The sequence below is a fragment of the Hylobates moloch genome, unplaced genomic scaffold (assembly GCF_009828535.3).
Source record: "Hylobates moloch isolate HMO894 unplaced genomic scaffold, HMol_V3 SCAFFOLD_10, whole genome shotgun sequence".
Lineage (NCBI taxonomy): Eukaryota > Metazoa > Chordata > Mammalia > Primates > Hylobatidae > Hylobates > Hylobates moloch.
Genome location: NW_026652285.1, coordinates 61347255 through 61419088, shown reverse-complemented (window position 1 = coordinate 61419088; position 71834 = coordinate 61347255). Strand labels below are relative to the sequence as shown.

Genomic DNA, 71834 nt, shown 5'->3' with positions numbered 1-71834 from the left:
ATTGCAACCAAAGCGATCTTTCCATAACTAATGTGATCCCATGACTCCAAATAATACCCAAGATACACAAACATATACACAAATAATAGTAACAGCATTATTTCAATTCTTAAACATTGCTGGATTCTTTCAGATCCAGCTAAAACACCCCACTTTTGGTTAAAAAATGACTTAAAATTTCTCTTAAAATCCTATACATATGAGGACACCCTCTTTTGTGCCCCAACGCTTCTCCCCAACACACATGCACACCTCCTACCTCCTACCTATGGTCAACCACTCAATACACATCTCCCTTGCATGACTTCAAGGTCCTTGAAGAATGAACCTTATTGTTATTCATTTCTATATCCTCAGGGCATATATCACTGTCTGATATGTTATGAATTAAGAGCTTAAGAACTATTTCTACATAGTCAATGAATTATTATGAATTATAATACTATCCCAGACAGTATTAGTTAAAGTCTGCTACTTATTCTGAGACCAGCACAGGGCACCATAATTTAATGTGCACATGGAGAAAGGAGAAAATATGAGAAAAGAATCTAACGTTCGGGAAAATTATACTTATTGGGAGACTAAAGAACATCTCAACTTGAAAAATGGAGGCTGAGGAGGGATTTAAATATATCTTCAAATACAGCCATTATGGTAGAAAAGAAATCCTTGCAGGCCAAAGAGACCAAGCCTCTATTCTACTAACTAGCTGTGGGAACCCATGCTTTCTGGGCCCAAGCTTTTGTTCCTGTTCAATTCTAAGGCTAGGCTCTAAACTCCCTTACAGCACTAGTACTCTATGATTCTAAAGTTATACATTACATTAAAGCAGAATAAAGAAAAATACACAGGTGTCAGCATAAGGGACTTTCTCAAACCCAAGAACTATTTTCCCAGAGCAGAACTAGTTTCAGAGTGGAGTGACTGTGAGCAGGGCTGTGCAGACTTGTTTGCTGAACGCCCTGATCAACAGAAGAGTTTTCAGTCATCCTGCGGGATTCATGTTGTGTTCTTCCTGGAGGGAGTAGAGCGGCTGGAGGGAGAGTTTGAGACAGATTACCCGAACCTGAACCTCTGATATTTTCATAAACATTATGTGTCAAAGAAGGTCTTCTTTTCCAGAAAGATCACACCAACTCTTCTGGTCATATAGAAAAAAATCAATGAGTAATCATCAGTGCTTCCTGTCATCAGAATAATCGTAAGTGACAATCCTATAAAGAGTGGCATGTTATGGGGTGTAAGGGCAGGGGGTCTTTTTGTAAAAACATAGCAGAATTTTGTCCTAAAACTAGAAATTCAAATATAACTGGGAATATATTTTCACAGCAGTGTGAACTTCCCTCTACAAATCCGCAGCAGATGACCTCTGCGCTTGATCTTAAGGAAGCCGAATGCCGGTGTGAATTCACTGTTTTCTGAAAAAAGATACAAAAAATCCAGATGGCAGCTTATGGCCTCAGTCAATGTTCTGCCATGAGTCCTCTCCAAGTCTATATTTAGCATGATCTGATTGAGTAAGATCACATGCTCAGAGTAAACTCAGTCCAGAATATCAGCTATGATTTACTTCCAGAGGCAGTAATAAATCTCCCTGTTGGAATTTTATTCGGTTTCTGCCGGCTAGGTTCTTTGTCCATTTGTATTATGCCCTGAAGCTGTAAATATGTAGAATTAAAATGGGCAAGAGATATCTATATTTAGATCTGTTTCAATATCTCTATTTATATCTATCTATCTGCTCTACTGCTTGCCTCCTGCAGAATGAGATTAATCCCTTTAAATATTATTAATCATGGTCATTTGCTCAAGACAATACAATAGGGGGAATAAACAGCTTCCAGGAACCACCTACTTCACTGTGGATTTCCCACCAAGAAAAATAAATATTGAATTTTTCTCGGCTACTGAAAATAGCAATTCCACCACAGCAGCAGAAAAATAACCTTAGTAGGTAAAGACATTTGAGCCAAGTTAGACTTTGGGAACATAGTGACCTGGTCTTGAGATGAAGCCAGGGGAATTTATCTCTCTGTCCATTTATGGGAACTGAATTTCAGCTGGAGGAGGAGAGTTGGGCACATCTTGAAAGTGACAACTTTAACATTTGCATTCCGGTGATCATAGCCTGCCCTATCCCAGGACAAGGATGTGTGTCTGTCCTTCCCAAGATAACCCTGAGTCTTCTGCTGGCCTGGATAAGCATCCTCACCCAATGATTCAGGAAGGGCTGGATGGGAAAGGGGCATGGCTATCCCAGACCAGATGAGGCCACACCATTCTACTGGGCTCATGGGGCTCAGGTTTGGTGCCCATTCAAATATAGCCAGATATTTGATAAAGCAGATAAAGCAGAAGACTCCACATCTACCCTGTGTACTCCCACCATAAACCAAGTTAGATTGGAAACTTCAATTGACCTTTCTCAATAAGGATTAATGATAGAATAAAGCTCCAGTCCATTAAGGCAACCAAATATGTAACAAATTAGCTTATCTCCTCTCCATCTACAATGGTACTAGCTATGTTGCATTCTTGGGAAACGGAGAATTAGTCACTGAAATCACTTGTCTGTAGGCTAATTCTCTTTTGGGACCCTGATTGGAAAAGGCTATAATTAGAAAGCTTCAGGGATAAGATGAAGCCTGAGACTTGTGGACCAGATCTGTGGACTTCAGTCTAGAACATAGGTGGAGACTGGGGTTTTTCTGGATCTTATCTAGTCTTGGCATGGCAAGCATGCTTTTTGTCCCACAGTGGGGTCTGTCAAGATTTAATAGCAACTGCTGACCTTGCTATTGCAATGCAGGCCTATCACCATATTACTCCTGCTGCCTACAATAGCTATTCTTACAGAGGAAGCATGTCAGTGATTCACCTTGGTTTTTGTCCTGTATCCAAGCATTAAGAGTGAGTTCCATGGTGACACAGTGGGCTGAAAATCTTAGTCAAGGACATTTATAGAGACTTGATTATACGATTTCATTTTTTGTTGAAATACACTCTCATTGGCTTTATGGTGTGAAGATTACAATTATGGGTCCTTGAAACAGACAGACCTGAGTCTAGTATTGCTTTGTGTCTTATAAGCTGTGTGTCCTCAGAATCATTACTTAGACCCTCTAGACTGAACACAAGGCAGCGAAGGACAGTGATCCCTGAGTGAGCCTCCCTCACCCAAGAGTGAGGGTGGCTGCTCTCCCCCATCTAACAAGATAGAAGTTGAACGTAGTTGAGGTGATTCTGAAAAAAACAGTTCTTCATTTGGAGTAGCAAGGAAATTCTTGGGAACCAAAAATAAATACTCTATGCAATGTTTCTCAACCTTTTTCCATGCAATTCATTTGTCTATGGAAGGAATAAATTAAACTGCATGATTTTAAAAATTTGTATCAGATAAAAATTTGTATGCCACTTATTTTCACTCAACAATATATCATGTCTATTCTTTTATGTCAGCACATATAGATGTATCCTATTCTTTCCAAAAAATTATTTATTAGGTAAGTCAAAATTAAATATACTTACATTGTACAATATAGTGTTGGTGCGATGGATAAATCAAGCTATTTAACATTTCCATTACCTCAAACATAATTTGTGGTGAGAACACTTAAAATCTACTCTCTTGGCAATTTGCAAGTATATAATATATTCTTTTTTTATTATTATACTTTAAGTTCTAGGGTACATGTGCACAATGTGCAGGGTTGTTACATAGTTATACACGTGCCACGTTGGTGTGCTGCACCCATTAACTCATCATTTACATTGGGTATTTCTCCTAATGCTATCCCTCCCCCAGCCCCCCACCCCACAACAGGCCCCGGTGTGTGATGTCCTCCACCCTGTGTCCAAGTGTTCTCATTGTTCAATTCCCACCTATGAGTGAGAACATGCGGTGTTTGGTTTCCTGTCCTTGTGGTAGTTTGGTTTCCTGTCCTTATGGTAGTTTGCTGAGAATGATGGTTTCCAGCTTCATCCATGTCCCTGCAAAGGACATGAACTCATCCTTTTTTATGGCTGCATAGTATTCCATGGTGTATATGTGCCACATTTTCTTAATCCAGTCTATCATTGATGGACATTTGGGTTGGTTCCAAGTCTTTGCTATTGTGAACAATACCACAATAAACATACATGTGCATGTGTCTTTATAGTAGAATTATTTATAATCCTTTGGGTATATATCCAGTAATGGGATTGCTTCTAGAGTTTTTATGGTTTCAGGTCTAACATTTAAGTCTTTAATCCATCTTGAATTAATTTTTGTATAAGATGTAAGGAAAGGATCCAGTTTCAGCTTTCTATATATGGCTAGCCAGTTTTCCCAGCACCATTTGATAAATAGGGAATCCTTTCCCCATTTCTTGTTTTTGTCAGGTTTGTCAAAGATCAGATGGTTGTAGATGTGTGGTGTTATTTCTGAGGGCTCTGTTCTGCTCCATGGTCTATATATCTGTTTTGGTACCAGTACCATGTGGTTTTTGTTACTGTAGCCTTGTAGTACAGTTTGAAGTCAGGTAGCGTGATGCCTCCAGCTTTGTTCTTTTTCCTTAGGATTGTCTTGGCAATGTGGGCTCCTTTTTGGTTCCATATGAACTTTAGTTTTTCCAATCCTGTGAAGAAAGTCATTGGTAGCTTGATGGGGATGGCATTGAATCTACAAATTACCTTGGGCAGTATGGCCATTTTTATGATATTGATTCTTCCTATCTATTAGCATAGAATGTTCTTCCATTTGTTTGTGTCCTCTTTTATTTCATTGAGCAGTAGTTTGTAGTTCTCCTTGAAGAGGTCCCTTCACATCCCTTGTAAGTTGGATTCCTAGGTATTTTATTCTCTTTGTAGCAATTGGGAATGGGAGTTCACTCATGATTTGGCTCTCTGTTTGTCTATTATTGATGTATAAGAATGCTTGTGATTTTTGCACATTGATTTTGTGTCCTGAGACTTTGCTGAAGTTGCCTATCAGCTTAAGGAGATTTTGGGCTGAGATGATGGGGTTTTCTAAATGTACAATCATGTCATCTGCAAACAGGGACAATTTGAGTTCCTCTTTTCCTAATTGAATACCCTTTATTTATTTCTCTTGCCTGATTGCCCTGGCCAAAACTTCCAATGCTATGTTAGAAGTGGTGAGAGAGGGCATCCTTGTCTTGTGCCGGTTTTCAGAGGGAATGCTTCCAGTTTTTGCCCATTCAGTATGATACTGGCTGAGGGTTTGTCATAAATAGCTCTTATTATTTTGAGATATGTTCCATCAATACCTAGTTTATTGAGAGTTTTTAGTATGAAAGGCTGCTGAATTTTGTCAAAGGCCTTTTCTGCAGCTATTGAGATAATTATGTGGCTTTTGTCGTTGGTGCTGTTTATGTGATGGATTATGTTTATTGATTTGTGTATGTTGAACCAGCCTTGCATCCCAGGGATGAAGCCAACTCGATCGTGGTGGATAAGCTTTTTGATATGCTGCTGGATTCGGTTTGCCAGTATTTTATTGAGGATCTTTGCATCAATGTTCATCCGGGATAGTGATCTAAAATTCTCTTTTTTTGTTGTGTCTCTGTCAGGCTTTGGTATCAGGATGATGCTCACCTCATAAAATGAGTTAGGGAGGATTCCCTCTTTTTCTATTGATTGGAGTAGTTTCAGAAAGAATGGTACCAGCTCCTCTTTGTACCCCTGGTAGAATTCAGCTGTGAATCTATCTGGTTCTGGACTTTTTTTGGTTGGTAGGTTATTAATTATTGCCTCAATTTCAGAGCCTGTTATTGTTCTATTCAGAGATTCCACTTCTTTCTGGTTTAGTCTTGGGAGGGTGTATGTGTCCAGGAATTCATCCATTTCTTCTAGATTTTCTAGTTTATTTGCATAGAGGTGTTTATAGTATTCTCTGATGGTAGTTTGTGTTTCTGCGGGATCAGTGGTGATATCCCCTTTATCATTTTTTATTGCGTCTATTTGATTCTTCTCTCTTTTCTTCTTTATTAGTCTTGCTAGCAATCTATCAATTTTGTTGATCTTTTCAAAAAACCAGCTCCTGGATTTATTGATTTTTTTGAAGGGCTTTTTGTGTCTCTGTCTCCTTCAGTTCTGCTCTGATCTTAGTTATTTCTGCTAGCTTTTGAATGTGTTTGCTCTTGCTTCTCTAGTTCTTTTAATTGTGATGTTAGGGTGCCAATTTTAGATATTTCCTGCTTTCTCTTGTGGACATTTAGTGCTATAAATTTCCCTCTACACTCTGCTTTAAATGTGCCCCAGAGATTCTGGTACGTTGTGTCTTTGTTCTCATTGGTTTCAAAGAACATCTTTATTTCTGCATTCATTTTGTTATGTACTCAGTAGTCATTCAGGAGCAGGTTGTTCAGTTTGCATGTAGTTGTGCGGTTTTGAGTGAGTTTCTTAATCCTGAGTTCTAATTTGATTGCACTGTGGTCTGAGAGACAGTTTGCTGTGATTTCTGTTCTTTTACATTTGCTGAGGAGTGCTTTACTTCCAACTCTGTGGTCAATTTTGGAATAAGTGTGATGTGGTCCTGAGAAGAATGTATATTCTGTTGATTTGGGATGGAGAGTTCTGTAGATGTCAATTAGGTCTGCTTGGTGCAGAGCTGAGTTCAAGTCCTGGATATCCTTGTTAACCTTCTGTCTGGTTGATCTGTCTAATATTGACAGTGGGGTGTTAGAGTCTCCCATTATTATTATGTGGGAGTCTAAGTCTCTTTGTACGTCTGTAAGGACTTGCTTTATGAATCTGGGTGCTCCTGTATTGGGTGCATATATATTTAGGATAGTTAGCTCTTTTTGTTGAATTGATCCCTTTACCATTATGTAATGGCCTTCTTTGTCTCTTTTGATTTTTGTTGGTTTAAAGTCCATTTTATCAGAGACTAGGATTGCAACCCCTGCTTTTTTTTTTTTTGCTTTCCATTTGCTTGGTAGATCTTCCTCCATTCCTTTATTTTGAACTTATGTGTGTCTTTGCACATGAGATGGGTCTCCTGAGTACAGCACACTGATGGGTCTTGAGTATCCAATTTGCCAGTTTGTGTCTTTTAATTGAGGCATTTAGCCCATTTACATTTAAGGTTAATATTGTTATGTGTGAATTTGATCTTGTCATTATGATGTTAGCTGGTTATTTTACCCATTAACTGATGCAGTTCTTCATAGCATCGATGGTCTTTACAATTTGGCATGTTTTTGCAGTGGCTGGTACTGGTTGTTCCTTTCCATGTTTAGTGCTTCCTTTAGGAGCTCTTGTAAGGCAGGCCTGGTGGTGACAAAATCTCTCAGCATTTGCTTGTCTGTAAAGGATTTTATTTTTCCTTCACTTATGAAGCTTAGTTTGGCTGGATATGAAATTCTGGGTTGAAAATTATTTTCTTTAAGAATGTTGAATATTGGCCTCCACTCTCTTCTGGCTTGTGGAGTTTCGGCAGAGAGATCCGCTGTTAGTCTGATGGGATTCCCTTTGTGGGTAACCTGACCTTTCTCTCTGGCTGCCATTAACATTTTTTCCTTCATTTCAACCTTGGTGAATCTGACAATTATGTGTCTTGGGGTTACTCTTCTCGAGGAGAATAACAAAGAGTAACTTCTTTGTGGTGTTCTCTGTATTTCTGAATTTGAATGTTGGCCTGCTTTGCTAAGTTGGGGAAGTTCTCCCGGATAATATCCTGAAGAGTGTTTTCCAACTTAGTTTCATTCTCCCCGTCACTGTCAGGTACACCAATTAAATGTATATTTGGTCAGCCGGCCAGGTGTGGTGGCTCACGTTTGTAATCCCAGCATTTTAGGAGGCCAAGGCGGGCAGATCATGAGGTCAGGAGATCGAGACCACGGTGAAACCCCGTCTCTACTAAAAATATATAAAAAAAAAAAATTAGCCTGGCGTGGTGGCGTGCACCTGTAGTCCCAGCTACTCGGAGAGGCTGAGGCAGGAGAATGGCATGAACCCGGGAGGCGGAGCTTGCAGTGAGCCGAGATCGCACCACTGCACTCCAGCCTGGGCGACAGAGCGAGACTCCGTCTCAAAAATAAGTAAATAAATAAAAAATAAATGTATATTTGGTCTTTTCACATAGTCCCATGTTTCTTGGAGGCTTTGTTCATTTCTTTTTACTCTTTTTTCTCCAAACTTGTTTTCTTGCTTTATTTCATTAACTTGATCTTCAATCACTGATATCCTTTCTTCCGCTTGTTTGAATCAGCTACTGAAGTTTGTGCATGCATCACGTAGTTCTCGTGCCGTGGTTTTCAGCTCCATCAGGTCATTTAAGGTCTTCTCTATGCTGTTTATTCTAGTTAGCCATTCGTCTTACCTTTTTGAAGGTTTTTAGCTTCCTTGCAATGGGTTAGAACATACTCCTTTAGCTCAAAGAAGTTTGTTATTACCAACCTTCTGAAGCCTACTTCTGTCAACTCATCAAAGTCATTCTCCATCCCGCTTTGTTCCGTTGCTGGTGAGGACCTGCAGTCCTCTGGAGGAGAAGAGGTGCTCTGGTTTTTAGAGTTTTCAGCTTTTCTGCTCTGGTTTCTCCCCATCTTTGTGGTTTTATCTTCCTTTGGTCTTTGATGTTGGTGACCTACAGATGAGGTTTTGGTGTGGATGTATTTTTTGTTGATGTTGATGCTATTCCTTTGTTTGTTAGTTTTCCTTCTAACAGTCAGGTCCCTCAGCTGCAGGTCTGTTGGAGTTTGCTGGAGGTCCACTCCAGACCCTGTTTGCTTGGGTATCACCAGCAGAGACTGCAGAACAGCAAATATTGCAGAACAGCAAATATTGCTACCTGATCCTTCCCCTGGAAGCTTCGTCCCAGAGGGCACCTGCCTGTATGAGGTGTCTGTCAGCCCCTACTGGGAAGTGTCTCCCAGTTAGGCTACACAGGGGTCAGGGACCCACCTGAGGAGGCAGTCTGTTTGTTCTCAGAGCTCAAACACTATGCTGGAAGAACTACTGCTCTTTTCAGAGATGTCAGACAGGGATGTTTAAGTCTGCCAAAGTTTCTGCTCCATTTTGTTCAGCTATGCCCTACCCCCAGAGGTGGAGTCTACAGAGGCAGTAGGCCTTGCTGAGCTGCAGTGGGCTCCGCCCACTTAGAGCTTCCTGGCCGCTTTGCTTACCTACTCAAGCCTCAGCAATGGCGGACGCCCCTCCCCCTGCCAGGCTGCAGCCTCGCAGGTCGACCTCAGACTGCTGCACTAGCAATAAGCAAGGCTCCCTGGGCATGGGACCTGCCCCACCAGGCACGGGAGAGAACCTCCTGGTCTGCCAGTTGCTAAGATCATGGGAAACGCACAGTATTTGGGTGGAAGTGTCCCATTTTTCCAAGTACAGTCTGTCACAGCTTCCCTTGGCTAGGAAAGAGAAATCCCCCAACCCCTTGCGCTTCCCAGGTAAGGCAATGCCCCACCCTGCTTCAGCTGGCCCTCTGTGGGCTGAACCCACTGTCCAACCAGTCCCAATGAGATGAACCAGGACCTCAGTTGGAAATGCAGAAATCACCTGTCTTCTGCATCAATCATGCTGGGAGCTGCAGACCGGAGCTGTTCCTACTCAGCCATCTTGGAATGGAGGATGAAGCATCTTTTGTTCTAAAGAGGCAACTCTTGGTGGCTTCCTAGATAGCTTGAGGATTAGAGCTAGTGGCCAAAAAGACCAAGCCTTCATTAGAAACTTGGAACTTTCGTCCCCACCCCTGACCTTTAGGGAAGAAGGAAAGGATGGAGTTCATCACTAATAGCCAATGATTTAATCAATCGTGCCTATGTAATGGAGCCTCCATAAAAACAAATTATGGGGTTCAGAAAGCTTCAGAGCTGGTGGATACAGGGAGATGGTGGGAGGATGAGGTGCCCAAACAGGGCGTAGAAGTTCCCTGCCCTTCCCCCATACCTTGCCCTATGTCTCTCTTCCCTCGGGCTGCTCCTGAGTTGTAACCTCTATAATTAACTGGTAACAGTAAGTGAAGCACTTTTCTAAGTTCTGTGAGTCATTCTACCAAGTTATTAAACCTGAGTGGGGGTGTGGGGACTCCAATTTTGTAGCTAAATTACACAGAAGTACAGGCAAACTGAGGACCTGGTTCTTGCAACTGGAGTCTGAACTGAGGGCTATCTTGTGGGACTGAGCCCTTAAACCTGTGGGATCAGCTAACTGCAGGTAGTTCATGTCAGAATTATGGAGTCCTCATTAGGGAAAAGGCTAGTGGGACCAAGGGAAAACAAAACGAGGAAACAGATAAGCTCTAAGTCTGCCTTCCTTCATGGTCCAGGACACATAGCCCTCCTGTGCAAATAACTCACAATCTTCCTGTGCCCAACTGTCACCAGATACCTGCAAGCGAGTTCACTGGAACCTCAGCATTCTCAGTACTGCACAAACCTTTCTTCAGCTTATAGCATAAACACTATTCTATAAAATCCCTACCAAGCCTTTGTCTCCTTGCAGTCAGCTCCTCTCTTACTGATTCTGTCCATTGCTTTCTTACAACGTATTTTCCTACTTCCTCTAATAAATCTGCCTTTCTTTGCCTACAGCTGTCTTGATAAATTATTTTACCCCTGCACCACCGGCCCAGGCAGTCACTGCTCACCCACAACTAGAATAGGACTCAGTTACTGGACACCCAGTTTGTGTTTGGAAAGTTGCAGAATTGGTCGTTGGTGTGGAAAAAACCAACACACTGGTGTAAGTCAGAAATGCTGTGATTTAAAAAGACCTGTGCGTGTGTGTGTGTGTGTTTACAGTTGCATCTCTATCTATAGAGAGAGAAGGAATGATGAGGCAAATATGGTAAAATGTGAAAAACTGGAGAATCTGGCTGAAGGGTGTCAGGAGCTCTTTCTATGCTTTTTGTAATTCTGGAAAAAATGCTGTTTTGTTAGTGTCCTTTGTGCCGCATGACACACTGCTCCCTCTCATGGAAGGAACCACCTCTTTCACCCAGTTTGTCCACTGGCAATGACTTTGTATTCTTCAAATTTGATTGGAACACGTTATACCAGGTGTATATATACCAGGAGAGGTAGGTGTAATAGTTCTCAATGCTACATAACAAATTATCACACTTCACCAGCTCACAGGTCTTTGGCTCAGAATTTTGCAATGTCATGGCTGGGTTTTCTGCCCAGAGTCACACAAGCATAAAATCAAGGTGTTGACAGGCTGAGTCTTCGTCTGAAGGCTCCAGGGAAATATTAGCTTCCTAACTCATTATTCTTGTGTCAGAATCCAGTTCCTTGTAGCCATGGGCCTGGGGTACACGTCTCCTCACTGACTGACTACAGGCACTCTGCTGTCTTCTAGGCCAGCAGAGCCAGAGAAGGGCTCATGTGACTAGGTTAGCCCACAAGACAGTCTCCCTATCTGAGGTCAACCATGCTGCTAACCTAACCTAATCACAAGAGTAAAATTTGTCACAAAAGACATTAAGTGAAAATTCATAGTCCCAGGATGTGCATGATCTTCAGGGATGTCTTATAATTCTGCCTACCACATACTTCTATAGATAAGAACTTAACATATTTTACAAATCACAGACCAAACTGTAACGGATTAGTCAATACTTGCTGCTAGGAAAATTATTGGTCTCATTGAGGGAAAATAAATCAGCTTTCTAGTCTAACTTCATGTTACATATCAAGGTAAATGTTGAATGGATTAAAAGGTGAAATATAAATCTGAAATCATAGAAGTATTAGAAAAACTGTAGGTGAATAGTTACCTTCCTTTTGTATGGGAGTAGGAGATTTTGCATAAAAAACAGCAAAAAACTAATAGAACTGAAATTACTATAAACAAAATTAAATAATGTAGTAAACAAAAGGGGAAATGTTGACATCCAATAGGAGAAAGTTTATATTCATAATATTTCAAGAGCTCACAAATTTGGTGAGAAAACCCTCACTGTAAAATAGGCCAGGTGTGGTGGCTCACGCTTGTAATCCCAAGACTTTGGGAGGCTGAGGCAGGAGGATTGCTTGAGCCCAGAAGTTCGAGACCTGCCTGGTCAACATGGCAAAACCCTGTCTCTACTAAAAATTAGCTGGGCATGGTGGTGCACACCTGTAGTTCCAGCTACTCAGGAGGCTAAAATGGGAGAATCACTTTAGCTCAGGAAAGCAGAGGTTGCAGTAAGCCGAGATGGTGCCACTGCACTGCAGCCTGGTCAGCAGAGCAAGACCCTGTCTCAAAGAAAAAGAAAAGAAAAGAAAAAATAAACAAGAGACAGAACCTTCAAAAAAGAAGAAACACAAGTATGCAAACAAGTGCTAGTATGAATGTTTGCGCTCACAGTCATTAAAGAAGCTCAGATTTGAGCCACACTAGAATGGCATGTTTTACCCACAAAATTGTAAACATTGAAAATGCTAGCAGTCTATGACAGCAAGGATGCCATAGGAAGCCCACTCCACTCACTCTACTGCTGTTGAAATTGTGAATTGGGACAGCACGTCTGAAAATGAGAATTTAACAATGTGTATGAAGAAATTAAAAATTATTTAAAACTCTGACCTAGTCGTTCCACTTCTAAAAGTATATACAAGGGAAATTAAATGAAAAAAAGACAAAATTATATCCACACAGTGATGACAAGAGTGCTGTTTCTAGTGGTCAAAAAATGGGAACAGCCTAAAAATCCAACAGTAAACTATGGTTCGGAGACGGAGTATTATGTAGCCATCAAAAAAAAGTTTGTGAAGAATTTTTATGGAAAAGGGCCTTTTGAAGGCATAAACTTTCGAGAAACACTGAAAAGAAAAGCAAAATGTTAACTGTGGTGGCTGTGGAAATATGGTTTGGTTTTATTTCCTGCACTTTGCAAAATTTTCTCTTGGAGTATTCTTAACCTGGAGTTATGGGCACCCTGGTGGTGAAGGGGATCTATAAAAACCCTCAACAATCGTATATTGGGTGTATGTGCAATTTTCCCACACATAAAACAAGACCTTGAAATGAAATTATGTGGCTCTAACCACCAAGAAAGCTGAGTCATTTTTTCCCTCAAGAAAGCAAAGACCCCGAGGACCTACACATTCTTTTCCCCACCACAGCCTACCATTTCCAGGGGCAAAAGAGAACCATGGTGCCCCACAAATCCCACCTGCCAAGAATTTATCCCAGGCAGTGTCTCTAGATCTTCTGGGCAGGTGGAGGAGGCTGCAGGGGGCTGCAAAGAAAAACTGACTTTCCATTTGGCATTTGCAAAGCCTTGACACAGAACCAGGTTTGTCTTTGTTTTTTGTTTGTTTGTTTGTTTGTTTTTGCACCTTTTTGTAGGTGCATTTTTTTTTCAAAAGGCAGAGAATTTCCTTGCTCATTCCCCTTGTCTGCCTGAAGGATGCAGATGGAATGTGTACCTGTATCCCCCGTGGAGATTCTTTCAGAGTCCTGAGCCTGCAAAATTATCTGCACTTGTTCCTGCTTCATGCAATCACAAGAATAAAAATGTTAGCAATCTCATCTTTGTCTGTGAATCAGTTACTCTGAGAGTGTCTTAGGCAAAGGGCTTTTGGAATTCCCTTTTGCCCTAGAAGCCTGACCTGCAGAAGTGTGCACCCCACAAGCGCTACTGTTGCTCCTGCTGAGCTGCCTGCCCTGGGCTTGAACGACCAGAGGCTGAATGACCAGACAAATCAATAAGATCCGATGGGCCGAGGTGACACATAGCCCCCAGTGCCAGTCTACAGGCTCTGCACAGATGCCGATAGGTCATTTTTAATCATGATTTTTGATTTTTCAACCCCAGAATGCCTTATACACCCAAGTCTCACTGTGCAGATTCCCTTCTTGAGAAATTAGAGCTGCATGGAAAGAGGCTGCTGGCAGGCTTGTGCTGCCTGGGTCAGCGTCCTCCATGTGCCACTAATCAGGGCCGAGAAGGCTTCGAGGAGCGCATCTCGGTGTCTTTCCAAAAGCCCAGAACTCTGTATTATGTGGCATCCTCAGACTGGTCTAGGACAGCCCGGAGCTCCCGAGCTCCTCCTGAAATCAGCTTTTCAGGGGTTGAGAGGGAAAACAAAACACTGAAACATGCACATAACTGACAATAATATCCTTCCTCTGCTGGCAGCTGAGGCCTGAGAATGAGTTTGAATAGTTTGGGAATACCCCGGCCCACTGACCTTTCACCTAGCCGCAGATGGTGCATTTTTATTTTTATTTTTACCAACTCTTGATCCTGCTCCTGCTCCTGATCCCTTAAGGTTTGAACTCTGTCCTACATGTTGTTCCCCTCTGTGTGCCCATTGCTGCAGGTTCGTTACCAACAGGTAAACTCGTGCACAGGGGGTTGGTATACAGATTATTTTGTCACCCAGTTACTAAGCATAGAACCCACCAGTGATTTTTTTGTAATCCAGCCCTGAACCTAAAATAAAAGTTGGAAAAAAAAAAAAACAAAAAAAACTACCTATCAGGTACTATGCTCACTGCCTGGGTGATGATATCATGGTAGTATTCACACCCCAAACCTCAGCAACATGCAATTTACCCATGTAACAAACCCGCATTCATACTCCCTGAACCTAAAAACATAAAATAAAATCGAAAAAATAAAAGAACCCTGTCCTACATGGATAGAAATTATTTCAAAACACATCTCAAAAATGCCAGGACCTCATGCTCGTTTGCCACTTGGTTAAGTCACAGTTATCCTATGTGACTGTTAGATGAGTTTCCCTCAAACGTGAGCCCTCTTCTTAACAGAGTTGTCCCTGACTTGGAAACTCTGCTTCTCATTGGGCCATGAGTTTCTCCTAACTCATTGCAAAGCACAAGGAGGTTCGTGAGCTCTCCTGGCTGGAACACAGCAAGCAATTTCCTCCATGAAGCTTAACTTTTATTTTACATAAAAACAGATAAATTTTATGTACAAGATATAATTTTTAACTTACAACAAAGTATAGCTACATAATTTTATAGTGGGGTTTTGTGATGACACATTAGGTCAAAGTAAAGAGCACAAAGTTGAACTACAATGCCGCCAATTGCGACGCTGCCCACCCGAAGGGAGCTGGCCCACAGTCACATGTGTGGCACATTCGTGTCCTCACAGCAGTGACACGGCTTCTGAGCTCCGTCCTCTGCCTGGAACCAAGCAAGTCTATTTTGCTGCTAATAGTAAGGCCCATCTCAATTTCAGAATTTGTGTTAAAGAGTGAAAGAATTCTGTGTTGAGACTCAACAAAATACTGTTCTCGAAATGTGCGCAGCCGCTGCGGGGTCCTCATTCACTGGCCTTGCCAGGAAGCCACAGAGTCGGCTGGTAGAACACGATGCCCACATTCAGCGGAGAATTTCTGTTTCTAATGAAATCTTCCACGCAGTTGATGGCCTGCATACCCTGGCCTATTTTCCACAGCAAAGAGAGTCCTTCCAGAAGATTCATCAACTTAGCAGCATGCATTACATATGCACACAATAGACCCTTTCCCTCTCCATTACTGCCTCTCAGCTGACTGTATTTGGCCTGAGACAACTTCTTGGCTAGAAAAATCAATAGTGTGGAGGGCAGCCAAGCCTTGCCAGTGGATCCATTATCTGTCTCTTCCTATCTCCATTAATAGAGGGAAATGCTTTCTTAGTGTTATGCGAATTAGAGAAAGAAGCAGTGTCTGCCACGGAATATTGTATTTGTTAAAATTGCCTCTTTGGTGGAAATTTGCCATAAAGTATGTCTGACCAAAGGCTAAAATCACCCAATATTCCTGATTCACTTTCCCTCTTCCTGCTCCCAAGAGAGCATCGGCATTGGAGGTGCGTGCTCTCCAGAGGACATGGATGAGAGTGAGGCAGGATATTTTCTTGACCCTTTCGCGGGACTCATGAGAATGGTGCCCCTTTTACTCAGCTGACCATGCTTAACCCCTCGCAGGAGGGAGCACAGGAGCGAACCAGGGCAGGAACCAGCCAGCCACTTCTGGCTTCTGTGCAGGCAAGAGCAAACTCGGTTTACTCCAGCCCACCACACTCCATTCCTTGCCAGAGGGAGCAAGTAGGCGAGCCAGTGCGGGAACCAGCCGGCCACTTTGGCGCCAGCAGAGAAAACTCAGTGCAGGCCCTGCGTCAGCATCCAGGTGGGGGTGCCTGCGATCCCAAGGCCCCAGAGGGCATGTTGCAATACTCTCCTAGCTCTGCTGTCCACAGACAGCAGTGTGTTATCAGCTCAGTGGGCCTTTTGCCTCGCTGCATGGGGCAGCTGCCCTCCACCAGTGAGGGCAAAGGGCCAGTGTGACAGTCTTTTTGCTACCCGCATTTGGTAGGTCTTGAATTCTTGTCCAGTTCCAAGAAGAATGAGGTCACATGAACAAATTGAAGGATGATGAATGTGGAAATTTTATTGAGTGATGAGAGTGGCTCTCAGCAGAGAGTGGAACTGGAAAGGGGATGGAAAAGACAGGTCACTCTCCCCTGAAGTCAAGCAGCCTCTCTGCCTCCCTCCTCTGAAATCAAGTTGCCTCTCTCTGAAGTACAGCTGCTTCTCCCTACCAGCTAAATCTGGGGTCCTTATAAGCACAGGGATGCGGGGGTGGGGCAGGCCATAAGTAGTTTTGGAAAAGGCAACATTCAAGTGGTAAAAACACATTACTCAGAAAAAACCAATAGGGAGAGAGCAGGCAAACAGGGATGGAAATTCTCACTTTAAGCTGTGGGTGTCAGGCTTTTTGGCTTGAAAGTGGGGCTTCACCAGGGACCAACTCCTGTCTGTCTAGAGTTTCTCTGCCTCCTGCGTCTATCAAGAGGAAATAGTAAAAGTAAGTGAGGTGACAGCCATGCCCTATTCCAGGTGTCAATGTACAGTGGGGCACAGGCAAGGCAGTGGGGCCAGTGGCTCCCTGCTGGGCCTTGTCCTCAGATGGGCACAGTGGGTGGCTCGCAAGAAATTTGAGAGGTCTTCCCCACTGCCTTCCATTGATTCTAGAGCCTGTGTGTGCCAGCCCTCTGATCCCTGCAGGGCCACCCTCCCTGAAGGCATCTAGAACAGGGGTGATACTGGGGTTGCCCCACACCACGCTTAGCCCTGCTCTCAGCCAGGCTCACCCCAGGGGGACAGGGTATGTGAGAGGCGTGTCTACACAACCCTACACCAGGCCAGGCCAGTGGGGACTTCTGGAGGCATCACAGGTGGGCATGTGGAAAGAGGCACATTTAAAGCTGGTTTCTAGTTCCTGCAGAGAAGAGGAAACTGGAGCCTCTCCCCTGTACCCTGTGTGTGCACAGCCCCATTTTCAACCTTGCTTACCAGCCTTGGCACCATCTTTGGGAACATTCCAGTTTTTAAGTTTCTCTGCCTCTCTGTTTAACTCTGGCCCTCTTGTCACACCAGAGCAAATCCTGGGACACAAAAATGTCCTAGCAGGACATGGGGTCAACAGAAAACGCTACGGAGTGGTAGAACAAACTAAGATTTGGAGCCCAAGTTCGGTTTCCCTTGAGGTTTCTCCATGGAACCAAGTGAAAATGATGACCCCCACCCCTCCGCTCACGCTGTTGCAGCGTGGACACACACACCACAAACTGCCATGAGCAAAGGAGAATTCTGGGCAGCACAAGCTACCGTGGCTAAATCCAGAATTACGGCCCATTTTCCCAGGGTGATATTCCCTTGCCCACAGCTGGTTGCCTTCCCTGCTCATGCATAGAGCAGACACTGAGGCCCAGGGCACCATGCCCCACAGCCCAGCAGGGCAGACGGATGCAGATCAAATCTCTCTTTCCTTTGTGTGATGTTCTTGGGTATCTTTTCCCACTATTTTCTGTAGGCAGAAAAGGAATGGCATAGAAATGTGTCATCTCCCACCCACAAGACCTCCACAGTCAGGAGAGAGGTAAAGATTGTTCTGCCAGCTCCTATTCACTTTATTCATTATTGAAGACTTTAAAGACGAGGTAATGAGACAACCTGGGCCCTGCTGAAGTACATCAATAGTAGAATTTTTAAAAACAGAGCATGTCCCCTCTGCACAAAACCCACAAGCTTCTGTGTGTCTGCGTGGCTGTTCAGAGAGAACCACTCCTGCCGTTCCACCGACCAACCTCCCTGGCAGGGCCTTGCTTTTGGGGAAGCTCAGCCCGTGAGTGGTATTAGTTCCTGTCTTCAGCCATTCAGGCGGCTATAATGGAATACCATAAACTAGGTGGCTTATAAACAACAAAAAATTATTTCTCACAGTTCTACAGGCTGGGAAGTCCAAGATCAAGGCACCGGAAGATATGTTGTCTGGCCAGGTGAAGGCTCCTTCCTCAGAGACAGCGCCTTCCCGCTACGTGGTAGAAGAGGTGAGGCAGCTCTCTGGGGTCTCTTTCGGGAAGGCACTAGTCCCATTCATGAGAGCTCCACCCTCAAGACCTCATCCCCTCCCACAGGCCCCACCTCTTAATGCCATCACATTGGAGAGTCAGTTTCAGCACAAGAATCTCAGGGGATAAAAACATTCAGGCCATAACAGTTCCTTTCCCGTGATCTTTAGTGCATTGACCACTGAAGATCACCAAACTAATCATCTCCATATGTACCCTACCTCCAACTGTCTCTATCTTCTCTTGCCCCTCCCCCCAACCCCATTTCCTGCCTGCATAGGAGAGACCTGCTCAGCAGCCTGGAATCTATATGGAAACATCTTCACAGACACAACACATGTAGCAAGAGCAAGGGCTGCAGCCATGGAGGACCCTTCAGAGTCCCTCAACGCTGTGTTTGGCCTGGGACATTCCACAGGCACCATAAGCGTGAAGAAGAGGTTCTGAGAGGACCTTGTGTGCCACCCTGAACACACGCACACCCTGCTGGATGACAGCAAAAAAGGAACAGATCCCACCACCTACACCTGGGGAACCCTGAGACCAGCCTTCCCTGCACACCCAGGGACGCTCCAGACCAGGTCCTGACCCACGCATGAGGATATGCGGACCAGAGGCCCACCCACACACTCAGGGACATAGGGACTAGAGTCAACTGTCCTTGTCCTCTTCTACCATGTACCTCAGGAGCTTAAGGCGGTGGCTTATGTGCCTGGAAAAGCAGAAGATTGCAGAAATCGTGTTTTGGAGGGAAATGAACTTGCAGGGGTTTTTTGGTGACAGGAAACGCTGTTCCCTGCCCAGATCTTAAATTTGTTTGCAAAGCATCTTTCTGAAGGTGGTCTGTCTTTCAAGGGTCAGAACCTAGTTTTCTAAATTCAAAATTACAATTGATTTTCATGCTATCGCACAGGCCAAGTTTTATTCTCCTTCCCTCCCTCCCTTCAGCAGTGGGCTGAGACCTGATGCCAGCCTGGTGCCTGGGCCCCATCACTGGGCAGAAAGGACCGAAGAGGGTGTTTGAGAGAGTTAGAATGCAACCAGGAGCACATCCTCATGCCCACCCTTCCTCTGCTGCTCCTTAAATTTCCTTGTCTTGGCTCTTGTCTCCACTGCAGCTCTATAGAGGAAACATGCAACCCTCACCCAAACACACCCTGCAGCCCTGGCCTCAGTGTCACCCTGTGCTGTTGGCACCCAACCCTGGCTGGCTGCCAGCAAAACTGAAGAAGAAAACATTACCTGCAGCAGTCCTTCAGATCTATTGAGAAATAGATGACTCATCCCAATCTGAAAGGAAAGACAACCACAAGTTGGGGGGTGTGGGGTGGGGGGGACTATCTCTTAACAAAAAAATTAACAAAAAAACCCCTGCTGAGAAAATAACAAAACACTATTTTTTATAAAGGGAAAGATATTTGGATGTACTGATAGACACAAACCACCTAGGCAAAGACCCTTCAGCCTGGAAAGAATGACCACGTGAAGCACCGAGCACTAGCTCAGTGTTAAGCAAACAGGTGAGTGAGTTGTATAAAGGAGGTGGAACTAGGGGCATCTTTAAATCTTTAACTTTAAAGTTAAGGCCTTCACTTACCACCTCATTATCAGTGAAGATGTTATGTTGCCTCCTACCTTCCTGAAGACACTAATACCTAAAAAACTCCAAGAGAAAATTATTTTCAGCCTGAAATTATACATTCAGCAAAGTATTCATCACATGTAAAGACAGACTAAAGAAATTTTCACACATATAAAGATTCACAAAATTGACCTTTCTTGACCCTTCCTTAAGTAGCTACTGAAAATAATGTCCAGTAACATTAGGAAGATGAGGAAGCAAAGAAACAGTAGGCCCCACCCAGAAGAGTAAGAAGCAGCTCCAGGGTGAGAAATACGCCACAGGCCTAGAGGGCAAGCAGCCCAGATGTGATGGGTTTCTAGAAGTATGCAGAAGGGAAGACTCTTGGGGAAAGGGAGAAATCTAGTAGAACAAATTATAAAAATTGAACATTTGGGGACAATAACAAAACTATGTGGCTAGAAAATATATAAATGAAAAATGAGGAAATTAAAAACTCCAGGAGAAAGAAAAATCTCCACAAAACAGGAAATTGACACATTGTATATTCACCTCTTGGGGCCTCAGTGAACAATATGTAAATAGCTATCCTAGTAATAAAAATATTGATTATTGATTCAACTGTATGATAAGATGTGAGAGAAGACAAAACATGAGGCAAGAAAATTCGTCATTACAGAAAATCATTTCAGAATTACTTTCTAAAATTGATCAAATCAAGAAATAATTATATGAGCATACTGACTAAAAGCTATGGAGGTGACTAGCAGAAGAAACTGCTAAGAAGTCTAAAAGTGAGTGACTCTGAGAAGCTGGGCTGGGGGACCTTGGGGAGGGTCAAGGGGACTTATTCTTTTCATTGTGAGATTTTCGGTTCTGTTTGATTCTTCGAATAATAAGTATGTTTTACATTGATAAATATGTATTTATTGATTTTAATAAATAAATATTCCCAACGGATGAACAAACCAACGTCTGGCCTGTGAAAGGGCAGAAAGAAGTAGGGCAGCAATTGGTGGTGAATGTGATGCAATAAATAACTGAGGCTGGAGGGCAGGACCTCCAGAGGACAGGTGCAGGCGAACCCTTAGAGACAGGTGCAAAATTCAGGTGGAAGGGGAAAGGTGAGAGGGGCCTTCCATTCAAGTCCTGTCCAGTCTTCACTGCCTGGAGAAATTTATTGTCAAATGTGGTACCAATTCAAATTGAAATGGCTTCACTTTCATTACTCCATTTTTTACTCTCCTAAGCAATACTAGGAAATATTTGCTTTTGATATCCCTGGACACTTGGCAAGGAGTAGAATTTGTTTGCAACACACTGCTGCTGTGGTTACGCACATGGCTGGAAAACATTCAAGGAAACTACCACAAAAGCCCAAGAAATGTAATTCACAGTGGTGAAAATAAACATGGTTTCTGGAGAAAATGCTACATATAATCATCACATGTTTGTCTGGATTCAAGAGAATGTTAAGCTTTTTCTCTCTCCTCCCGCCGCCCAAGATGCCGAAACGAAAGAAGGCCAAGGGAAAGAAGGTGGCTCCGGCCCCTGCTGTCGTGAAGAAGCAGGAGGCTAAGAAAGTGGTGAATCCCCTGTTTGAGAAAAGGCCTAAGAATTTTGGCATTGGACAGGACATCCAGCCCAAAAACGACCTCACCTGCTTTGTGAAATGGCCCCGCTATATCAGGTTGCAGCGGCAGAGAGCCATCCTCTATAAGCGGCTGAAAGTGCCTCTTGCGATTAACCAGTTCACCCAGGCCCTGGACCGCCAAACAGCTACTCAGCTGCTTAAGCTGGCCCACAAGTAGAGACCAGAGACAAAGCAAGAGAAGAAGCAGAGGCTGTTGGCCCCGGCAGAGAAGAAAGCTGCTGGCAAAGGGGACGTCCCCACAAAGAGACCACCTGTCCTTCGAGCAGGAGTTAACACCCTCACCACCTTGGTGGAAAACAAGAAAGCTCAGCTGGTGGTGACTGCACACGACGATCCCATTGAGCTGGTTGTCTTCTTACCTGCCCTGTGTCGTAAAATGGGGGCCCCTTACTGCATTATCAAGGGGAAGGCAAGACTGGGACGTCTAGTCCACAGGAAGACCTGCACCACTGTCGCCTTCACACAGGTGAACTCAGAAGACAAAGGCGCTTTGGCTAAGCTGGTGGCAGCTATCAGGACCAATTACGACGACAGATACGATGAGATCCGCCGTCACTGGGGCGGCAATGTCCTGGGTCCTAAGTCTGTGGCTCGTATCGCCAAGCTGGAAAAGGCAAAGGCTAAAGAACTTGCCACTAAACTGGGTTAAATGTACACTGTTGAGTTTTCTGTACATAAAAATAATTAAAATACAAATTTTCCTTCAAAAAAAAAGAGAATGTTAAAATCACTTCTCAGGGAAAAGAAATCATCTAGGATTAGTGCACAGAACTGACCGTTTTCCAAGACGATGATGGTAGAACTTCAGCTCTGCCTGGTATTATTGGTGTGTCTGGCTCAAAACAAAAACTTAAGAAAATACTTTCTCCATGGAAAACTGAGTTGACGTGCTGGGGTGTGTCTTTACTTCTAATGTGCATACATGTGAGGAGGGACATAGCTATACAACTTAGACTTCATAAAATGAAGTGAGACTGTGCTTTCTCATTAATTTATCAAGGGTTCTATGCTTAATGACATGTAAGAGGTGATCTTTGTGTCTCACCATTCAGAAATGAGATGTCATGAGTTAAGACTTCAAATAGAGCTGAAGTTGTTGTCTCTAACCCTTTACCCTCTTCATCAGGACTCACTTCTGAACTGACTTAGAAATACAACAGGAGAGGCAGGCATGGTGGCTCACGCCTGTAATCCCAACATTTTGGGAGGCCGAGGCAGGCAGATCGCTTGAGGTCAGGAGTTTGAAGCCAGCCTGGCCAACATGGTAAAACCCCGTCTCTATTAAAAATACAAAAATTAGCTGGGCATGGTGGCGTGCGCCTGTAATCCCAGCTACTCGGGAGGCTGAGGCAGGAGAATTGCTTGAATTCGGGAGGTGGAGATTGCAGGGAGCCCAGATCATCCCACTGCACTCCAGCCTGGGCATCACAGCGAGACTTCATCTCAAAAAAAAAAAAAAAAAAAAAACCTCATTGTCACTCAGGAGCCTAGCCACAGGTGAACTCCCCTGTGCTTAGAGCCTCTAGGAACTTGGGCTGATAGCTCAGATGGCTCAGACTCGGGAGGACTGATGACTGATCCTCCCTGAGTGGATGGTTTCTTAGTCTCGAATGTGTTTTTTCTCTCTGGACATTAGATGACTGTATCTGTTCGTTCAGGCTGTCATAACAAAATACCACGGGCTGAGTAGTTTAAACAACAGACATTTATTTCTCACAGTTCTGGAGGCTAGAATTCCAAGATTAAGATGCCCGGCAGGATTCGTTTCTAGGCAGAGCTCTCCCCCTGGCTTGCAGCAGCCGCCTTCTCTTTGTGTTCTTGCGTGGCTTTTTCTCAGTGAACGCACACACTTCCTGTTTTTATAAGGACACTGGTCCTATCAGATTAAGGCCCCACCCTTATAATCACATTTAAAGTTAATTGCTTCCTTACTCCAAACACGGTCAGTGATGAGTTGTAGGACCTCAGGCAAATCACCTCAACAGCCCTTGACTTCTTCTGAGATGATTTCATATTTAGAAATACTAAAAACAGACTGGCTGTCAGGCTAAAGAATTGCTTCTTAGTTCCACCAGCTTCTTCCCAGTGATGCTTTCAGATGATTCTGCAGGCAATTGGATTGCTTCCACCAGATGGCTTGGAACAGAAAGTGCAGGCATGGAGAGAAGGTGGCCGCATGTATTAGTTGGCTCAGGCTGCTGAAACAAAATACCATTGACGGAGTGGCTTACAGATAAAAGAAAATGACATTCTCATAGTTCTAGAGGTGGGGAAGTCCACATCAAGGTGTCAGCTGATTTGGTTCCTGGCAAGGGCTCTCTTCCTGGCTTGCAGACAAGTGCCTTCTCAGTGTGTTCTCACATGGTGGAGAGAAAAGAAGCTCTTTCTCTTCCTCTCCTTATAGGACCACAGTCATATCAGATTAGGGCCTACCCTGTGACACATTTAACCCTAATTGCATTCTACAGACCTTGTCTCCAGACACAATCACATTGGGCGTGAGGGCTTCAACATGTGAATTTGGTAAATGCAAGACACAATTAAATCCACAGCAATGATAAACCACCACCACCATGACCAAAGTCTAGCTTTCATCCCAAAGCATCAGAGCAGCACCATCTCAGCACCATCCTAAGATTTCATGACCCCAAAGCGGGGGTGTCTGTGTAGGATGGAGTCACCCGTAAACAGTCAGACCCCTCAGATGCTGACCAGAGACCAGTGGGGTGACGGAAATCCATTTTAGGGCCAGATTACCATGCAGCGTCGAATACCATTATTCCTGCTCGACTTAAGAACAGTGAGCTATGGATTGGGGGAATTCAGAGAACATTCCCTCTCACTCTTGGAAGTTGTGCCCTGCTAAAAGAGTGAACCCTGATATTGCAAAGGAACTAAGAAGATAACACTGAGCGGGTCTCCATGAGCATGCCAGGCATTAGGGCTTTCGTCCACATTTGCAGTGCAGCAGTAATAAATGCAGCAGAAGCAGAGACTTGAACAGTACTGCACAGGCTTGGAATCCCAAAACTACCATGGGAAGGAGCCCAATCGGGCCTGCCAGGGGATAAGAGGCCACAGAGAGCAGCATCAAGGTGCCCTAGCTGCCTGGCTGCCCACTGGCCACAGACACATGGAATTGTCCAGTGGAGACCATCAAGCTGGCCCAAACTAGAAGAAATGCCCAACTAGCTCCTAGACTAGTAAGCCAAAGAAAAGGGGTATCGTTGGGCCAGGCTCAATGGCTCATACCTGTAATCCCAGCACTTTGGGAGGCCAAGGCAGGAGGATCCCTTGAGGTCAGGAGTTCGAGACCAGCCTGGCCAACATGGCAAAGCCCTATCTCTACTAAAAATACAAAAATTAGCCGGGTATGGGGCACATACCTGTAATCCCAGCTACTCATGAGGCTAAGGCACAAGAATTGCTTGAACCCGGGAGGCGGAGGTTGCAGTGAGCCAGGATCGTGCCACTGTGCTCCACCCTGGGTGACAGAGCAAGACTGTCAAAATTTCTAATGAAGAACATCCTCCCCTTCCTAAACAAAATTCCATTTCTTTGTACAAATATAGGTCTAGAGAGTAGCAAAACCTCCTGCAACTCAAATATTCTTCCAGAAGCCAGGTGAGGAATGACAGAAGTAGTGAATGAGAACCAGAATGAGCTCTGGGGTGGGGAGTGGTGACAGGAGAGGAAGCCGAAGTCCATAAGGAGATGTGCCAAAGCCACTCCTCTCCATGGGCTGCAGCCACCAGAACCAGCCACAAATGTGGTCATCTTGCCCATGGTTAGGCTCACCTTGAAAAACAGAACCTTCTCAACTGTAGAGAAAAGCATAGACATCAGCAGGTACTTATGTGCAGCAAAGTCCATTCCACAATATGCTCTTACTGATCTGGAAACAACATAGTCACAAATAAATGGGTTAAGAAAGTGGTTGCAGCTGGGTGCAGTGGCTCACACCTGTAATCCCAACACTTTGGGAGGCTGACGTGGGCGGATCACCTGAGGTCAGGTGTTTGAGACCAGCCTGACCAACATGGAGAAACCCCGCCTCTACTAAAAATACAAAATTAGCCGGGCATGCCGGTGCATGCCTGTAATTGCAGCTACTCAGGAGGCTGAGGCAGGAGAATCGCTTGAACCCAGGAGGTGGAGGTTGTGGTGAGCCGAGATCACGCCATTGCACTCCTGCAGCCTGGGCAACAAGAGTGAAACTCCATCTCAAAAAAAAAAAAAAAAAAAGGGGGTTGCTTCATTTAAAACTACTTATATTCACTATTGCCAAACTCCCCCCAAAAGTGGCAGCATTGCCTTGTCTTTGGACACACTGGTGTTGCAGGTCATTGAGGAGGAACTCCATGTGGACCCCCAGCCGGCTTTGTCCTCTTGGTTTCAGGGAAGCTCCAATTAGGCTTTGCCCGTTTCCTGCAGTGGGTGCCTGCAGACAGAAGCTCCTTCCAAGGCAGTGGCTGGGACAGCAGCTAAAAGACTTCACTTGGCAGACACTGTGAGTCAGTGCATGAAAAGGCCAGTGTGGAGATACAGATTAATTACATAGGGAAAAACAGCAACTGCCCAGAGGACAAAGCTGCAGACAGCACCTTCACCAGGTGAGCCGGGTTAGCATCATCAGTCACGCCACATACTGGCCTTATGTACCCTCTGATACCACACACTAAGGAGGATACCATGTCACTCTTATGATATTCTTGCAAAAAAATGCATAAGCTACATTTAATCAGGAGGAATGTGCCACAAAATCATGGCCAGTACTCTTTAAAAGTCTGAAGGTCATTAGAGACAAAGAAAAGTTGTGGAACCATTCCAGACTAAAAGAGACCAAGGACATTTGATGACTTAAATACAGCATGAGATATTGGACTGGTTCCTGAATCAGAGAAAGACATCAGTGGGGCCATGGATGAAATTTGAAGAGGATGAGTGTATTAGTTAAGAGTACTGCATCAACGCTAAGTCCCTGGGATTGACTATCTTAACATAATTATGTGAGGTGTAAACACTGGGGAAACTGGGGTAAGGCATACGGAAAATTTTTGTACTGTTTTTGCAACTTTAAGTTCCAACTTATTTCAAAATCAAGTTAAAAAAGTAAAAAATAAAATATCTTTAAAATTTAACAAGAAGGGAAAAAAGAGAGAGAGAGAAGCTACCACCACTGTTGGCTGACATCTATCTTCTTTAAATTTAGTGGGAAAGAAATGATCATTTTTGGCCAGGCAAGGTAATCCCAGCCCTTTGGGACACCGAGGCAGGTGGATCACCTGAGGTCAGGAGTTCGACACCAGCTTGACCGACATGGTGAAATCCCATCTCTACTGAAAATACAAAAAATTAGCCCGGCTTGGTAGCTGGTGCCTGTAATCCCAGCTACTTGGGAGGCTGAGGCAGGAGAATCACTTGAACCCGGGAGGTAGAGGTTGTAGTGAGCTGAGATTGCACCATTGCGCTCCACCCTGGGCAACAAGAGTGAAACTCCATCTCAAAAAAAAAAAAGAAATTATTATTTTTTTTTTTTGAGATGGAGTCTTGCTTTGTTGCCCAGGCTGGAGTGCAGTGGCATGATCTTGGCTCACTGCAAACTCTGCCTCCCGGTTTCAAGTGATTCTCCTGCCTCAGCCTCCCAAGTAGCTGGGACTACAGGCGTGTGCCACCACACCAGCTAATTTTTTTTAGTAGAGATGGGATTTCACCGTGTTAGCCAGGATGGTCTCAATCTCCTGACCTCGTGATCCACCCTCCTTGGCCTCCCAAAGTGCTGGGATTACAGGCGTGAGCCACTGCGCACGCCCATCATTTTTTAATTCATTTGGCTACCAGCCCTCAGAAGGTTAAGAGACAGTCATGTGGTGGACATTTGTTTGGGGCCACCCTGCATCACCCACTCACCACTTCCTCTCCCCCCAGGTTTTCATTGAGGAGTCTATTCTTCCCTTGAGTCGCAGTCATAAGATTCTGGGGAAGGAGCTGCTAACTCCAGCCCTAGGAAAGAGGTATGTGGCCCAAGCCTACCCAGCAGCATATTCTGTCTCCTTGGCCCTGGTCTTGGTCTTGCTCTGTTGCCCAGGCTGGAGTGCAATGGCCCTCCACGGAAGGCATGTGACAGCAGGAAGAAGACTTAATTCTGAGAGTTTGGCTTAAGCATCAGGAGGCTGTCACGACCAGCCCCACCTCCACTGGACTTGAACAAGCACAATGGGTACCAAAGCTACCTCTGTGACCAGCTGCTGCCAGGAGGGAGTCTGTCCCAGCAAGGAACCAGCCCTGAAGCTGCAGAAATGAGTCCTGCCACAGCACCTGATCCCTGATCAGGCCACACCTGACTCCACCCCGTGACACCTGTAGCTAGAAGAGGTCAGGAAGCCCCCTGTCCTTCAGCCATTCCGGATTGCAGGGGCCTCAGGCAATCAAGAGAACCATGTTTAGCTGAGTTCCATCTCCTGCTGAGAAAGTCAAGATCAGCCAAACCACATGCTGCAGTGTCAGAGTCTCGGGTTATGAAAGGTGGCATCAGTGGGGTAGTGAAGACAGGAGGAAAGGGCAAGAGAGGCCACCAGTGTGCCTCTGGGAGGACAAATGTTTTGCATTGGCCAGCATGCCCCCATACTTTGGTGTTCTGACAACCCAGCCACTTAATCAGCAAGAAATCAAGCCTTTCCTGTGATCCCCATGTCCAGTTCATCCTTTGCAAGTTCCTGGGCGGGGAGCACAGTGGCTGTCACATAGACAAAGATACAGGCTGCCCACCAGCACCTACTTCTCCAACTTCAAGGTCCCCTGCTCCATCCACTGCTCCCCAGATGGCCTGGGCATCCCTGAATGTGGCCAGCCCTTTCCCCGTGAATCAGTTCCCTGCATGGAGTCCAGGTTGGTCAGAAAGGCCTGTGGACAATGTCTGAGCCCCAGTCGAGGCTGAGCTCCACCAGTTCCTGTGCCCTAAGGAAGTCAGGAGATGGGGCTGAGCGTCCGGGGCCTGCTGCCTAGCAGATGACCACGAGGGGGCAGTGTGGAGCAGCTGGTAGGCCTGGCCAGCGGCTCCTGGCTGACCAGCCGGACCTGACTTCCCAACCTGCAATCCAACCGGAGGGAAGAGAAAATACACAGCCAGCGGCAACAGCCAACCCTGAGTGGCAGATTATGCTTATTTCCCAAATTTCCTGTAATTGATAAGTAACTGATTACCAAATAAATTTTATTACTAAAAAGAAAGAAAGAAGCCAGATCAGTAGATACCTGTTTTTCTGCATTATTTGTATCCAAATTCACATATTTGTCCAACTACAAAGATCCTGAACAGGCGTCACGGACACTCCAGGACCAGCAGGGACTGCTTCAGGCAAGGAAGATTTGTACCCTTGGGAGCCGCTGTGCCCGTCTCCACCTGGGGTCCAGTGCAGCTCACCTGGGGTCCAGGAACCCTCGCCTTGAGGACAGGTGTCTCTTATCCTGTGTCCAGTTATTTTGGTTGTGATGGAACTCCATTTTGTCTTGGAGATTAACAGCGCCTGCACTTTGTATGCTTGAGGACGTTGCCAGGGGTGGTCTCTACCACCCCGCTCTTAACTTGTTTTCATAGCGACATTTCCCAAATTCTCAGTCATTTCACGTGAAGCCTTCCCAATTTCTCCATGGATCCACCTCAACCGTGAAGACGCTGGACACGGAGTGCCATGAGGACTGAATATAACGGCAGGGGCCTGCGCCTAGGGGCGGGTCCCACAGCAGGACACTGCTCTTGCTGCCAGACCCACTGCTGGACCCAGGGTTTCTAAGCATTGATGACTCCCAACCACCCAGGGTTCTTGTTATAGACAGGCTCATGTGCCCATAGTTCATATGTTGATGCCCTAAACCCTGATATGGCTTAGAAATGGCACTTGGAAGGACATATTGGATTAGGGACTCACACTTTTGAAATGAGGTCATAAGTAAGTCCCTGATTCAATATGATGATGCATCCTTAGAAAAAGAGGAACAGATGCACGGTGCTGTGCTCGCTCGCTCTCTTCTCTCTCTCTCTCTCTATCTCTCTCTCTTTCTTTCCACATAAGCACAGGGGAAAGGCCATGTGAGGACACAGTGTCCACAAGCCAGGAAGCAGGACTTCATCAGAAACCAGACTTGCCAGCGCACCTTGATCTTCAGCCTCCAGAACAGTGACAGAATGAATGTCTGCCGTTTGAGCCCCCAGCCTGTGGTATCATGTGAGGCAGCCTGAGCTGGCACCTGCAGTTCTCTTAGGACCGTAGAGATGCTCACCCGGAACAGAGGCCACCGTGTCCATTGTCTGTGCAGGGCAGTTCTTACCCCTGCCCAGGGGTGCACCAGAAACACCTGATGGTCTCATGCCGCCCCCAGCCACAAACACACACACCCCATCCATGAGCAGTAGAAATAAGCATCCAGGAAAGGAATCAGGGAGCTAATTCCTCTTCCTAATGCTAAGAATTGCTCAGAAATCCATGCACTTTTAACCTCTCACTTGTCTGGAGCTCTGACAGACCTCCCTCTCTGGATGGCAGCTGTGTGTGCTTCAACCCGTTTCAGCACAGTCACCCCACTCCCCTGCCTCCCCTCTGCTCCTCATGGCCAGGACACCTCGCAAGGACCCTCCCTCACCCTCTACCTTGAGGGCAGCCATAAGCGGTAGCCTGGGGCTTGGGGAATGGGAGCTGGGACCCCCTTACCTACCATTCTATGGGTGGTGGTTCACCCCAGTTGGGGATAAGGCTGCAGGGAACACAGTGTTGGAGCCCCTTAAGCATGGCCAAGAAGAAGCACTTCATGGAGACACTCAGGCAGGAACATGGCAGGGGCTGTGTCTGGTGCTCAGGGTCCTACATCCCAGAGAACCCAGAGGAAAGCAGGGCCGACTTCCCTGCCACGGGCCGCCTCTAGTCTACCCCATAGCCCCAGGAAAACAAGCTCTGCCCTTTCCCTTTGAGGGGCTCATGGGGAAGGGAGCAGTCCCAGCCAAGAAGACACAAGTTGAGGAGCATCCTTCCAGGCTTGTGGGCCCCGAGGAATAGCTGCCCCTCCCGTACCTCCATTGGCCATTCTCCCTCTTCCCCTTCTCCCCTCAGGACAGCAGACATGTCTCCCTTGTCACCTGCTAGCAAACTGGAAGACTGTCTCCCTCCTTCGGCAAGCACACCTGGGAGACTTTATCTTCAGCAGACAAGCTCTTTGCTCACTCTACACGGGGAGAATTCAGGAGGCCTTGGAGGTCATGAGGAAACCTGGCCCACGTGGGAGCTGGAGGCCCAGGGCCACCACATAGGTGTGAGCCCCCAACGTGAGAAAGAAGCAGCCACCTGTTGAACCAGGTATAAAAGGAGTTGAGAAACCTTGAGAAGTCTAGGTCCATTGCTGGGGACTCACATGTCGGGAGAGTCAAGTGCATTGGGTTTTTGTTTGTGTTTTCCAATATTTTGTTTGTTTGTTTTTTTGTTTTGTTTTGTTTTTGAGACGGAATCTCGCTCCGTCACCCAGGCTGGAGTGCAGTGGCACAATCTCGGCTCACTACAACCTCCATCTCCTGGGCCCAAGCGATCCTCCTGCCTCAGCCTCCCAAGTAGCTGGGATTACAGTTTCCCACCACCACACCCAACTAATCTTTTGTATTTTTTAGTAGAGATGGGATTTCACCATCTTGGCCAGGCTGATCTCAAACTCCTGACCTCGTGATTCACCTGCCTCAGCCTCCCAAAGTGCTGGGATTACAGGCATGAGCCATCATGCCTGGCCTAATTTTTTTATTTTTAATTTTTGTGGGTACATAGTAGGTGTGTATATTTATGGGGTACATGAGATGTTTTGATACAGGCATGCAGTGCATAATAATCACATTACGAAGAATCGGAGTATTCATCCCCTCAAGCATTTATCTTTTGTGTTACAAACAATGCAATTATAGTTATTTTTAAATGTACAATCAAATGATTATTGACGGTAATCACACTATTGTGCTATCAAATATTAGGTCTTATTTATTCTTTGTATTTTTTTGTACCCATTAACCATTCCCACCTTCCTCCCAACCCCACTACCCTTTCCAGGTTTTGGTAACCAACCTTCTACTCTTTATGTCCAAGAGTTCAATTGTTTTTATTGTTAGATCCCACAAATAAGTGAGAACATGTGATGTTTGTCTTTCTGTGCCTGGCTTATTTCACTTCACATAAGGGCCTCCTTTTCCATCTATATTATTGCAAATGACAGAATCTCATTTTTTTAATGGCTGAAAACTACTCCATTGTGTATGCGTACCATGTTTTCTTTATCCATTCATCTGTTGATGGACACTTAGATTGCTTCCAAATCTTGGCTGTTGTGAACAGTGCTGCAATAAACATGGGGTTGCAGATACCTCTGCAATATACTGGCTTCCTTTTCCTTTCTTTTGGGTATATACCCAGCAGCAGGATTGCTGAGTCACATGGTCACAGCACATTGTTGATGAGCACAGACTCACAGAATGCAGGACAGGGATGGTGCAGGGGGAGAACAGCTGCACTCTCGGGGTGCCCAACTCCTCTTCAATATCTTTCCCTCATCTAATTCACAGCAATGGCTTTAAAAGAATAAGAAGGGGAGGGTGAGCTTAATGCCAGATCTTTTAATGACCTCCTTTTAAGCTTAAAAATGCAGTTTCAAAATCAAAGAGTCCTACAAAAAGAAATTAGTTAAAGTAAGTTATGCAACGTGTGCCTTTTGGAAAAACAGCACTGTCCTTAGAGTTACGTCCCCAGGATGGCAGGGGACAGGCCCTACATCTGCAAACACATGTGCTCAGACCACCCGGCCCCTGCCAGGATCCCTCGCCCCTGGCCCTCTGCAAGTTTCCAGTCTTCGCAAAAATCCATTCAAGTCTGGAAAACATTCCTCTCCCCGACAAGCTGGCTCCTTCCCTCTATTCAGATCAGCTAAAAATCCTCTTCCTAAGGATCCAGCCCCAAATAGGCTGTATAAGGAAGTCCCCACCTCAAAATCTCCACTGCTCTATTTCTTACTAAAATTCCTGTGGACAAAGGACAGACAGAGCTCAGCGTCATCTCTCTGCACACTGACCTAAATGCATTTCTAATTGCTTCCTTTGGAACGACTAATCAGAAACTCAAAAGAATGCAATCATTTGTCTCTTATCTACCTATGACCTGGAAGCCTCCTCCCTGCTTCCAGTTGTCCCACCTTTCTGGACCAAACCAATGTACATCTTACATATATTGATTGATGTCCCATGTCTCCCTAAAATGTATAAAACTAAGCTCCCTAAAATGTATAAAACTAACCTTGGGCATATGTCATTGGGACCTCCTGAGGCTGTGTCACAGGCATGTCCTTAATCTTGGCAAAATAAACTTCCTACATTGATCGAGACTTGTCTCAGATACTCTTTGGTTTACGGTATGGTACCACATTTGTGTATCCATTCATCAATTGGCAGACATATGGGTTGCTTCCAGTGTTTGACAATGGTGAATAATACTGCTATGAACATTTGTGTATATGCCTTTCTGGGGCATATGTTTTCAGTTCTCTTGGGTATATATATGAGTGGAATTGCTAGACCATATGAAAACATTTAACTTTTTAAAGAAACCACTAAACTGTTTTACAAAGAGGCTGCACCATGTTACAATCCCAGCAAGAATACAGATGTTCCAGAGGCTCCACATCCTCACCAATACTTGTTATTAACCGTCTTTCTCATTCTAGCCATGCTAGTGGCAGGGAGGTGGTATCTCACGGTGCTTTTGATTTGCATTTATTTGATAACTACTAACATTTAGCACTTCTTCACGTACTTTTTGACCACTTGTGTATTTTCTTTGGAGAACTGTCTATACAGATCTTTTTTAAAATTGTGGCAAAATGCTCATAACATAACACCATCCTAACCATTTTAGTGTACAGTTTAGCAGTGGTAAGTATATCTGCACTGTTGGGCAACCCATCTCCAGAACATTTTCACACCCACTAAAAACCATGCCCCATTTCCCCTCCCCCTGCTCTTGGCAACCACCAGCCTACCATTTCCATGCATTCAACCACCTGCTCATGAGTGCAATGAGGAACTCTATTCAATCCCCCAGTGTGATGATCCTATAGAAAACATGTCCATTTTATTATGGAACTCTTTGGGGCACCAATCTCTGTTAGAGCATTTCTCCAATATCACCCAAGATATTATGAGTATTTCAGGTTTCAAGACTACTGTATGGCCAGGCACAGTAGCTCATGCCTGTAATCGCAGCACTTTGGAAGACTGAGGCAGGGGGATCACTTGAGCCCAGGAGTTCGAAACCAACCTGGGCAACATGGCAAAATGCCTTCTCCACAAAAAATACAAAAATTAGCTGAGCATAGTGGTGCACACCTATAGTCCCAGCTATCCAGGAGGCTGAGGTAGAAGGACTGCCTGAGCCCGAGAGGTAGAGGCTGCAATGAGCTGAGATCTCCCCACTGCACTCCAGCCTTGGTGACAGAGCAAGACCTTGTCTCAAAAAAAAAAAAAAAAAAATGACTATTTTATGTCCTTCAATCAATCATAGGAACAATTTCAATAAATGTTCAATAGCAAGCTAGTAATTGCCCCTCAGGTGGGAACTCCCTAGTCTACAAGTAAATCTGCCCTTCAGGCAATATTAATTGGACATATTAATGGGAACAAGCAAGATTACCCAGGCCCACACAGGGTGCTAATTTCAACAGTGCAGAACAGAGGCTGCAGTGCTGGCACCAAAGTCTCTGCACAATGGCCTCTTGTGGGACACGGACTGAGGCTTATGGCACCAGCCTGTGAGCACATCCCGGCCACACGTCAGTTAGATCCATCTCTGTCTTGGGTGCCTCTTCACCAGGAGGATTAAAGAACAATATCCAGGGTGCTGTCAAAGTGCTGGGCCTCCTTCTCCTAACTCAGATACTCTTAGGGTGACATGGGGGATGGAGAGCTAAGGTGTCTGTCATTAAAGCGAGGCTCAGCCTCAACTCAGAGGGAGACTCATGATCCCCCTTCACCTCCCAACACCCGGGTCGCACAGCACAGGCCGATCGCCCTGTGTTTTGCCAGGGTCGGCCGCTCCTTCTGGCCGGCAGGAGCTTCCGCTGCTGAGCATGCGGCCTGGTGGGGGCACGGCTCACCCGATCCGAGGGCATCTCCAAAGGCCCGTCACTCGTCCCGTGTGTGACTACCTGCAGGGTGTACTGTGCATGTTTAACACCCAGCTGCAGGAGGAGCCGCTACTTAGAAGTGTTTTCTGATTTCTGCTCCGTGAATACTCCCCCATGGCCCATTTCAGGCCCGTTTCCTACTATGGATGGGAGGCCGAAGAGGGGTTCGCAGGAGAGCCCTAGGAGCTGTCCCCACCTAGGATCTACTCCACCCATCCACAGAGTCAGAACATGTTTGTCCCAAGGGCAGGCACAAGGGCTGGGATAGAGAAAGCCCCCAGTAATACAATAGAGTGAATGAATGAGCGCTCACTCCAGAAACAACACGAACGAAAGTGTTAAAGGTTCTGGTGCTATTAGAACTGAACTTGGGGTCAGCTATTTAGGGACACGCCAACAGGAATCAGATGCATTCTGTCTGGAGGTGGGCTATGGGGGACTGAGGGAGGGAGAAACCGCCTTCTCTGGGTACATGCTCCTCAGCTTTGGGACACCTACTCACCTTCTCTATTTGTTTGGGGACCAGAAGCCCCTCAAGTCTGCAAGGAAGAGATAAACATGGGCCCTGTGTGGCCACCCCCTCCCTGTGTGCCCTCTGATGGTGAAAATGTTTCTCTGAATAGATGTGGTCCTGGCTCTCCTGGCTGAAGGTCTCCGGTGGAGACGTTAAATGGGCAAGGTACAATTCTGAGGAGGACTGGCCTGCACCCCCATCTTGCCCAGTGAGACGCCCCTAGGTGTTCAAGGCTTCATGGTGGGACTGGGCCCCTCCTCCTGACGGAGTAAAGCCCTTGGTGAATTACACAGGACTGGACTAAACCCACTGACACAGGAACTTGCCATTTAGTTCAATTCAACCCTTGCTTGGAAACAGGAGCTCTTGCCATAGCAACGGTGGAATCACAAGTTTCCCTGCCCACTCCACACACGCAGCACAGTTACCAGCGCCAAACTGTGGTAGGAGAGAAAGAGAATTTCAACAGGAAAATAAAACATCAGTTCTGATTCTGCCAGCTAGCTTTAAGATTATTAAGGTCTTTAAGATTTTCCCATGTACAGACCTCAACATTCTTTCTGCACAGTGGAGACATCTTCCAAAGCACCTATAGCTCCAAGCTCTGATCATGTGAAAGCATCAAAACAAGGTCAGAAGCTGTGGCTCACACATGTAATCCCAGCACTTTGGGAGGTCGAGGCGAGTGGATCACCTGAAGGTCAGGAGTTCGAGACCAGCCTGGACAACATGGTGAAACCCCGTCTCTACTAAAAATACTAAAAAAAATTAGCCTGGCATGGTAGCATGCACCTGTAGTCCCAGATGCTCAGTAGGCTGAGGTTAGAGAATCGCTCGAACCCAGGAGGCAAAGGTTGCAGTGAGCTAAGATCACGCCATTGCACTCCAGCCTGGGCAACAGAGCAAGACTCTGTCTGGAAAAAAAAAAAAAAGAAAAGAAAAGAAAGCATCAAAACAGTATTGGGTACCTGGCACCAGTGGCTCATGCCTGTAATCCCAGCACTTTGGGAGGCCAACTCGGGTGGATCACCTGAGGTCAGGAGTTCGAGACCAGCCTGGCCAACATGGTGAAACCCTGTCTCTACTAAAAATACAAAAATTAGCCAGGCGTGGTGGTGTACTCCTGTAATCCCAGCTACTCGGGAGGCTGAGGCAGAAGAATCGTTTGAACCCAGGAGGCGGAAGTTTCAGTGAGCCAAGATCCCACCACTGCACTCCGGCCTGGGCGACAGAGCGAGACTCTGTCTCAAAAAACAAAACAAAACAAAACAAAAACCAGTATTGGGCTCTTCCTGTTAAATCTGAGGTTCTCTGAAGCTAACCAAATGAACCAAGCATTTACATAATGTTTGCTGGGTGCTGGATGCTCTTCTAAGAAGTCTGCATATATTCACAATCTATCTAGTCCCCTAACAACCTTATGAGATAGGTGTGATAATTATCACCATTTTACAAAAGAGGAAACTGAGGCATGATGAGGTAAACAAACTTGCCCAGGAGTTTGCATCTAAATAAAGGATTCAGACCTAGTACATCTCCATATTCTATTCACCAAAAAGTGAAGTACATCTTTGAAAATTAAAAACAAGTAAAACCTGCCGGGCATGGTGGTTCACGCCTGTAATCCCAGCATTTTCGGAGGCCAAGTCATGGGGATCGCTTGAGGTCTGGAGTTTGAGACCAGCCTGGCCAACATGGAGAAACCTCATCTCTACAAAAATACCAAAATTAGCTGGGCATGGTGGTGCGTGCCTGTAATCCCAGCTTTTTGGGAGGCTGAGGCAAGAGAATCACTTGAACCTGGGAGGCAGAGGTTGCAGTGGGCTGAGATCACACCACTGCACTCCAGCCTGGGCAACAGAGCAAGACTCTGTCTCAAAAATAAAAATAAAAATAAAAAAATTAATTTTAAAAAATTAAAACAAGCAAAACCAAGAGTGACACCCTGTGAAAAACCACCGAGTACACTGCAAACTACGCAGGTGGGTAGACGAAGCCCTGAATGGGCATGGAGGTTTGCAAACATGAGGCATCCTGCAGAGGTCTGCAGAAAAGACAGCACATTGCTGGGAATGGCAAGATCTGGGAGCAAAAAGTGCAGAAGAAATAGCATACAAAAAACAATCTCTGCAAATAACCTAAGTAAAAATATCAGCAAATCTAATTCTAAAACTCATTAAAATAATAATAAATCATGGCCAAATAGAATTTATCCCACAGGAAGGCAAGGAAAATTCAAATTAAGAATCTATTAACATAATTCCCTATATTAATAAGTCAAAGAAGAAAAACCACATAATTGTCTGCATACAGCTAAAATGGCACTTTAAAAATTCAGCATTCCTGATTAAATTTTTAAAACACTTAATAACAATAAGTGCATATTATTATACAAAGCATATCTTAAACCAAAAATAAGTATTAAACTTGATACCAAAACACCAGACATATTTTCATTATGCCTCTGTCATTATTAATGTCAATTTAAGGCAAGAGAAAAGCCGAAGAGATGAAAAATTATACAAAGGAAGGCAAAATTGGAAGATGGCACCTCCATGTGCTTGGGAAATCCAGATGCAACTGAAATGCCTTAAAAACAATAAGGTGGCTGGCAAGAAACAACATGCTACACAGAACTTCTTTTCTATATATAAAGTTTGAAGGAAGAAAAAAAAGGAAGAAAGGATTATCTTTACAATGGCAACAGCAACAACATATGTGAAAAGTTACAAGCCATGCAGACTTGTATGGAAAAAACATTAAAACTCCAGCAAGTGGGCCAGGCATGGTGGCTCATGCCTGTAATCCCAATATTTTGGGAGGCCGAGGCAGGAGGATCACTTGAGGCCAGGAGTTCGAGACCAGCCTGGGCAACATGGCAAAACCCAGTCTCTACAAAAAAAATACAAAAAAAATTATCCTGGTGTGGTGGTGCATGCCTGTATTCCCAGCTACTAAGGAGGCTGAAGTGGGAACATCGCTTGAGCCTGGGAGATTGAGGCTACAGTGAGCCATGACTGTGCCACTGCACTCCAGCCTGGGTGAGAGTGAAGCCTTGTCTAAGAAAAAAATAATTCATCAAGAGATGTAAAACAAAATTTGAATAAATGATAACTCAGATCTTCTTGTTGGATCAAAGCCTCCATAATGTAACCAAGTGGGTTCTCATCAAACCATATTATAAACAAATGTGGAAGAATGTGGATTCATGTAAAAACAACAGGATTCTCTTCTGAACTACATACTGGCATTTAGCTTATTGCAGAAAAACTAAACATTTAAGAATACCCAAGGAAGTTCTGCAAAAGAAGAGAAAACAGGGAAGATTTGCTCTACCGGATGATAAAACATTATAATGATACAGAAATTCAAATCGCTTGATAAGACAAACAGATTGATGGACTACATGGCAGGACCAGAAAGAGGCCCATGTATAAATGTAAATACGGAAAGATAACGCCAGATGCGGGTGACTCTTAGAGTTGTGGCCCCTACTGCTGATCCCCTGGGGGGCCCAGTGTCCCCTCAGTCTTTTCAGTGGCACCAGGCCTGCCTCTCACCCTCCCCAGTGCGGAACTGGGTCCATGGCTGTCTGGCCAGGGATGACACCCCTAGGCCCTCTCTACTCAAGCACAGCCATGTGACCAAGTCTGGGCCAGAGAGAGGAAAGCTGAAGTTCTTAGTATGGATCCCCCTGTGCCATCCCATTCAGTAGCCACTAGCCACATGTGGGCATTTAAATTTAAATTTAAATTAATTAAAATAAGACATTGTTAAAGATGCAGTTAGTTGCACTAGCCATATTTCTTGTGCTCAAATAGTCGCATGTGCCTGTGGCTGCAGTGTTGGGCTATAGGGAATTCTGTGTACTTGATCATCTCTAACTTAAAAGCAAGTCACTTCCCCTGGGTATCCCCTAGCCCAGCCTGGCTCCACCCATGGTAGTAACACAGTAAGAACACGACCTGTGGTCACACAGTAAGAACAAGACCTTAGGGGCAGGGTTGGGACTGGGTGAGGCAAGTCACGTACCTAGGTTGCAAAATTTAAGAAGGGACTGGCACCAAGCATCATCCAAGTGAGGACCCCCCTGAATTCTGAGCATCAGTACCTCCTTCAACTCAGGCTGGTCTTGGTCCTGCTGTAGGGAGTGGAAAGCAACTGGATGCAGAGAGCCCAGGGGTTGGCCTGGAGTCTGGGCTGCTCCCCACACAGAGAAGAAAGGCCCAAGTACTTAAGTCACAGCTCCAGGCCCTTGTGGTATAAGTGAGAGATTAGTGCCTTAAGTATTAGTGTCTTATTTTATTAGTGGGAGAAAGACAGATTATTCCCTAAATCAGGATGGGACAACTGGCACACTGTTTAGAAAAACAGAGATGAATCATTTTTTTTATTCTTTCACCAATTCATCTTGAAGTTAATTGTAGTCCAACAAAAGTCCTGGTTGGCATATATACGAGGACATTTATTGCAGTAAAAGTTAAAGACTGGCATCAATTCTATCAACCAAGGACTGTAGAGAATAAATTATAGTATACCCACTTTAACATGCTGCATAGACATTAAAAAGAATTCAAGGCCAGTTGCGGTGGCTCACGCCTGTAATCCCAGCACTTTGGGAGGCTGAGGCAGGCAAATCACGAAGTCAGGAGTTGGAGACCAGCCTGGCCGACATGGTGAAACCCTGTCTGTACTAAAAATACAAAAATTAGCTGGGGATGGTGGCAGGCGCCTGTAATCCCAGCTACTCAGGGGGTTGAGGCCAGAGAATCTATTGAACCTGGGAGGCAGAGGTTGCAGTGAACCTAGGTTACATCATTGCACTCCAGCCTGGGCAACAGAGCAAGACTCCCCCAGAGAAAAAAAAGAATTCACTAAGTCAGCAAATAGTTATAGAGAATCTACTATGTACCAGTTCTATCAACCAGGTAGATGGAATTTCTGCTCTCAAGGAAGTCACAGTCTGTCTGTGGAGAAAGAAAACATATTAGATGATAGATGATAGATAGATAGATAGATAGATAGATAGATAGATAGATAGATAGATAGATAATAGATAGATAGACAGATAGATAATAGACAGATAGATGATACGTGATAGATAGATAGATAATAGAAAGATGATAGATTAGAAATGATAGAGATAGATTAGATAGATGATAGATAGATAATAGATTAGATAGAAAGATAGATAATATACCACTTTCAATAGCATCAAAAGAAATAAAATACTTAGGAATAAACGTAACTAAAAAGATGGAAGACTTGAACACTGAAAACTACAAAACTTTGATGAAAGAAATTCAGTAAGTGGTGTTGGGAAAACCAGAAAAGAATGAAACATGCAAAAGAATGAAATGTGTCCTTTGTCTACACCATACACAAAAATCAACTCAAAATGGATTAAAGATTTAAATGTAAGACCTGAAACTGTAAAACTCCTGGAAGAAAACATAAGGGATCGGCCAGGCACGGTGGCTCACGCCTGTAATCCCAGAACTTTTGGAGGCCGAGCTGGGTGGATCACCTGAGGTCAGGAGTTTGAGACCAGCCTGGTCAACATGGTGAAACTCTGTCTGTACTAAAAATATAAAAATTAGCCAGGTGTGATGGTGTGTGCCTGTAGTCCCAGCTACTCAGGAGGCTGAGGCAGGAGAATCGCTTGAACCCGGAAGGCAGAGGTTGTCATGAGCCGAGTTCACGCCACTGCACTCCAGCCTGAGTAACAGACCAAGACTCCATCTCAAAAAAAAAAAAGAAAAGAAAAGAAAACATAAAGGAAATCTTCATGACATTGGCCTTGGCAATGATTTAACGGATCTGCCACTAAAAGCACAGATAACTAAGGCAAAAATAGACAAGTGGGATTACATCGAACTAAAAAGCTTCAACACAGCCAAGAAAACAATCGACAGAGTGAAAAGGCAACCTATGCTACGGGAGAAAATAGCTGTAAACTGTATATCTGATAAGAGGCTAATTTCCAAAGCATATAAGGAATTCATACAACTCAACAGAAAAAGCAAAACAAAAAATTAATAACTCAATTAAAAATGGGATTAGGACTTGAATAGGCACTTCTCCAAAAACATACAAATGGCTAACAGGTATATGAAAAGATGTTCAACATCACAAATTATCAGGGAAATGCAAATCAAAACCACAATGAGGTATCACCTCACACTTGTTAGAATGGCTATGATTAACAACAACAAAAATACAAGTGTTGGCTGGGCACGGTGGCTCATGCCTGTAATCCCAGCACTTTGGGAGACCGAGGCGGGTGGATCATGTGAGTTCAGAAGCTCAAGAACAGCCTGGCCAATGTGGTGAAACCCTGTCTCTACTAAAGATACAAAATTAGCCAGGTGTAGTGTCCGACACCTGTAATCCCAGGTACTCAGGAGGCTGAGACAGGAGAATCACTTGAATCCGGGAGGCAGAGGCTGCAGTGAGCCAAGATCATGCCACTGCACTCCAACCTGGGCGAGATAGAGCAAGACTCTGTCTCAAAAATTTTTTTAAATTAAAATTAAAATACAAGCGTTGGAGAGGATGTGGAATAATTGGAACCCTTCTACCTTGTTGGTGGCAATGCAAAATTATGCAGCTGCTATGGAAAACAATATGGAACAATTCCTCAAAAAATTAAAAATAGAACTCTCATATGATCCAGCAATCCTGCTTCTGGGTATTTATCCAAAAGAATTGAGATCAGGATCCCAGAAAGATCCTACAGTCCCACGTCCCTTGCAGCATTATTCACAATAGCCAAGATGGAAAAATAACCATCATGTCCATCAACAGATGAATGGATAAAAAATGTGGTACACACATACAATGGAATATTATCCAGCCTCACAAAAGAGGGAAATCTTGCCATTTGTGACAACACAAATGAACCTTGAGGATATCATGCTCAGTGGAATAAACCAGGTGCAGAAGGACAAATACTGCATGATTCCACTTATAGGAGGTGTCTAAAGTAGTCAAACTCACAGGAATAGAGAGTAGAATGGTGGTTGCCAGAGGCTGGGGGAGGAAAAAATGGATACTACTCAATGGATATGAAGTTTCATCTGTGCAACAAGAGTAAGTTCTAGACATCTGCTCCAAAACATTGTGCCTATAGCTGGCAATACTGTATTGTCAGCTAGAAATCTGTTGAGAGAGGAGATCTTATGTGAAGTCTTCTTACCAAAATAAAATCAAAATAAGAATCAAGAGGTCTAAAGAAAAAGAAATATCAGTAAATGTATAATAGACAGATGGTTGACAGAGATAAAGATAGATGAGAAAGAGAAAGGTAAATAAAAGACAGATAACAGATTAGACAGATTAATAGACAGATACAGCTGGGCACAGTGGCTCAAGCCTGTAATCCCAGCACTTTGGGAGGCCGAGGCGAGTGGATCACCTGAGGTCGGGAGTTCAAGACCAGCCTGACCAACATGGAGAAACCCTGTCTCTACTAAAAATAAAAAATAAGCTGGGCATGGTGGCAAATGCCTGTAATCCCAGCTACACCAGAGGCTGAGGTAGGAGAATCACTTGAACCTGGGAGGTGGAGGTTGCAGTGAGCTGAGATCATGCCACTGCACTCCAGCCTGGGTGACAAGAGTGAAACTCCATCTCAATAAATAAATAAATAAATAAGTAGATATGTACATACATTGTACATATATACATGATAGATAATAGATGACAGATAAATAGATGACAGCTATAAATAGATGATAGATAGATAGATAGATAGATAGATAGATAGATAGATAGATAGATAACATAGAAAGAAAATAGATGATAGAAAGAGATGATCATTCCCTGCCAAAGGCATCAGATTTCCTCTCCAGGAAGGGGTCATTGAGGTCTTCTTTAAAGGGCCATGTCTGGGTGCAGTGGCTCACGTCTGTAATCCCAGCACTTTGGGAGGCCAAAGTGGGCAGATCACTTGAGGTCAGGAGTTTGAGACCAGCCTGGCCAACATGGTGAAACCCCATCTCTACTAAAAAGACAAAAATTAGCTGCTGTGGTGGTGCACACCTCTAATCCCAGCTACTCAGGAGGCTGAGGCAGGAGAATCACTTGAACGTGGGAGGTGGAGGTTGCAGTGAGCCGAGATCTCACCACTTCACTCCCACTTGGGTGACAGAGGGAGACTTCATCTCAAAAACATAATGATAAAAATAAATAAAGGGCCCTGGTGTCAGAATGGGGCAGTGGTCCTTACAGGTTCCTCCAGCCCCACTCTATCTTCTCCCTCTGAGGCTCACCCCTGCCTGAGGCCCTGACTCCACCACCTCATCATATACCATTATAACGATGAGTTTCATGTCAGCCCAGGCCTGGAGAGAGAAGAACCAAATGCCTGTTGAATGAATGAATGGATGAATTAATTAATTGATATCTAAAACCTTGTACTAATACAATACATTTACCTGAAGATGATTATTTGTAACAAAATCATGACAACACATACATAAGGAAAGAAGAATAAAGATCATTACTTTTCTGTTTCAGAAAGTGAAAATAGAAGAGCAAAAAGAACATAGGAATGAAAAATGATGTCTCTTATGCCTTATCACTGCAAATGCTTACCCAAAAAACCATAAGGCTTTAATCTTGAGGATTTATTCCAGGTAAATATATCTGGAATAATATCAGATCTTTTACATGAAGTATAAAGGAGATATGATTTGTTATGTCCCTAGCCAGCCCTCTCTCTGTCACTCCACAGCTAGATAAGAAAAATGTTCTTCTTACCCTGTCGGACTCTCCACCTCCCCGACCCGCTGGAAAGGGCCTCTGGGTCAGACCCAGCTGCAGATGTAGCACCAGGAGAAAAAAGTAAAGCGATGCAGATTCAACCAGACATGCTGCAACATGCTATGTAGCAAGGAGTTCAGAGACAAGGAAAAGGAGGGTGGGGAGCAGAGCCACATGGGCTGGGCCTCAAGAGGAGTGGATAGAAGACTCTGGAGGGCTATTTGGGGAGGAGAAGCAAGGGTTTTTTGTTGTTGTTGTTGTTGTTTGGGCTTTTTTGAGACAGAGTTTCGCTCTTGTCACCCAGGCTGGAGTGCAATGGCACGATCTCAGCTCACTGCAACCTCCGCCTCCCGGGTTCAATCAATTCTCCGCCTCAGCCTCCTGAGTAGCTGGGATTACAGGCGCACATCACCATGCCCAGCTAGCAAGGGAGGTTTTAGATGAGTAGCCTTGGGTTGTGAAGTGGATCTCCTCAATTATTTTTCAAATGATGCAAGTAACAATTGGAGTTTGGTTTTTGCAATTATTATGGCATTCATTGAAGGCAAGACTGGGTCCCATGGGACATTAGATTATAGATGGGTTTTTCACGTGGAGTGGAAGGATATCATCCAGGATTTCAGATCTAAGATTCCTAGCTAGCTGCACCTAGTTTAAAATCATCCTTTTAGGTCTTAGTCATGGGCAATTTTTCCACTACTTCCTACCTCTGGTGTAAAGTGGTCAGATTCAATTGGGCGCAATTGTTCTCATTCTCATACTCCAACGCAAAATCAGACAGATATTGTAGAAATAACTTTGAACTTGTCATTACAACTGTGGAGGTATTATAAAGGTTAAGAATGCATGTTTCACTGGGCGCGGTGGCTCACGCCTGTAATCCCAGCACTTTGGGAGGCCGAGGCGGGCGGATCACGAGGTTAGGAGATTGAGACCATCCTGGCTAACACGGTGAAACCCCATCTCTACTAAAAATACAAAAAATTAGCTGGGTGTGGTGGTGGGCGCCTGTAGTCCCAGCTACTCGGGAGGCCAAGGCGGGAGAATGGCGTGAACCCAGGAGGCAGAGTTTGCAGTGAGTGGAGATCGCCATTGCACTCCAGCCTGGGCGACAGAGAGAGACTCTATCTCAAAAAAAAAGAAAGAATGCATGTTTAAAGCAGAAAACTAGATTCACATGGCATTTTGTCAGTTCACTAAATTAAGTAAAATTTTAAAAGGAGTCTTCCTTGTAGAATTACAAACATAAAATTAACTTTTCTCAACAATCAGGGAAATAGGCAGTTTAAACACATGCATGCAATTTCACTCACTAATAGAGCCATTAAAATGACAGCAAAGGGATTTGTTTTTTTAATGATGGGGCAAACAAGAGTAAACAAAACAAAAACATATTTGGAAGCTGTAAAAGCAGAAGGGGAGTGGAGGCTGACTCCACAGACACACAAGCGTGATCTGGGCCACAGCTGGAAAATGTGAGAACCAACTGGTTTATCCCAAGTAATCCTCAAATGCCTGGGGGCCAGTGGCTCCAGAAGCCCCCTTGAAGTAGTAATACAGGCACCTACAAGGAAGAGTGTGATGTGTTTACAAAGTGGTTTGATCTCCAGGTTCCCTCCCACCTCCACATGCTGAGTGATTGAACTTACCACCCCTGAGGTGGCAAATGGGCTCTCTTGGTTGAGAAATACGTGGCTGAAAGTAAGAGTGCCAAAGTGAAATCAGGGTAATTTCATGAAAAGGTATGATCCTACCCAGCTCCCAGAACACTGAGCCTTTCATCCCTCATCCTGATAGGAGATAAGAGGATGCTTTCTAGTAAATGTGACAAGCCAGAAAGAGCAATCTTGCTAACAGAATGGCCCCAGCAGGATCACTCTATAGGGGAGTTCAGTGTTACCAAGCCCCAGTGATGTTCTGCTAAGTCCCTCCCAAAATAAACAGGAGAGAGAAGCAACAAGGGAAGGGGAAGCCACTTGGGGTGAACAGAAACTGTGCAGAAAGAAGACATTTTAAAAATATGGTTAATATCCTTAGGGAGGTATGAGGAGATATTGCTTTCGTGGAACTAGAACAGAATGCTATGAAAGAAAGAGATAGGAAGGGAAGGAGGGAGAGAAGAGAGACAGAGAGAAACTGACTCAGACAACAAAGAGCTCTTTATATGTATTAAAATCATGATAGCAGATAAAGGGCTAGAAAATAAATTTGAGGAAATCTCTCAAAAAGTAGAACAAAAATAAAAAGAGATGGCAGATAGAAGAGAAAAATATAAGGATGTTAGAGGTCCAATCTAGAAAGTCCAACATTCAAATACTAGGGATTGCAGAAAGACAAAGCCAACAGAACAGAAGACAGAAAATTAAGCAAAATAACTCTGAAACATTTCCCAGAAGAAAACGAGTGTGTTTCCAGACTGAACAGCTCACAAGAGCCAACAGGCCCTAGGGTGAAAACAGAGGCTTGCTAAGGCATCGTGAAAGTATAGAACAACAGGCAAGGAGAATATCTGACAAGTTCCGAGAGAGAATAGACCACACTTGAGATGCAGCAGGGACCCCTCTTGGAGGCCTGCCACCCCCGACAAGCATGGAAATAAAGGAACATCTTGAGTTTCTTTAAGGGAAATTCCAGGCACCTACCTAGTCTTGAGAAGTAAATGAGCAACCTAGAAAACAAGAAGGTGACGAGAGCCTCACGCAATAGCCAAGGAAGTCAGAGCCGCAGAATGTTCGGTTCCCTACAGAAACTAAAGTTTACACCTTAACAATATTCTTGAGTTGCTTTTCAGAAACCTGGACCATACCAAAAGGAAAATGTCATCTACTGGCACATAGACCTCAGAGAAGAGAGAATTGAGGACTGAACTGTGACCACTGTTCTCTATTCTAAATTTCTTCCTACTAAGGGGCCTGGAGGAAGTCACACCCACAGGCCAGAGCTCAAGATTCCTTTCTGCTGACCCCAAGTTTTTAGACAAATCTTAACCAATCACAAATCGGGAAATCTTTGAATCCACCTATGACCTATGAGCTTCCCTGCTTCAAGATGTCCCACCTTTTTAGTCCAAACCAATGCGTAGCTTCCATGTATTCATTTATTACTTTGCATGTAACCTCTGCCTCCCGCCTTTAAAAACCCTTACATGTAAGCCATCAAGTTTGGGTCTTAAGCCTGAGCTGCCTGATTCTTGTTGGCACCTCACAATAAATGCCTCACTTTCTCTCACTGCAATCACCATGTCAGTGTTTAGCTTTGCTGTGCTGGGTGGGCAGACCCAGGTTCAGCTTGGTCACTGATGTAGTTTGGATGTGTGTCCCTTCCCAAATATGATGTTGAATTGTAACTCCCATTGTTGGAGGTGGGGCTTGGTGGGTGGTGATTGGATCATGGGGATGGATTTCTCATGAATGGTTTAGTGCCATTCTCTTGGTATTGTCCTTGCAATAGTGACTAAGCTCTTGCAAGATCTGGTAGTTTAAAAGTGTGTGGCAGGCCGGGCACTGTGGCTCAGGCCTGTAATCCCAGCACTTTGGGAGGCCAAGGTGGGCAGATCACCTGAGGTCAAGAGTTCGAGACCAGCAAGACCAATATGGAGAAACCCCATCTCTACTAAAAATACAAAAAAATTAGCCAGGCATGGTGGCACATGCCTGTAATCGCGGCTACTCCGGAGGCTGAGGCGGGAGGATCACTTAAACCTGGGAGGCAGAGGTTGTGGTGATAGCACCACTACACTCCAGCCTGGGCAACAAGTGCAAAACTCCATCTAAAAAAACAAAAAAAGCATGTGGCACCTTCCCCCTCCCTTTCTTGCTCCTGCTCTGGGCATGTAACATGCCTGCTCGCCTTTCACCTTCTGCCATGATTGTAAGCTTCCTGAGGCCTCCCAAGAAGCTAAGCAAATGCCAGCATCATGCTTCCTGTACAGCCTGTAGAACCATGAGCCAGTCTCAGGTATCTACAGCAATGCAAGAATGGCCTAATACAGTAACCACTCACAGGGCCAGGGGTCACAGTGTAGTTGGACCTCTCAACAATAACAAAGAAACAAAAAAAACTACGAGGTAGTGCCTTCAAATCACTGAAGGAAAGTACTTCCAATCTAAATTCTGCACCTGCCACTCATCCAGTGAGTATATACAGAATGGAGGCTTTTCAGACTCAGGAGCCTTCAAAGAGTTTGCCCCCTTTCACCTGTCCTTAGGAAACTATTAGAGGATGTATTCCAACAAAACAAGGGTGGAAACAAAGAAACAGAATGACAAGAAAGAGAAACTTAATGCAGGAGAGAGCCGTGGAGCAGCCTGGGGATCATTCCAAAGGGTGACATCAGGTTGACAGATGTACCAGGCACATAGCTCACCAGAACCTACGGAGAAGTTGGGAGGCTTCAGCACAGGTTTCTTCAAGAAGATAGAAGGGACAGACCAATGGATGTGTCTGCATATCTCGAGAGGAGACCTGGATAGCCAGTGGAGGGTTCAGGTTAGACTACTTATAGGCGCTGTATTCATCTGTTCAGGCTGCTATCACAAAATACCACAGACGAGACTGTGTATCATAATAGAAATGCATTGTTCACAGTTTTGGAGGCTGGAAGTCCAAGGTCAAAATGGCAGTAGTTTCTGTGTCTCCTAAGGGCCCACTTCTTGTTCACAGATGGCATCTGCTCACTGTGTCCTCATATATTAGAAGGGGTAAGGGTCTCTCTTAGGAGGACACTACTCCCATTTATGAGGGCTCCACCCCACCCTCCTGACCTAATCACCTCCTAAAGGCCCCGCCTCCTGACATCACCATCACCTGGGGGTTAGGACTTCAACACACGGATTATACCAGACAGAAACATTCAGACCATGCCAAGTACATAGAATAAAATACACACACAAAGCAAACAGCCAGATAAGATAATTCTTTTTTTTTTTTTTTTTTTTTTTTTGAGACAGAGTCTGCTCTGTCGCCCAGGCTGGAGTGCAATGGCGCCATCTCAGCTCACTGCAAGCTCCACCTCCAGGTTCAGCAGCCCACCTCAGCCTCTTGAGTAGCTGGGACTACAGGTGCATGCCACCATGCCTGGCTATTTTTTTTTTTTTTTTTTTGTATTTTTAGTAGAGACAGTGTTTCACCAATTTAGAGACAGGGTTTCACCATATTAGCCAGGATGGTCTCCATCTCCTGACATCGTGATCTGCACACGTTGGCCTCCAAAAGTTCTAGGATTACAGGTGTGAGCTACAGCACCCAGCTTTTGTTTCTTTTTTGTTTTTTTGAGACAAAGTGTCGCTCTTGTTGCCCAGGCTGGAGTGCAATAGTGTGATATTGGCACACTGCAACCTCCACCTCCTGGGTTCAAGCAATTCTCCTGCCTCAGCCTCCTGAGTAGCTGGAATTACAGGCACCTGCCACCACGCCCAGCTAATTTTTGTATTTTTAGTAGAAACGGGGTTTCATCATGTTGTCCAGGCTGATCTTGAACTCCTGACCTAAGGCGATCCATCCACCTCGGCCTCCCAAAGTGCTGGGATTACAGGCGTGAGCCACCACACCTGACCCATCAGAAAAGATAATTTTTTTTGCATTTTTTTTTTTAAGATGGGATTTCACTCTTTGTTGCCCAGGCTGGAGTGCAGTGGTGTGATCTCAGCTCACTGCAACCTCTGCCTCCTGGGTTCAAGCGATTCTGCTGCCTCAGCCTCCCGGGTAGCTGGAATTACAGGTGCCCACCACCATGCCCAGCTAATTTTTGTATTTTTAGTAGAGACGGGATTTCACCACATTGGCCAGGCTGGTCTTGAACTCCTGACCTTAGGTAATCCACCCACCTCGGCCTCCGAAAGTGCTGGGATTACAGGCATGAGCCACCGTGCCCAGCCCAGATAATTCTTAAACAAAAATGCAGGAGAGAAGGGTAATCCAGTTTATCAAATGGCTCAAAGGTTCTAGATAGCTGGCAAAGTGGAGGTGATTAAAACGGATGCTCTTTTCAATCAAAATTAGCATAGGACACCCTACTGAAAGGATGGGGTTTTAAGGTACCTCCATGGCGTTTATAAATTCGGCCTAAGTCAGTCCAGCCCAACAGAGCATAATTCTTCTGACTGGTGAGCTCTGTGTCACCCCTCTTCTTCCTTTCTCTAGGAATGTCTGTGTCTGTGTGTGTGTTTGTGGTGTGTGTAGGTTATGTGTGTCGTGTATACGTGTGTTCTCTCAGTGACTGCCCCTCTCCAGTGCACAGTGACCAGCATTTCATGAGTCTCCCTGAGGTCTGCACGTGCTCCTGCAGGAATGCCAGTGGCTGGGCGTCTCCTGAGAGAGGGGAGGGCCCCCACCTGCCCCAGGCCTGATGGCTTGTGGAGCACCCTGGGCTTTGATAAAGATGCCCCAGTTGTGGGCTGAAATCAGTGAAATGACTTCAACAAATTCAGTGGACAAGACACCTTTGCAGAGCCATGCTTCTCAGATGTTAGCGCCCACGGGGCTCACCAGGGAGTCTGGATGAGATGTGGGCCTGGGATGGGTCACGATGCTGCATGTCTTTCAACCCCTGCCCCATGGTGCCCACACCATGCTGCCACTGCTTGTCTATGTCCACATGCAGGGTGGCAAGTGTATAAAGATGAAAAGCAATGTGTACACACAGAAAAAATAAAAAGGTGGTGACTTTAGGGGACATATAGATGGACTAAAACATCCATCAGGATGATGGAATCTTTTTCCTGATGTTTGTCCACAGTGAGCACGTATTGCTTCTGGAACACAAGGGGCACAAGACACTTGTAGAAATAGTCACAAATTACACAGTTCTCGGAAAGAAGGCTGGAATACTTTGCCTTACATCAAGAAAAATTGTTTGGGATGTTATAATATCGAAGTATGTGTCGGCTGAGCATGGTGGCTCACGACTGTAATCACAGCACTTTGGGAGGCCAAGGTGGGTGGATCACTTGAGGTCAGGAGTTCGAGACCAGCCTGGCCAACATGAAAAAAACCCCGTTTCAACTAAAAATACAAAATTAGCCAGGCTTGGTGGCAGGCGCCTGTAATCCCAGCTACTCGGGAGGCTGAGGCAACAGAATCGCTTGAACCCAGGAGGCAGAGATTGCAGTGAGCCAAGATGGTGCCGCTGCACTCCAGCATGGGAGACAGAGTGAGGCTCTGTCTCAGAAAAAAAAAAAAAAAAAAAGAATATGTCTTCAGGGAGCAATAATGTTTCAAAGGACACATCACTCTCCCAGCCCTAGGTGATGAAGGCCCATGTCCTACAGGGCCAGCCCAGCCGAGGTGGAACCTGCCTCTCCCTCCAGTCATCCCAAAGCAAAATCTTCCAGCCCACAAACACCAACACAGTTCTTGGCAATTACAAGCATGTTCACCAGGAGGGCCGTTTCTCTACCTTTTAAAAGTGTGTGGTTGTGGTTCACACACACACACACACACACACAAACACTCACTTTATGGACACTCTACATGCAAGAGATGTCCACCCAGTTCCCAAGAATGTGTGATTGAAAATACCATAATTAGGCCGGGCACGGTGGCTCACGCCTGTAATCCCAGCACTTTGGGAGGCCGAGGCGGGTGGATCACCTGAGGTAAGGAGTTTGAGACCAGCCTGACCAATATGATGAAACCCTGTCTCTACTAAAAATACAAAAATTAGCTGGGCGTGGTGGTGGGCGCCTGTAATCCCAGCTACTGGGGAGGCTGAGACAAGAGAATCACTTCAACCTGGGAGGCGGAGGTTGCAGTGAGCTGAGACTGTGCCATTGCACTCCAGCCTGGGCAACAAGAGTGAAACTCCATCTCAAAAAAAAAAAAAAAAGAAAAGAAAAAGCCATAATTAAATAAATATTCCATCTCTGAGTTTTGGAAGAAAACTGCATTCCTACATGACTTATTTGGGGCACGAATAACAATCAGGTTAGTGTAAATGCATCCTTAGTCAACCCACAGGGCCTCCAGGAGGCTGGGTCTCAGTGGTCAGGGAAGTTAAGTGACAGCACAGAGGGTGAGGGAGATTGAAGGGACTAATTAATCAACAGCTTATGTCTCAGTGGCACGGGTTCACTAAGTATCACCCACTGGGCTTCTTTACTCTGCTATTCCTGGTCCTAGTGGTGTCAGCTTTGCTCCAGATTCTCAGCTGAGGAACCCAGCAGGCTGACCAGATCTACAGGTGAGGACTTGGCTAGGGATGGGTATCGGTATTTTCACAATCCTATCTGATTGGATAAGAATGAGGCTGGAAAGAAACAGGAAAGACCCGCCAGCAAGAGGCCACAGGGGAAGCTAGGACAGTAATCTGAACCACTGATGGCTTTCACCACCATTAATAAAGATTGTTGCCGGGCACGGTGGCTCACGCCTGTAATCCCAGCTCACGCCTGTAATCCCAGCACTTTGGGAGGCCGAGGCGGGTGGATCACAAGGTCAGGAGATCGAGACCATCCTGGCTAACACGGTGAAACCCCATCTCTACTAAAAATATTAAAAAATTAGCCAGGCGTGGTGGCGGGCACCTGTAGTCCCAGCTACTCGGGAGACTGAGGCAGGAGAATGGCATGAACCCAGGAGGCGGAGCTTGCAGTGAGCCGAGATCGCGCCACTGCACTCCAGCCTGGGCGACTGAGCTAGACTCTGTCTCAAAAAAAAAAAAAAAAAAAAAAAAAAAAAAAAAGATTGTTTACTTCCATGGATTATTACCTTTTAGGTAACACTGAGGTTTGATCTTGAAGATGTGAAAACACACCCTTGAAAATTTCATTGTTTTCTAGGATATTGCAATGCTGTTACAAATAAGTGTGAAGAAAACAAAGAGAAGAACAAAATTCCAAGATGACATATAATTAAAAACTAGCACCTGTGACAAATAAGACATATTTAAGCATGGTATTTGTCAAGAGACTCCTTTTCTTCCTACTGGCACCTGGACTGGAATGAGAAAGAAGGCAATAGACTTGTTTATTAGCCAGGCTTGGTGGCAGGCGCCTGTAATCCCAGCTACTCTGGAGGCTGAAGCAACAGAATCGCTTGAACCCAGGAGGCAGAGATTGCAGTGAGCCAAGATGGTGCAGCTTGCTAACTTTATTAAGATAGTTGTGAAAGCATATCATTAAAATAAATAGATCGCCGGAAAATGTTATCAATAAATATATTATTTTATCTGAAGAGACTTTTACAAATAAATGTCTTGCATAGATTTCCAACAGCTCAGTATGAACATATGAGGATCCTTCCTTAAGCACAGGTAGATAAAGGTATGCAAAGAATAACAAAAATAACTATAATACAAACAGGCTGCATGATCAAAATACGGAGTGTATTATTTCCTGAGCAATAGTTGCTTTTGACCACAGCTTAGTGCTTCTGCTCTGAAATACAATGAAATCACACCAACAGAGGAAGGAACCCAACATGCTCCTCTTTGCCCCAGCGTCAGTGCTAGAGAAGCAGCACCTGTCCTGGCCCTCTGAGGTCCCTCCCACTTCAAACGGAGAAATTCTGGAAGATATCGGCCGCCTCCACCCAGTTCTGGAAGCAGGCCAGCCCCTGCTCCCGGATCTGCTTCCGCCCTTTGTTGGTGATGACCTCCCCATTTTGTTTCACAATCACAAGCTTGGGGATGGCTGTGACGTTGTACCTCTTCCTCAGCTCACTGCAGGAGAGAAGAGTGGTACCGAAGTTAGCACTTCCACATGCACATCTGAAGGGACACGCCCCCTCCCTCCAGCCTGAGGTACAGACAACTTGGAGGAAGCCACCAGGTGCCCCACCCCACCTGCTCCTGCTCTCCCTCCTGCTGGGGTGGGGGCTCCTTTCTTCTTGGTGCTACTATTTCTTTTTCTTTTTCTTTTTTGAGACAGAGTTTTGTTCTTGTCACCCAGGCTAGAGTGCAACGGCGCGATCTCGGCTCACTGCAACCTCCACCTCCCACATTCAAGCGATTCTCCTGCCTCAGCCTCCCAAGTAGCTGGGATTACAGGCATGTGCCACCATGTCCAGCTAATTTTTTGTATTTTTAGTAGAGACGGGGCTTCACCATGTTGGCCAGACTGGTCTCGACCTCCGGGCCTCAAGTGATCTGCCAGCCTTGGCCTCCCAAAGTGCTGGGATTACAGGTGTGAGCCACCACGCCCAGCCTTGGTGCTACCATTTGTAACCCAGTTCCACCCCAGAGAGCTGCCTGCAGCAGTGAACTCTCTGTATCTGTGCTACCCAATCCAGTAGCCACCGGCCACATACGGCTGGGAGAGCTCAGAATGTGGCTAGTGTGCCTAAGGAATTGAAGTTTTCATTTTAATTAACTTTTAATTTAAATTTAAGTTGTCACAAGTGGCTAGTGGCTACCAGATTGGATAGTGCAGGTCTAAGCCCACAAATAAACCCAGTAATTTTTTATGTCCTCTACATCTCAAGGGGTTGAAAAATATCAGGTACATATAATGGTAAAAGTTAAAATTCCAGCCAGGTGTGGTTGCTCACACCTGTAATCCCAGCACTTCAGGAGACTGAGGTGGGAGGATGGCTTAAGCCCAAGAGTTCAAGACCAGCCTGGGCAACATAGTGAGACCTTGTCTCTACAAAAGTTAAAAAATTAGCTAGGCATGGTGGCACGCACCTATAGTCCCAGCTACTCGAAAGGCTGAGGTGGGAGGATTGCTTGAGCCCAGGAAGTCGAGGCTGCAGTGAGCTGTGTTAGTGCCTCTACATTCCAACCTGGGCGGCAGACCCCATTTCTAAGGAAAAAAAAAAAAAAAAAGTTAAAATTCCATGAGTTCTAAATACATCTAGAGCCTCACTTGACTTTCCACCCTACAAATTCAATCATGCACCAATTGCCATTATAATGATGAGAGGTTTCTTAGCTTCATTTTACATCATTTACATTTACAGTATCTATAACCTGATGAGTGGTCTTTTTACAAAATTATTTGTATTCGTTTAGGGAAACGAGCATCTGCCTTCTTGGTTTTGCAATTCTCGTAATCTTCACTGGGATTACTCCCTCAAGACAGGGCAGCCGAGTGAAATCCCTTTCCTGTTTACCATGGCCAGGTCACCAGGGCCTCACAGTGACAGTAATCGGATTTCCTTGATCTGTCACCCTCAGGATTGTGAACCTGAGTGGAAGGAAAAACCCATTTGAGACCCTATTAGCAAATCTCCCCTTTGACATATGTCCCTCAAATTTTTCCTGCCACTTTCTGGCATCCAAGTCAAAGACACACCATCACTCAAGCAGGAAAAAATACAGGGTCCCTTACGCTCAACAGAGAGAGAATATGCTTTGTTTCCAAACATCTATGAAGCAATGAGAAAATCAATCGTGTTCTCAAGTCACAAAGGAAGTATTAATGAATTTCAAGTGGTCAATAACATATAGATCACTTAATCAGACCAAAGGTAATGGAATTGGAAACCAATAAATCATTTTTGGGGCCGGGCGCGGGTGGCACATGCCTGTAATCCCAGCACTTTGGGAGGTTGAGGTGGGCAGATCATGAGGTCAGGAGTTTGAGACCAGCCTGGCCAGCATAGTGAAATCCTGTCTCTGCTAAAAATACAAAAAATTAGCCAGGCATGGTGGCATGCACTTGTGGTCCCAGCTACTTGGGAGGCTGAGGCCAGAGAATTGCTTGAACCCAGCAGGTGGAAGTTGCAGTGAGCCGAGATCGTGCCACTGCACTCCAGCCTGGGTGACAGAGTGAGACTCTGTCTCAAAAAATAAAAATAAATATATATATATATATATATATTGTTCGTTTGTTTTTGTTTTTTGTTTTTTTGTTGTTGTTTGTTTTTTGAGATGGAGTCTTGCTCTGTGGCCCAGGCTGGAGTGCAGTGGCACGATCTCAGCTCACTGCAAGCTCTGCCTCCCGGATTCATGCCATTCTCCTGCCTCAGCCTCCCGAGTAGCTGGGACTACAGGCACCCACCACCATACCCAGCTAATTTTTTTGTATTTTTTTTAGCAGAGACAGGGTTTCACCGTGTTAGCCAGGATGGTCTCGATCTCCTGACCTCGTGATCCACCTACCTCGGCCTCCCAAAGTGCTGGGATTACAGGCGTTAGCCACCGTGCCCAGCCAAAAAGAAATCATTTTTAAGAATGAGTTTTAAAACTAACTGTATATTATATGGGAAACAGCAATGCAGATGACAAAATATTTAAAACCGAACAATATGGAATATACTACAAATCCCAAGCTGTAAACACAATTAAACACACTTAGGAAGCTGTAGCCTTAAAAACACTTACCCAAAACTTTAGTATATAGATGACTTATGGATCTAATTCAAGAAGCTAGAAAAATGAGGATGGCACAAACACAAAGAAAGTAGAAAGAAAGGAGAATAAGATTGAGAACAAAAATTACTGACATAGGAAATGAACCAACAAAAACCAACAGGGGGTGACCAATAAAACCCAATCTCGTTCTTGGGAAACACTAAAATGTGAAACAAATCTCTACCGAGCCTGGGCACAGTGGCTCACGCCTGTAATCCCAGCACTTTGGGAGGTCAAGGTGAGAGGATCACTTGAGCCCAAGAGTTCAAGACACCCCTGGGTGACATGACAAGACCCTGTCTCCACAAAATTAAAAAAAAATTAACCAGATGTGGTTGTGCGCACCTGTAGTCCCAGCTACTCGGGAGGCTGAGGCAGGAGGATCGCTTGAACCCAGGAGTTCGAGATTGCAGGGAGCTGTGATCACACCACTGCACTCCAGCCTGGATGATGGTGCAAGACCCTATCTCCAAAAACAAAACAAAACAAAAATCTACTGAGATTGAGCAAAGAAAAAGAGAGAAGGCACAAGAATATCGAAAATCAGGCCAGCCTGGTCATTACACAGGCCCAGTGTGGACTGAACCTCCTTGAGGGGACACTGTTGGGAGGGCTGTGGCCTTTCTGGGGATGCATGACCCCTGCCAGGACAGGCCTATTCCCCAAAGAACCAGTGGACACAGACCCCACCCCGGCAGTCCGGACCTGCTCCTTGTGGTGTCCCATGACTCACCTGGGAAGGGAAAGGAAAAGTGGGAAAAAACAAACATGTAAACTATTCTCTAAAACCTATCATGCATAGTAGAAAAAAAAGACACAGCAGAGACCATTCAGCCAAAACTGCATTTGCAGAACTGAGAAAGTCATGTCTCAAACACAGAGCAGATGTGAATTCATGTCAAATTGCAGGTTTAGGGGACACCAATGCCTTCACGAACAGCCATGAGTGCTCACAACAGGGGAGGCTCGTGTGGAACTCGGCCAGATGGAGCCTGCACAGGTCAATGAACCACAGCAGTGGGCATGAAAGATGTGGCAGAGATGTCCCTCTCTAGCATCTTAAGAATCCTGCAAAACACCTAAATTTTTTTTTTTTTTTAGATGGAGTCTCGCTCTTTCGCCCATCTAAGGCTGGAGCGCAGTGGTACGATCTCGGCTCATTGCAACCTCCGCCTCCCGGGTTCACGCCATTCTCCTGCCTCAGCCTCTGGAGCAGCGGGGACCACAGGCGCCTGCCACCACGCCCGGCTAATTTTTTGTATTTTTAGTAGAGACGGGGTTTTACCGTGTTAGCCAGGATGGTTTTGATCTCCTGACCTTGTGATCCGCCCACCTCGGCCTCCCAAAGTGCTGGGATTACAGGCGTGAGCCACTGCACCAGGCCGCACAACACCTTAAATTTAAAATGCCTAAGCAATTAGCTTTTCCCAAAGGCATAAAACAAAAATGTGTGGCCAGGTGCGGTGGCTCACGCCTGTAATCCTAGCAATTTGGGAGGCCAAGGTGGGTGGATCACCTGAGGTCAGGAGTTTGAGATCAGCCTGGTCAACATGGTGAAACCCTGTGTCTACCAAAAATACAAAAATTAGCTGGGTGTGGTGGTGAGTGCCTGTAATCCCAGCAATTTGGGAGGCCAAGGTGGGTGGATCACCTGAGGTCAGGAGTTTGAGACCAGCCTGGTCAACATGGTGAAACCCTGTGTCTACCAAAAATACAAAAATTAGCTGGGTGTGGTGGTGGGTGCCTGTAATCCCAGCTACTTGGGAGGCTGAGGCAGGAGAATCACTTGAACCCGGGAGGCGGAAGTTGCAGTGAGGCAAGCCTGCACCATTGCACTCTAGCCTGGGCAACAAGAACGAAACTCCGTCTCAGAAAAAATAAAAAAAAAGAAAGAAAGAAAGAAAAAGGTGAAGAAAAGAGAAACAACCAAGTAGCTCTTTGCATAAAGACTGCACTGCAGCAAAATGGCCAGCAGCCTGATTTAGGCTCTTTATCCAGCAGTTTTGGCAAATGGGTTATTTCAGCATCTGTACTTTGGGCAGTGGGACAGGGCAGGGCCGCACACGTCACTTCCAGAAAGGAAAGTAGACGGTCCAGCTGGGGGCCAGACCAGGTGGGACTCTGTTATCTCAGGAACCTGGAACCGCTTCCCCAAGGCCATGAGGACTCCTTGGAGGGCTGCTGGTGGGTCATGAAGGGGTTGGAATGCCAGCAGCAGCATCTCACCTACAGATTCCTGAGCACCCCAAGGTCCCACAGCATCTGCACTCATGACAGATTCCCAACTGACATGGGTCCATGCACCAGCCTTTGACCAGCACTGTCAAGAACAATGTGGGGTCCCAGGAGCAGCAACACCAACATTACCTGGAAGCTCATCAGAAATGCAATCTCCCCACCCCTGGTGCCCAAGATCTGGTGGTTTATGCTTTCTCAAGTTGGCCAATCACACAGCAGTCTTCCAGGGCTTTCTACATGCCCTGCACCAACTGGGAGGAGGTAGGAGAGAGCAAGCGGACAGGAGACTGGGCACGGTGCCCCTGACAGCACGGGGAGTACAGGCCTGTGGTTTGCTGCTCAGCATCTGTGACCCTCCTTGGGAAACCATGCCTCCTTCATTTTCTGGCATGAACTAGCTGTGTGTCATGGGCAAGCTAGTTAACCTCCTGCACCTCGGATTCCTCATCTACACCACAGGAATAACATAATTCATCTCCTGGAGTTGTTGTGAGGATTAAATAAACAGCTTAATAAAGAATAAGGCTTGGCACATAATAAGTACTTGACAAATGCTAGCTGTTCTTATTGTGTGGGAAAGACTCACCTCCAATTCCACCTGGGCCAACTGCTCAGTCAGCATATCTATCTGGTGGCCCCTGGCTACACTTGATAGTACAGAAATGGGGAACTAGCCAAATCAGAATCAGTGAGGCGTGGTGCAGCACCTGGCTGTGTGCTGAGAAAGAGGAAGGTATGGGAATGTGCAATCTGAGACACAGCAGCCATTCTACCACCGTGAGGAGACACAGGATTTGCCAGGCAGCCACTGCCTGCAGCCTGAGCAACGGGCAGACATTGCAGAAGGCAAGCCACAAAGCTGCATCCTCAGTGGCCTCCAGCTTGCCCTTGACACCATCTTCTGGCTGATAGGCGTTTCATTAAAGCCAGCCCATAACCTTTACTGTTTAAGCTCTTCAAGTTGTTGTCATTGTTGTTGTTTTAGTCACTTGCAACATTAAATCAAGCTCTGACACAGTCAGGGGGATGCAGAGCAGGCTGGGCTTTGAGGAATGAGGAGGGTTGAGGTTGTCATTTCACTGATATTCCAAGAGATACTCAGTACCAGCCCTCAAATCCCCATGCTGGCAGCCTCTGCCTGGGGACAAATGTAACCTTGGAGCTGCACATGAGAGGCAAAGAACCACACTTTTTCCCTAATGTTATCTCAATCCCCTCTGGGCCCTGAGCTGTGTCCACAGAGAAAAGAACTTGCTTTTGGAGGAGAGAATGTCGTCATGGTAATAACTTAGGACTTTAAGCATTTGGGGAAAATCCAAGAGCCCAGTTCGTCCTTGTCCTCAGCACTGTTGCAACCAACGTTGGTCCCTGCCTTCAACTAACACAGCCACATCCTTGTTGCTAGCATAAACCACACTTCTGGGTTGCCATGGCAACTCCTGACTCTAGTCTGTCATCTCAGCCAGGAGCAGGCTGTGGCCAAGCAAATCTCTCTGCAGAACTGTCTTTTGCTCACTTGCTCCAACCACTCACCAAACACACTCCCTGGGGATGCCAGGCACTGAACCATGTCTGGCTCTGTCCTATGGGCAATGGAAACTCAGGAAACCCCTGGAGAGTTGGAGCAAGGCATGGCTAAACCGGATTGGTCTTTGAACCAACAGCCAATCAGATGGGAACACCAAGGCCCTGTAGACATAGGATAAGCAGAATGTAGGGCATAGCTCCAACAATTCCTACAGAATATCCCACTTCCTAGCTTATGCATGACAACAGGGTTAAGGAAGTTCAGTGTGGAAAGGGGTAGGGACAAACAGCTAAGTTTACAAAAAGAAAAATCCCTCCCAGGCCAGCCAGGCTGAAAAGATAGGAGCGCACCACTGACCCACATCACGCAGCTCACTGCCTCCAGCTGGAGCTCACAGGCTTGACCAGAGCATCAGAAACAGAAGAGCAGTCTGCATGGCCCCAAGCGATGGCCTCCCCAGTCCAATCTGTGTGCCGCGGGGGACCAAGGCTCACCACTCCCTCAATGAGGAAGTAGGGCACGGCAGAAAGAGGGTCCTCAGAGCCAGGAGAACTGAACTCTATGCCTCAATGGCACATCTGTAAAATGGGGCAATAGACTAGAGAGCTGGGACATAATCAGCGGACACATGAGCTCATATGTGATCAGCTCAACCCTGACAACAACCACATGATGTATCATATGTTCAGCAATAAAATACCTTGCCTGCCATCACCTGGCAAGTAAATCCCAGAGGTGGGCCAGAGCTTTGTGCCTAATTACTGTAATGATACTGCCATCGTCTCTCCCTTTCAAACCTGTGTTCTTTCAAAAGCTTACAAATAACTTGAGTACTAAACAAGACCAATCCTGTTTTTAAAAGAGATTGAACCAGTTGAACTGATTCTATAAGAAATCCTTTTGCAAAGTGAACCACACCCATCTTTGAGATTCATTATCAATAGAACTTTCAGAGTCCTGGTGTGAGTGAGGCTCCCAGAAGCAGGTTACCTCCCTGGAAGTCTAGCCGGTGCCCTGCCTGGGCCTCCTCTTTCACTGGGAGTCATCAAAAATCATGTTTGGGGGAACAATTAGATTTCTTCCCGTTAATTACTCATCTACAAAAGTTTCCAAAGTTAGCTTACAGTTTTCATTTTCCAGAAGGAATGTCATTTCATGATAATCAGTTTAGGGGGTAATGCCACAACTTAGTGATAATCCCCAGAAATGTGAGGCTGGCCTCTGTAAAGCAAAACCCAGAAATTCACATTGGTACCTAGAAGGGGGTGGCCAGGACAACACACTTGAGGAGGCCTGCCTTAAATCTAAGTCTGGACTCTTACACTTTAGGAGACCACAGGAGACCCACCCCAAAAGCAGAACAATCAATCCCCGTAATCCCCTCTCTCCAATCCCTACCCCCTCCTTTCCAACAGTTAGAGTAATAAAGTTTATAGTAATGAGTTTTATGCCTCTCTAGTGATGAAATTCCATCAGTGTCGGTAAAACTGAAACCGCAAAGGTGGCCAGCACCTGGGTTCCTGCCAGTCCTGAAGCCCCCATCCTTTCCTCCCAGCACACCAACCACGGCCTGCACTGTGGGTGCCTGTCACAGAGCTGATGTCCTCGCGGGTCATCCCTCATCCCAGCATCCAGACACCGGGTCGTGTCCCTGTGCTTCCTGCCCACTAACTGGGAGGATGACGCAGCGGCGCCGGGAGTCCAGGGCTGAATGGGCCGGCGGTTCCCGGAGCCGAGCCCGCGAACCCACAGCATCAACACCACTGGGAGCTCCTTCGCAATGCAGATTCCCGGAGCAACAGACCCCAGGCAGAAACGGGCTGGCGTCCATGCTCCACGAGCCCCCTTGGGGTGCCGATGCCCTGGGTTTTCGAATCTGGTCTCCACCCTCCCTGGTCTCCAAGGGAGGTTGAAACTGAGACTGAGTGTGATTTACCCGAGTCCGGACGTGAACCGAGAGACGGGGAGGTGGTGGGGGAGAAGGGCGTCATAAAGAGCTCCCCAGTGCAGAGGCAGAGGCCTGGGGGGACATGGGGGCGACGCGCCCGGCGGCCCCCACCCCCCAGGACCCCCACTCACTGCCGATAGCGGTCGTGGAAGGGCAGCGCCAGCCAGGCGCCATGCAGCTCGCGCATGAAGTCCAGCATCTCCTGGGAGCTGCCGTCGGCTGACACGAAGACCACTTCGAAGGGCGCGGGCCGCCGCGCCTCGGCCACCAGCGCCGTATAGAAGTCGCAGAGCAGCGGCGTAAAGTCGCGGCTCCGCGCGCACCGGGCCGCCGCGAAGTACAGTGCCACCACCTTGTTCTGCAGCGCCGCCTCGGCCTCCACCGCCGCGCCCTTACAGGTCACCAGGTGCCGCCTACCCAGAATGTCAACCATGGCGCGGACATGCAGCCACCTGAGGCCCGAGGACACCTACAGGAGGATGATCACCTGCGGGCAGGCGGCGGCGAGCGCCGCGGTGCCCCGCCTCTGTCCGCACCACCGGGCGCTGGACCTCTCAAGACCTGCCCCAGATGCGCCCACACCTTGGCCAGGCCTCGCCTGTGGCTGGAGCAAGAGTGTCCGCGCCGACAATGAGACACCCAGACACCAGAGACCCCAGATACCTGGGCGACAGCGCGGCACCCGCCTCTGGGAGCGGAGCCAGCCAGGCAACCTCAACCCTCAGGTCTCTGTACCCTCCCCCAACTGCGCCCCGCCCACACTCCCGCGCCCTCCCCCGACTGCGCCCCGCCCACATCCCCCGCATGCTCCCCAACTGCGCCCCGCCCACATGCCGCACTCTCCACCCACTGCGCCCCGCCCACATCCCCGCACCCGCCCCCACTGCGCCTCGCCTGCATCCCCATACTCTCCTCTAACTGCGCCTCGCCCACATCCCCACACTTTCCCCTCACTGCGCCCCGCGCACACTCCCGCTCCCTCCCCCACTGCGCCCCGCCCACACCCCCGCGCTCTCCCGCTCACTGTGGCCTGCCGACATCCCGCGCCCCCGCCCCCATCCCGACTGCGCCCCGCTCACACTCCCGCGCCCTCTCCCACTGGTTGCCCAGCCCACATCCCGCACTCCCTCCACTGCGCCCCGCTCACACTCTCGCACCTTCCCCTCACTGCGCCCTGCCCACACTCCCGCACTCTCCCCCCACTACTACCCCTACCACATCCCGCGCCCCCGCCCCCCTCCCCACTGCGCCCCGCCCACACTCCCGCGCCCTCCCGCCCCTGGGCTCTCCCATCCTGGGCACTCTCCCCAGCGCCTCTACACTTTCTTCCGACGCAGCGCCCTGCCCTCCGTCCCGGCCCACCTACTGCCTCCTGCGCTTCCCCCACACCGTGCTCTTCCTCCTCCTTCACTTCCTCCCACTCCTCGCGCTCCCCTTCAGCGCCCCACGCCGCCCCTCCCCAAAAACCCCGCGTCGCTCTCCTTCCCTCCTGGGCTCTCTTCCAGTCTCGCGCTCCCTGTCGGGCCCCGCCGCAGGTGTCCCGCAGCTGTCTCCCCAGGGCATTTGAATCTTGCCTTGGAGCTCTTGCCGCGGCCCAGCACCCTGGAAGAGGCATCGGGGAGGATAAGATGATGAAGAAGGGGAAGGGTAATTGGGCTTGGAGCGGAGTTGGGCGGGGTGGTAGGGAACCTGAGCTCCGTTGGTTCAGGGTGTTTGCCCCTGACATCCTGTGTCCTGGCTGGGAGGGTTCGTGAAGTTCAGGAAGAAATTGGGAGCAGTCCTTACAGAATGTTTTATTTGGAGAACCAAGAGTATTAATTTTTTGGCGAGCACTGTTGTAGGCCCTGGGAATTCAGCAGTGAGAAAAACAGTTTCAACTCCCTGCCAGGCCCGGGCTGGAAGGAGGCAAACGAGGGAGGCACTCGCATGGGGGCAAAACTTAAGGGAGCGACAAAAAACTCAGTAATCAAGGTAAATAATGTTTTAATACAATATCTTAAAAAGTCAAAATGAATGCAAAAAAGGTTATAATAAACAAAATATCAAAAACTTAAAGACAGTGAATGAAACCAAAATATGCCACCCTAAAATATGCCGCTTTGGTATATTGATTATTTTGAGCGAGAGGCACTTGAAAAATAGCAAATGCAGAGAGACGTTCTCCCCTTACCTGTCTAAAGACGGAGCCTTCAAAAAGAAACTCATAAATTCCCTCCCGGGAGGATGGACTCTTATCACAGCAGAAGTCCACACCACACCTAGACAAACTTTGTCACAAACTCATAAAGACTTATGCATCTTTCCTAAAAATCAGTTACTCTCCCCTAAGTGGCCTACACCAGCTTCCAGTTCCCCTATTTTATAAGCTCTCAAAGCTCACTGGTTTGGGGGGTTTTCACCTAGTTTCCTGCAATGCCCCCATGCAGGTGATATTAAAGATTAATAAATGTGTATTCCCGTTCCCCCGTTCATCTGCCCGTTAGCAGTGAATTTCATAGAGCCAGCTATGGAACCGGGGAGGATAGAGAGAAGGTCTTTGCTCTCCTAAGACAAGATGGATCCCCCACTGACTTTGGACTCCCGTCAGGCTCACGGACCCCTGAGTCCTGCCCCTGTGCCTGTCTGGAGCTTATGTTCTAACGGGCACAAACAAATAAATAAGGAAGATATTTTGCAGGTGCTATGCCAAAAGAAGAGCCATGAGGAGGGGCGCAGGTCTTTGTTTTATTTTGGTTTGGTTTGGTTGGTTGGTTGAGATGGAGTCTCGCTCTTGTTGCCTAGGCTGGAGTGCAATGGCGTGATCTCGGCTTACTGCAACCTCCGCCTCCCGGGTTCAAGCAATTCTCCCGCCTCACCCTCCTGAGTAGCTGGGATTACTGGCGAGTGCCACCACACCCAGCTAATTTTTGTATTTTTAGTAGAGACATAGTTTCACCATGTTAGCCAGGCTGGTCTCAAACTCCTGACTTAAGGTGATCCACCCACCTCTGCCTCCCAAAGTGCTGGGATTACAGGCTTGAGCCACCGAGGGGCGCAGTTTTAATCTAGCGGTGAGAGGTGTCAGGGAAGGTGAGATTTGCGCTTCCTGAGGACCCGCCTGCCAGCGCGGTCTCCCCCAGTCTCGCCGTTAAATGAACGGAAATTGGCGGACGCCGTTGCCTGCAGGCACAGCCCGTCGGCTGCGTTGCGTAAATGTACTTAGCAGCCAAAGCTCAGTGGAAACCCTGCGGGAGGATTGATTGCAGGCTTCAAGAGCCCCGATTCACTGTCCTCTGGGGAAAATGGATAGACAAAAATTGAGAGGAACTGTGAGCAGTATAAATCTTGCATGAGGAGGCCCCTGACTTCACGTTAAAACTCAGAGGTAAGAGGAATGAAATGCAGCTAAGCTCTCAAAATCATCTAGACTATTTTGTTTTGTCGTCTTATCCTTGAACACACAATGAGCCAAAGTAGACAGCATTCCTAATTAGTTGACGGTGCCACCCTCCCGAGAAAATTAACTGTCATTCGCATTAATACTGCCTGCCCTGGGGAACTCACCCAACCTCCATCCAGGAATGGATCGCACTTCCTGCTGCCAATGTCTGGGGCAGGGCGGCTTCCTAGGCATGCAGACCCTCAGAGGCACAGGGCCCTGCACTCACTTGGGGCTTAGTGTTCTGCGGTTGCAGTCTTTGTTGTTTTGTTTTTTGTTTAGAAACTAAATCTCACTCTGTTACCCAGGCTGGAGTGCAGTAGTGGGATCATAGCTCAACTGCAGCTTCGAACTCCTGGGCTCCAGGGATCCTCCCGCCTCAGCCTCCTGAGTAGCTAGGACTATGGCCACATGCCACTATGCAAGGCTAATTTTTTATTTTTTTTTTAGAGATGGGGTCTCCCTATGTTGCCCAGCCTGGTGATTTTTTTTTTTTTTTGGATGGAGTCTTGCTCTGTGGCCCAGGCTGGGGTGCAATGGCGTGATCTCAGCTCACTGCAACCTCTACCTCCCGGGTTCAAGTGATTCTTCGGCCTCAGCCTCCCGAGTAGCTGGGACTACAGGTGCACGACACCACACCTGGCTAATTTTTTTATTTTTAGTAGAGACGGGGTTTCACCATATTGACCAAGCTGGTCCCTAACTCCTGACCTCTTGATCCGCCTGCCTCAGCCTCCCAAAGTGCTGGGGCGTGAGCCACTGCACCCGGCCAAAATTCTTAATTTATCTTTGAATTTGTGTGGTATATGAGAGGTCTTGGACAGTGGCACATATGTGAGTGTTTGGACCCTAGCTCATGTGTGCTCCCACCTGCCGCTGCCTCCCTACCTCCCTACCTCCCCAAGACAGGTTCTTATTATTATTATTTTGAGAAGGAGTCCCACTCTGTCACCGAGGCTAGAGTGCAGTGCTGTGATCTCAGCTCACTGCAACCTCCGCTTCCCGGCTTCAAGCAATTCTCCCTGCCTCAGCGTCCCGAGTAGGTGGGATTACAGACACCTGCCACCACGCCTAACTAATTTTTGTATTTTTAGTAGACATGGTTTCACCATGTTGGCCAGGCTGGTCTTGAACTCCTGACCTCAGGTAATCCACCCGCCTCGGCCTCCCAAAGTGCTGGGATTACAAGAGTGAGCCACTGTGCCCAGCCCAAGACAGGTTCTTGACTGCTCAATCCTCCCCTCCCTTTGGTGTCCTGGGTCACACCTGGACTCCCCATCTCCACCTCCACCCAGGAACCGCTAGTGTCCTCTGTGGTCACTGGGGGTCCGGGTGGTGGGGGGAAGATTGACATCCGATGCCTTTGCCCCACAAGGTCTCAGGGTAGGTATGGCATAGGAATAGCTAGTGGCCTGCAGGGCCCCCAGACAAGGGTGAAAGTTGACATTCACCCTGTGCCCAAGAAAGTGTGACATTCAATGGCAAATAAAAGACCATGCTAGAAAGAGAAAAGCTTTTGCATATTAGTGCCTTTGCTGGCACCTTCCTTTCCTGCTTGTTGAACAAGGGGCACTGCATTTCCATTGCTGGGGAGAGCAGCCCACTCAGTGTTAATGGAAAAACCAAACTCTGTAAACTATTTGAAAGAGGTTTATTCTGAGCTAGTTTGAGTGACCACAGCCCAGGGAAAGGCATAAACTGAAAAAGCCTTAAGTCAGTGGTCTCAGGGCAGTTAGATCGCAACTCTGTTTTACACATTTCAGGGAAGTAGAAGTTATGAAAAAGTCATAAATCAATACATGAAGATTAGACATTGATTTGGCCCAAAAAGGCAGAATATGTTAGAGTGGTGGCTTTACTGGTCATAGGTTGCTCCAGAGTCTTCAATTTGCAATTGGTTGAAAGAGTAAAACTTTGTCTAAAAATTTTGAGTCAGCAGAAAGGAATGTTTTCAGTTAAGATAAGGAAGGCTGTTAACCAAACGACTGGGTCAGAGTGACCCATGGGGTGTGTGACTTAATCCTTGCCTGACGTGGACTTAGGTCCTATTTATCATCTGCTACCTTATTGTCACAAAGAATCTGTTTTGTTAGTCTTATGATCTGTATTTTAACATTTATGCTGGTCAGTTCTGCCTAAACTCCAAAAGGGAGGGCATGTAACAAGGCATGAGTCCAACCTCCCTTCCCATTGTGGCCAGGAATTTGGTTTTTTAACTTTTTTCTGGGATCCTCTTGGCCAACAGAGGGTCTGTTCAGTGAGTAGAGGGTTAGGATTTTATATTTAGTTTACATCAGGGACCTGGGTGAAGCGAGTAAGCCCTCCAGGGAGGTGTGATCATGGGGGAACAGAGTCAGCCACCCCCATCCCAGATTCTCCTTGGACTGCCTGCTCTGAGCGGCTGTGTGTAGACAGCAAGGAAGAGGGGTCTTCCTCAGATGCGTGCACCAGAGACTCCAGAACAGCTCAGCCTGGCTCACTCAGTAAAGGGCATTCTCAAGGGTCATTGCTGACTCTTCTGGGGCAACCAGTCTTCAAATGGACTTTCCCAAACTTTCCCAAACCCCTCCCTATTGCAGAAAGCTCGCATCATTTGCCTCCAAATGCTGTCCCCCTGACCTCTCCCTGGGGAGGGAGTGGGCTGCAGGTGCCACAGGATGCAGCATGAAGCCCTGCATTCTCCCACCGCTGCTGGAGCCAAGTTCTCCTTCATGTTTCCCTCTGCACAACACACACAGGAACACTCACAAATGCAGTCCTGGAAACAGGATTAGGCGGCCCCTACTTTCGTAGCTGGGATATGCAAAGCCACTTTCATACCAAACCTCCTTCCAGGGCATCTAAAGGTGACATGAGTGTGGGCATCTGTAAGCAGCTTTACTTGCCTTGGACAACCACAGGGAAACTGGGCAGTGAGTCCCACTCCAGATGCTGGCCGGAGAGACCCCAGTGAAGGCTCCCTCAGGCCTGCCCTCCCTCCCTGAGCCCCTCTCCCCTCCCCGCTGCCCCTGATTTAAGGGTAGTCCTTTCTGCATTTCCTCCCGAGAGCATGATAATAACTCACTGCTTGACCAACTTTAGACAGGCTCCTCTGGCACTTTTTTCACCTAGGCCTCATCCTTGGACCCCGTGCTCAGCCTGCCTGAGCCAGTCTCGGCAAAGAATCCTGTTAAGTCCTCTTCTGCCCTTAGTATCCAATCATCCTGGCCTGCCTGCAGCAAGTGTCCTGTTAAGTTAGTTTAGCAAGATACCCCCCTACCATCAAGGTCCCCTCTGTTTTCCATCTGCCAAACCCCCACCTCCACCCTGTTCCTGGGCTGTAAATCCCCACTTGTCCTTGTGTTGGGAATTGTGCTCGGCGCTTTCCTTTTGCAGTAGTGCTCAACAGAGTCTGTCTTTTTGCCTTGGATAGTGTTCGGTTCTATTTCTCATTAAGTTATGAAGTGCTGTGACACCTTGCTTGGCTTCCAGTCTTGACATAGACTAAAAGGCAGAAGGTTTCCAGAGCTCACGCTGGATGGCTGGGCAGATGGGGTCTTCAGAGACTCTTCAGGGAGGTACGGCTCTGCCTTCCTACTCCACATGCAAGCTCCCCGGACTTCTGAAGAGGGGTGTTTCTCCTTAGAGAAAGTCTCCCTGAATGTGGGTATTTCGTAAGTTCTTGGACCAGTTCCGCTCTTCTCAGTCCTGCTTTTTGTCGACATATATTGAATCGCTTCTCCCTGGCAAAAGAGCAGCATGTGAAGAAAATGTGATCCTTGGTGGTTTGACGTGAAATTGACTTTTTCTTCTAGCAACACTTACGAATATTCAAATACAATTATGGAAAAGATTTTTTGCACTGATCAGCGTAACAAACAAATTAGACATCCCAGTGTGCAAATATAACTTTCTGAATTTCCTAGTTTTAAATATTCCAATGGCCAGGATACCCTATCCAGAGGAAGCGGGACCGTCTCAGCTGACCAGGGCCCTTGCCTGCTAATAGCATCATGCATACCTTGTTTCTTCATGAGGCTGCTTGCCCGGGTTCCAATCCACCAGGAATTCATCTTGTGTCATAGCTGATGGATCCCGTGTCTTGTTTCTAAGTTGGAGTATCACTTTGCAGCTCCCAACCAGGGCCAGCCACATAATTTGAAAGGCTCAGTGCAAAATGAAAATACAGAGCCCCTTGTTCAAAAAGCAGGAAAAGAATGGGCCAGCAAAGGAACTAAAATAAACAAAAGCTTTTCCCTTTCTTCCATGGTCTCTCTTTTGACCTATCATGGTGTTTTTATTTGCTACTGAATATCATGCTTTCTTGGGACAGGGTGAGTGTCAACTGTCATACTTGCCCAGGGGCCCTGCCGAGTGACTTGGTGGGTACACAGTCCACCAGCCGCTTGAGTGGCCATGTCCACCCTGAGATGCCACAGGTAGTGTAGTAAAAGCATCTGATGTCAACCCCACACCCCTCCACACATACACACTCAGGCTCCCACTGACCATGGAGGGCACCAGCAGTTACTGGGTGAGGGTGGAGATGGGGAGGCCATGTGGGGCCCAGGACACCAAAAGGAGGGAGATGAGCAGTCAAAAATGTGCCTGGGGGAGGTGGCGGACCAGCAGCAGATGGGAGCACACATGAGACAGGCTCCAAGTGCTCACGTATGCTCCACCGTCCAGTGAGGCCTCACACCACACAAATTCAAAGATAAAATAATTAAGTTTTTTTTTTTTTTGAGACAGAGTCTCACTCTGTCACCCAGGCTAGAGTGCAGTGGCACAATCCTGGCTCACTGCAACTTCCACCTTCCAGGTTCAAGTGATTCTCCTGCCTCAGCCCCCCAAACAGCTGGGACTACAGGCGCCCACCACCACGCCTGGCTAATTTTTTGTATTTTTAGTAGAGGTGGGGTTTCTCCATGCTGGCCAGGCTGGTCTCAAACTCCTGACCTCAAGTGATCCGCCCCCCTCGGCCTCCTAAAGTGCTGAGATTAGAGGCGTGAGCCACCGTGTCCGGCCTGATAAAATAGTTAAGAATTTCAAGACAGCAATCACAGAGCACTGAACCCCAAGTGCAGGGCCCTGTGCTTCTGAGGGGCTGCGTGGCCACAAAGCCACCCTGCTCCAGCATTGGCAGCAGGAAATACAATCCATTCCTGGATGGAGGTTGGGTTGGTTCCTCAGGGCTGCTGTAACAAAGACAACCTGGGTGGCTACAAACAACAGAAATGGGCTGTCTCATAGCTCCAGAGGCCAGAAGTCTGAAATCAGCATGGTGCAGGGCCGTGCTCCCTCTGAAACCTTAGGAAGTCCTTGCTTGCCTCTTCCTGGTTTCTGGTGGCTGCAGCAATCTTTGGAGTTCCTTGGCTTGTGGCTGTGTCACTCCAATCCTAGGTCTTCACCGGTCTCCTTTTTATAAGGACACAGTCACATTGGGTCAGGGGCCCGCCCTGCTCCAATGTGACCCAACTTTAACTATTACATCTGCAAGGATCCTGTTTCCAAATAAGGTCACATTTTGAGGTCCTGAGAGTTAGGACTTCAGAATGGTTCATCTTTGAGGGGGGGATGCACAACCCATAATAGAGGTGTGGAGGAAGGAGAGTTTCTTCAAGGGGCAGGACGGGGAAAGACTTTGTAAGGAGGCTGGACCTTGAAAGAGGTGGCAAGAGCGGGGCCAGAGCTGGTTGGGAGAGGGAAGAGTGAGCTTCTCAGTTTGGCCACCATGAATGTGGTGTTTGCGGGGTAGAGAGGACGGTGGGAAGGTGGCTTGTGGCCAGGGTGGCCCTGAATGCCTGATGTATAGTAACAATGGTGGTGTTTATTGAGTGCCAGGCCCCCTTTTAGGCACTTTACCTATTTTATGTTAATTTATTAAATCCTCAAAAAACTCCTGTGAGGTATTTCAGAAACAAAATAATATATGTAACTCCTCACTCTGAAAAAAGAAACTATGAAATCAGAAATGTAGACTTTGGTTTTATTAAAAATGAGAAACAGGCTGGGCACAGTGGCTCACGCCTGTAATCCTAGCACTTTGGGAGGCTGAGGCAAGAGGATTGTTTGAGGCCAGGAGTTCGAGACCATCCTGGGCAACATAGTGAGTGAGACTCCTCTCTACAAAAAATAAACCTAAAAATTAGCTGGGCTATTTACATGTCTACGGTCCCAGCTACTCAGGAGGCTGAGGTAGGAGGATCACTTGAGCCCAGGAGGTCCAGGCTGCAGTGAGCTGTGATCATGCCACTGCGTTCCAGCCTGGGCAAGAATGGAATGGAATTTTGACACAGAGAAAGACCCTGTATCAAAAAATATCTACATAATAACAAATAAAATATAAAGATATTTTATATATTTAATTTATATATATTTAATTATGTATTATATTATATTATATATA

The 71834-nt window shown here is 46.4% G+C and overlaps 1 protein-coding gene and 1 pseudogene across 2 annotated transcripts; one reads left to right on the top strand and one right to left on the bottom strand.

Moving 5' to 3' along the window:
* Positions 1 to 21382: 21382 nt before the first annotated feature.
* On the top strand, positions 21383 to 22194 carry LOC116474209 (large ribosomal subunit protein eL8-like; annotated as a pseudogene).
* Positions 22195 to 31432: 9238 nt separating this feature from the next.
* On the bottom strand, positions 31433 to 62770 carry NXNL2 (nucleoredoxin like 2). 2 transcript variants are annotated; one of them, XM_032164471.2, is made up of 3 exons: positions 62160 to 62770; positions 36049 to 36170; positions 31433 to 32139 (listed from the first exon to the last, which is right to left on the bottom strand). In XM_032164471.2, the coding sequence occupies exons 1-2, from the start codon at positions 62459 to 62461 to the stop codon at positions 36065 to 36067; spliced, it is 408 nt and encodes a 135-aa protein (XP_032020362.1). In that variant the 5' UTR covers positions 62462 to 62770; the 3' UTR covers positions 31433 to 32139; positions 36049 to 36064. The 2 variants fall into 2 exon arrangements, with proteins under 2 accessions (XP_032020362.1, XP_032020361.1); XM_032164470.2 differs by lacking the exons at positions 31433 to 32139; positions 36049 to 36170 and adding an exon at positions 53097 to 53680.
* Between the last annotated feature and the right edge of the window lie 9064 nt (positions 62771 to 71834).

Excerpts from the sequence above, each read along its gene's own strand:
- NXNL2 (XM_032164470.2), bottom strand. The coding sequence starts at position 62,461 with ATGGTTGACATTCTGGGTAGGCGGCACCTGGTGACCTGTAAGGGCGCG. Across the intron at positions 53,681-62,159 it reads TTCCACGACCGCTATCGGCA|TGAGCTGAGGAAGAGGTACA; the intron begins GTGAGTGGGGGT and ends TCTCTCCTGCAG.